Source organism: Rhipicephalus sanguineus, chromosome 4, assembly GCF_013339695.2.
Source record: "Rhipicephalus sanguineus isolate Rsan-2018 chromosome 4, BIME_Rsan_1.4, whole genome shotgun sequence".
Lineage (NCBI taxonomy): Eukaryota > Metazoa > Arthropoda > Arachnida > Ixodida > Ixodidae > Rhipicephalus > Rhipicephalus sanguineus.
Genome location: NC_051179.1, coordinates 98,724,427 through 98,796,515, shown reverse-complemented (window position 1 = coordinate 98,796,515; position 72,089 = coordinate 98,724,427). Strand labels below are relative to the sequence as shown.

Sequence of the window (72,089 nt, the reverse complement as noted above, 5' to 3'; positions counted from 1 at the left end):
GCCTACAGGGCGTGGTCATGATTCACGTAGCACAGTTGTCACAGCAGCATCGCAGGGCAAAATTTGTTGCATAATTACGTGATTGCTGCGCTCGCGTAAAATTTTGTCAAGCTTCTTAGTTTGAGTTTCCGAGCCTGCAGCCGACAATGACCACTGTCGAAAGTGGGGGGGTTCTGCCCCCTAACTTTTCCCAGTGGGGGGGGGGGGGGGGGGGGGCTAGCGCCCCCTTTGCCCCCCCCCCCCACCCCGGCAGATACGCCTATGCTCATTTTCGCGTGCCTACTGCCTTAACGTACTTTAGTAAGGTAGGTAGAAAAAGAGGAGCCCTGAATATTCAATCTCAGCTGATCTATGACTCAAAATGGGCAAACAAGACACAATGCGAGTAATTTGTCTTTATTACGATCAAAAACAGGTTCTTAGAAATAAATATGTCTATAAAATTTATTTCATCGTAAGAATGCCACACATCGCTGTTTAGACTATACATGGGTATGAAAATAGACATACCTTCAAATGCGAAGCATTTCTTAGCGAACCTTTTGGCCCTCTGAGCATTTCTGTCTATGTATTCATCTATCTATCTATCCTCCTACTTCTGGGTGCTCTCTTGATGGCCTGCTTAACTTTGTGTAGACCGAAATCGGCATAGGAGGGTAAGAAGATTTGACAAATATGACTGTCGGGTCATGACATGAATAACGTGAAAATCCTGTAGCGTACATCATCAAGCCCTTTCCTCCAGACACATGTGGCACATCAACATTTACCACGGGCCGCGGTGTACGGCATGCGCCACAGGTGATTGGCAGTTTATATCGACCCAGGAACGGCGAGGACATTGGTAACTTAAAATAAGAAAGCATTAAGAGAAACCGACATCGGCGGCGTTGACCCGACGAATGGAAAGAATAAGAATTAGGATCCCAGCAGGAATCGAACCGAAGCATTCTGCGTGGCAATCGGGTATTCTATCACAGAGCCACGCCAGGTCTATAAACTGGTTTGGAAAAACAGGCTGTGCAGGCGTAATGCGGTGCAACGTCAATTGTGCTTCTGGTGCTGGCAATCTAATTTTACAAGAAAGCAATAAACACTACATATGTACTCCTACGATACAGGCGTCATATCAGATTAACGTCTGTGGTTCCAGTGTTGGCTCCGCTTTTATAGCAGTCTAATAAACATTACATTTGTATTCCTATGATTCAGCGAGCTATAATGATGCACTGCTCGACCCCGATGGTTGAAAGGTACGGGTAATATTCACATGAATGCACCATAAAGTACACTCAGTTTCGAATATACTAACGTATGTACTCTAACGTGAGGGCTGTCGTTACGTCGCACCGTAAGTTACCCTTTAAACGCTAGTGTTGTCGACGTCCCTGGTAAGCCTACGATTTGCACATAGCTACTACACTTAAAACACGTCGATCCACCTTGTAACGCTTCGCTCAAAGCCATAAAGTACAGCATAGAAGTACTCACTGACTGCTTCGCATGTAATAAATTCCCACAACGCGTGCAACATATGTATTTGCAGCACGATATTACATGTAACCGATTGTCACATGTAACCGGTTCGTTACATGTAACCGATTGCCACAACGCGTGAAACATGTTTTTGCAGCACGATATTAAGCAGTCATGGCTCGGTACTCTACATCATTTTCGTTAAAGTTGCAGGCGTTTATTTGTTGTAAAATGCCATAAATTGTTGCAATTCTTTCTGTTTTCTCAATTATTGAATTTTGCGTATATAGAACGAAAGAAATATGCGATTATAGGATCAGATTGCGTACATTTTTTTATTATTAAACGAAAACACTTTCGTAGACTTGTAAGGAATATTTTCAGCTGCAGCACCTTCGCGAAAATTTCCAGAAAGAGGCCTGACTTTGGGGTCAGCCAGCGGAAGTTGCTCAAATATCAGTTTGACAGTTTATAAAAAATGTGTTCTGAGTGCGATAAGGCTAACATTTTCTAGATCAGTAGTACTATTGGTGTAGAGTTACGAAAAATTCCTTTCGGTGACAGGAATGCTGTCATTTTTCAGTAATAAGTCTTCAAATTTCGGAAATCTGAAAGTTGCAGAAGTATATTTTTTTACCTGTAGTGAAACATGAATTTGTTTCTAGAAATTCATGATAATTTGGGGAAAACAAAGGCTGATGCACATTTATAGAGACATTTCCCCAGTTCATATAAAAATCACAGCAAAAGAAAGAGACTTGGCACCCCCCCCCCCCCACCCTTGGTCTCTGCTCATCTGAACACACCCGGGAGGAAAAAATACAAGTTCTAGACTGCTTTAGAATGTCGATTTGGGGTGCGGAACATATTTTCTCTCTCGTGTAGTCAGCAGTGAACTTGCCACGTCGCAGCCCCGCATGAATGCAACAAATAGTTTCTTGAGGCTTCCGCACCCTGCACAAGACTATTGAATTTATATTGCAGTTCTTTTCTTGCTTTTATATATTTTTTCGGGAAGCTTGCTAAGATTTAGGTACGCGTACAATACACTCACAGTTTCCTCAGTATTATTAAATGCGAAGCAATACTTTGCGAACCTCTGGCACTTTGAGCGTTTCTATCTATCTATCTATCTATCTATCTATCTAGCGGCCTACGTCTGGGTGCTCTCATAATCGCCTCCTTAACTTGGTGTTGGCCAAAATTTGCATGGGAGGGTAAGAGGATTTGACGAATATGACTGTCGGGTCATTACATTGATAACGTGAAAATCCTGTCGCGTACGTCGTCAAACCCTTTCCACTGGACAGGTGCGGCACATACCCGTTTACCACAGGCCGCGGTTTACGGGTATGCGCCACAGGTGATTGACAGTTTATATCTACCCAGGGACGGCGAGAACAGACATTGGTAGTTTAAATGCGAGAGCGTTAAGAAAAACCAACATCGGCAGCGTTGACCGGACGAATGGAAAGAATGAAAATTAGGATCCCAGCAGGAATCGAACCCAAGCATTCTGCGTGGCAGTCAGGTATTCTACCACAGAGCTACGCCAGGTCTATAAACTGGTTTGGAGAAACAGCCTACGCAGGCGTAATATCGATGCAACGCGTCAATTGTGGTTGTGGTGCTTGCTATCTAATTTTACAGAAAAGCAATAAACAATACGTGATACTCCTACGATGTGCACTCCTACGATACAGGCATCATATCAGATTAAAGTCTGAGGCTCCAGTGCTGGCTCCGCTTTTGTAGCAGTCTAATATACTGCCATGCCCACTTCGTGGGGCGGGAGCGCTTTGTCTGAGGTTAGCGTTATCGACTCAGACCTCAGGTCGATGACGGCGCCGTGGTCACTTAGGAAGTCCATTCCAAGTATCACATCCCTAGAGCAATTTTGTAGGATTACAAAGCTCGCAGGATAAGTCCGGTTATTGATGGTGACTCTCGCCGTGCAGACACCAATCGGCGTTATCAGGTGGCCTCCAGCTGTCCGGATTTCGGGTCCACTCCAAGCGGTCTTTACTTTCTTCAGCTTGGTGGCGAATGGCCCACTGACGACGGAATAGTCGGCCCCAGTGTCGACGAGAGCGGTGACATTGTGGCCGTCGATGATAACGTCGAGGTCGCTACTTCGTCGTCTTGCGTTGCGGTTGGGTCGCGGCGTCGGGTCACGGCTGCGTCGGTATGTTCCGCTGCTTCCATGTTGCGTCGTCGGGTCTTCTTCGGTCCGCGAGGTTTCGTCGGCAGGGCTTCGTCTGCTTCGCGTCGTGTTCTGCAGGTCTCGTCGCGTGGTCGTCGGCGGCGCAGGATCTTCGGTAGTTCGTCGTACAGCAACCGCACCTCCATCGGTTGCTGCCCTTAGTTTTCCGGATACGGGCTAGGCGACCGGCCCCGGTTTGGGCCAGTGTACGGTCGGCGGTGCGGTGACATGTAGCGGCCGGGCGACGGCGAGCGGGAAGGTCGTCGTTCTTGCCGCTGTGTTCCGGTGAGGTAGTCGTCAATCTCGCGCGGCCGTTCGCCTGGCTGCGGGCGCGGCGCGTTGATGGCGAATCCGCGTAGTCCCATCTGTCGGTACTGGCAACGGCGGTACGTGTGGCCGGCCTCTCCGCAGTGGTAGCAGAGCGGGCGGTTGTCGGGGGCACGCCAGACATTGGTCTTCCTCGGGGTGTTGCGCTGGCCGACAGGTGATCGGTAGGGCGTCGGTGGCGGTGACGGCGTCTGGCGACGGTACTGCGGCGGTGTGGCGTCTTGGCGCGAGCGTGGAGGAGGAGCATGACGGCGGGCTGCAGCAGCATAGCTCATAGCTTGCGGCTGCGGCTCTGCTAGCTGAGGCGCGCCGAGTGAATGCTGGATCTCCTGGCGCACGACGTCGGCGATGGACTCTACTTGAGGTTGCGACGAAGGTAGAATTTTTCGCAACTCTTCTTGCACGATTGCTCGAATCGTCTCACGCAGGTCGGCGGGTCCTAGGGCTTGAACGTCGGCGTAGCTTGTAGCCGAGAAGCTGCGGTTGTATTGCCGCGTTCGCATCTCAAGCGTTTTCTCGATCGTGGAAGCCTCCGATGCAAATTCAGTGACCGTCTTCGGCGGGTTCCTTATCAATCCAGCGAAGAGTTCCTGTTTGACACCCCGCATGAGGAACCTCACTTTCTTCTCTTCGGGCATACTTGGGTCGGCGTGTCGAGACAGGCGATTCATCTCTTCCGTGTAGATGGCAATATTTTCGTTGGGCAGCTGCACACGGGTCTCCAGCATAGCCGCGGCCCGTTCCTTGCGGACCACGCTCGTGAACGTGCTTAGGAACGTCGTTCGAAAGAGATCCCATGTTTGTAGGGCGGATTCTCGGTTCTCGAACCACGTCCTCGCGGCGTCTTCTAGGTAGAAGTACACGTGGCGCAGCTTGTCCTCGCAGTTCCAGTTATTAAATGTTGAGACCCTTTCGAAGGTCTCGAGCCAGGTCTGGGGGTCTTCACATGGCGAACCACGGAACGTCGGCGGCTCCCTGGGTGGCTGCATCACGACCGTTGTAGGTGGCAGGGGGTCTGTCATCGTCTCGGCGGTCGAGGTGACGGTCTTCGGCTGCCTGGCGTTTTCGGGAAGGAGTCCGTACTCTGGTTGTAGTCCCTTCTGCCGGCGGCTGCTTCGAGGATCCGGGTTGTCCTTAGAGTCGTCTTCTTCGCGGCTTGGGCTTGGGTCAGCGCTCCGCGGTGGCGTCCGGATCATGAAGCAGCACCTCCACCAGATGTCACGTGGTCGTGACGTCGACGAAGACAGCAGTCGGCGTTTGCAGGATGAAACTGTTTATTTGGCCGAACTTGTGGCCGGAAAATGAGAACTGGAACTACAGCAATATACGCTGTACAATGATAGCGGCGAACAGGGCGTCGTTCGTCGATCAACTGACAAGCAGTCAAGCGCGTCGGCTTTTATACAGGCGCTATCGAACTTTCCAGCGATATCGCTGGTGGCGGCGTGATCTCTAGACAAAGCTGGAACATTCGCGTGCGGGGCGCAATCTTAACAAACCGATCTACTACAATCGCGACGCTTCTAGAACACTACTTCGCCTACAGCGTCGAGCGTTGATAACCGTCCCTGCCGGTCAAACCCGAATACATCAAAACAAGACAAGAAGTGGGCGTGGCAATACATTAAATTTGTATTCCTATGATTCCGCAAGCTATATTGAAGCATGGCTCGACCCCGGACGAATACATGAATGAAAGTTACGTATGATATTCACATCACCGCACCGTAAAGTGCACTTAGTCCGCCAGAATGACGCAGTGTCCTCTTCATTTCTTACGAGGCTGGGCGATGGCCTCATGCTAACCGAGGATGATGCCAGATTGATTGACAGCCGCCTTGTAGACTAGGCTACGTAGGCCACGTACGCCCAGGTAGAGTACGAATACGACAAGCGCCATCCACTGATGTTGGTCTACGTAGCACTATCCTGGCCTACAAGCCTCGACGGCCTATACCTAACCTACGCGAAGGGTGACTTCGGGTTCCGAGATGTCGCCGGCTCTGTCGACAGACAATTTGTCGACAAAATGACCGACGCATCCATGAATTCCAACAGCTGTACTATACCTCATACTTCACTACACGTGGACCCCTCGTCACCGCGATTACGACCGGATCCTATAACAAGTCATGACCAGCTGCTGGTGCTCACTGATCACGGAGATGATGACCTTGTTCAAGAACTGTCAAGAAATTGTTCCACATACGCATACGGGCTCGTGAAACGTGCGTGCGTTATCCATCATAAGGGACAAGTATAAGCACTACATATCAGCTTACCGCTTCTGGTGTTGGTAATACCCACTTTGCCGTTGGCAGTGTTACCGAACCGTAAACAACTGGTTATATAACACATATGCGGCTCTTGAACATATATGTGCGTATGAAATTTATACAGATCTATAGCGTCATTTTGTAACTTGTCGCTCAGTAAAAAAAATTACGCCCCAGTCACCTTCCCGCCGCATGCTTCGCATAACACCGACTCCCACGGTACGTGGGATCTGCCGAATTTTTGTATCATGTCGCCCTGGTAGTCAATTCATTTTAGATGTCCTCGCCTGGCAAACTAGGAAATATTCAGTACTTTAAGGTGAGAGCCTTAGATGACTCATCAAATGTGAGAATGGACCGGCGTTCCACGTCGACGGTGTGAACACGACCGCTGCGAAAAATCATCATCCCGTGATGAGGTCACCACATGACGTCACAATGACATCAGAGATCACCAAAATTTGTGGCGTCATTGTGACGTCTCTGTAACGACACGTGAAGTAGCGTCACATGGCGACGTCCTCACGTGGCATCATTGCTTGATCAAAGTTGGGCCGTTGCAGGATGCAGCAGAAAACAATGTGAGGCGCAGAAAGCTTACAATGCCCCCGATCCTGGAGGCATTGTCAAAGTTAGTTGCAGAAAGCTTTCGGAGTGGCGCACGGGAGGTTCAATACATCGACTTAGAGGTAAAAGAAGAAATTCGCTTTCCCCTTCGAGCCGACTGAGGTAGATGCAAAAGGGACACCGTTAGTTATGTTACATTACCAAATACTTTCCGCTAGTTTTATTTTCCGAATCTACGATTTCATGAGCAAATGACCACGGCTTTTTGTGAGAACTGTGCGAATAGCAATTGAGCGATGTTTCAGAAACCATACATTGTTGATCGCCTGTCACAGAACCTTACCCGGACGCACCCCTTGACCTACTGTTCCCGACATGGATAAAGGCCCTCTCCTTGTATTCGCACTACAAATGGAGCGACGAGACTACACCGCTGTACGACGAGGCTAATCGCAATTCATATTATTCGCACGTGTACAATGATATCGAGATACCCACAGTTGACTTGCTTCGTCCACTCGCTTATCCATTCGGGCCAGCCGCACTCAACTATGGTGGGATCGGTATGGTGCGTACACTTTCTCCCATTACGTAACACAAATGCATGCATGATGTACTTTGTGCCACCAAATCATTCCGTCAGCTCACTGCTGCGTGATTACTGGACCCGAAATTGCGTAAAATGCATCAATTACAAAATTCTAAAATATGTGCAGCAAACTCCGGCCTTGGATGTATGCTAAGAGACAAAAGATTGACCCATTGAATTAGGCCTGTAGCCAGGAATTTTTTTAGATGGGGGTGGGGGGGGGGGGCACTTGCTTAAAACCTTGTCTATTTCAGAACACCTATTCGTATTATATATTTTCGGTAAAATACACCCATCCATCAAAATTTCTGACCACCCCCCCCTCTGGCTACGGGCCTCGTTGGATTATGTTTGAATAACTCCATTACTGATGCTAAATATCAAATTTCATCTAGCATATTTATTCTGTCAAAGTGCTCGAGTGAGACACTACTGTTACAATTAACGGCAGAGACCCTTAACTGACGTTCAACAAAATGTAACGAAACCACTGTGAAACATCAATAGCCAAGCGGAACATAAGTTATCGCAGGTATAAACAGTGTTCATAGAGTACGTGAACTAATCAATCCGAATGCCTTTCAGCGAAAACTCTTCCAGCGAATTTCTAAATAATTTCTCTAGAATGATCGCTGCATGGCAGGCATGTAAGAGACGGCGTGTTATATACAGCCAGTGCGTTCATCGAAATTATCAGAACTCATTGAACACGGAAAAACGATGTGACCAACCGCTCAACGAGGAGGCTTGCCTTCGTCAGGGTAGCAAATCATTTCTCGAGCAGCATTTTAAATGCAAAGCATCTGTTCGCGAACCAATGGCACCGTGACTATCTATCTATCTATCTATCTATCTATCTATCTATCTATCTATCTATCTATCTATCTATCTATCTATCTATCTATCTATCTATCTATCTATCTATCTATCTATCTATCTATCTATCTATCTATCTATCTATCTATCTATCAGCGTGCGTCTTGGTGCTCTCGTATACGTTTTATTAAATTGGCATATACCAATAATACAGCGAGGAAGGTTTTGCGTATAGCATGACAGTGTCGTTGACGTTCGCTAGTCCACGGCGTTTGCTGAAGCAGTTCGCGTAACCACGGGCAAAGGACGGGCCTCGTGACAGAATAAAGGGAACAAGGCGACATGATAGACCTCGGAGAGTACGTGTTACTGAAGGGGGGAGAGGGATAAGGAAATAAATAAAATCAATTAATTTTTTTTCCTGAGGCTGATGCGGGGTTGCAACCCAGGCCCTCTCGGTCCGAAGGCAAGTGCCATAACCACTTGGCTATGCACTCACACTCAAGCAACATGCATTTATGGGGGAAAAATGCCCCCACTTCCCCGAAGGGAATCGTGAGGAAATGCGAAGGCATTTCTTGCGCCGAGAGAGGGTACCGTTGCCGTCAGACATTCGCCTTCACCGACCTCTGCCGTCGCCTTGAGAGGCGCCCAGCCAGCGAACGGTCGAGAGTGAGGCGCGAGCGGACGGGAGAGTGGGGCGCCAGCGTTCTCGGCTCGGCGTTGGAGTTTCACAGCGGCGTCTCGAGCACACATTTCCGGATGTTCTTGAGAGGCGCCCAGCGGGCGAACGGTCGAGAGTGAGGCGCGAGCGGACGGGAGAGTGGGGCGCAGGGAGGAGAGAGAGCGAACGGCGAGAGAAGGAGCGGCGAAGCACTGCACCTACCCTCTCCTACACTCTCTCGCACCACATGCTCCGGTTGCTAGGGGTGAGGATAAGCGCGCGCGCCCGCAGCTGTTCCTATGGGAGAGGGCGCCGCGGACAACGCCGGACGCCTGGCATAGCCCGACTAAGATATGCATTCGCGTTTAAAAGGTGAATGCGTCGCACCGACGATTGCATTACCAGCCGAAAAGGAGGCTTGTGAATGGGAATAAAGGAGAGGGTTGATAAATGAAGCATGTCACGTGATCGGCTGCCGTCAAGAGGTGGGACTGAGAGGGCTACAAAGTTGCATCCGATGTGGAACGTTGCCACTGCTGCCGTACATGTCACCCACAGCAGCACCGCTTGCAACGCTGGTTGCGTTCTAGCCGCTGCCATGTATGAAATACACAGTGGCAGCGTTCCAGCGCAGCCGTGTTGGTAATACGCGCTTAGGGAGAGTAGGCGTGTGGAATGGGCCAGGGCCGCACTGGAACGCTACCGTATCGAATATACGAACAGCGCAACTGACAAGGACAAAGGAAGGTAACAACACACAGCGCTGTGTGTTGTTACCTTCCTTTGTCCTTGTCAGTTGCGCTGTTCGTATATACAATTATGACCTACCAACTTGCCCAAGTTTCCACGCTTCATAGCTACCGTATCGGTCTAGCGCAGCTGTAAATGAGGATATCGGCGCGCGTGATCCACATAGCTTAAACTGAAGAACGAAGAAATAGCAAAGAAACAACCAGGAATTCCTTCGTGAAAACTTCGGCGAAACTTCGAAGCAAAATGCAATGCCTCGCCAAAGAGGCGACAGCTTTGTCGTGCGACGGTTTTCATTGTGCGGAACTGGCTGGAATTTTTTAGGGGCGAAGCTCCTTAAGGTGGCACCCGTTCGTCCCTCGTAGTCGTAGTCGTAGTAGTCGTAGTGCGTAACCAGTCTTACGCTTTGACCTCCAAGGTGGTGCCGGTGGGAGATTTTTCCTGTGCGTTGTTGAGCAATAAAAAAATTCTCAGCGTGCGCGTTAACTAAAAGCCGAATTCTTCTGTCTCTCATTCCCCATTAGCAGCCATTGGCATGTTCCAGTAGGAAACGTTAGTAGAAGTAGAAGTGTAAGTGTTAGCTAAAAGCCGACTTCTTCTGTCTCTCATTCCCATTAGCAGCCATTGTTTACCTCCAAGGTAGTGCCTGGTGAGATTTCTCCTGTGCGTGATTAAACAATAAAAATTTTGTTCAAAACGCCGTTGATTGATGAAATAAACCAACGAAAGACGCCAGATGTTTTGTAAAAGCAAAACGAAAGAACGCCAGATGTTTCTAAAGCAAAACGAAAAGACGCCAGCTGCTTAACCAAAGACGCCAGATGTTTTCTGAAGCAATGGTGTTCTAAACAATGAAAATTCACAGCGTACATGTAAAATTAAAGTGAGCTGCAAGTCGTCATAACTCATCGAACCTTTAGTATAAACGCGCCCGATCTCACGTTGGTGATGATGTACTGGGCAGAATTCACGGAAGATTCACGGTTTACCGATGAACCTCCGCAGCTTCGCCCACTCATCATCATTCACTCCGTGGATATGCTGTGATTTTCTTTTTATCTGTCCTCTGACAGAAGTTTCTCATTGCAGCTCGCCGCCCACGAGTTTATGCACGCGTTCGATGTGCAAGGCATACAACATTTCCAAGGTTATCAACCGCAAGACATGTTCTTGAAGGAATATACAAAACGGGCGCTTTGTTTGCGCAAGGCTCATAGATCTGTCGTAAGTATAGCTTAGCTAACACCATACACACACATATATATATATATATATATATATATATATATATATATATATATATATATATATATGTGTGTGTGTGTGTGTGTATGTGTGTGTGTGTGTGCGTGTGTGTGTGCCTGTGTGTCTACCCACGAAGCGCTCTTGGAGTGAGAACTTTCACATTGTACAACGCAGATGTGCCCGAATGCAGTTCCCTAAACCTAACATTTGTCAGCTCCGCAATGATCCGAAACAACACTATTACATACGTTATTAGAGCCTCTCACCACATCGAACATATTAAAGGGGTACTGACATAAAATTTCGCGGCCGAGATAACCTGCTGGATCGATTCCCGTGTACGTACGTGTACCACCTGCAAAATATCGACAGCGAATAAAGCTTGGAAGGTATTTTATATGAATTTTGAAGTTCGCGAGCGCGATCCAGCATTATAGGCCGCACCTGGTGCATTGACACCCTCGGAGGTGACCGGAGGTGGCCCCCCTACTTCGCCTACGTAACCGTTGCAGCCGGTACAAGTTATGATGACGTCGTAGCCGCCATTTCTGTTTTGACGCGCTTCCTGACGAATCGCTCCACGCCAGCGGGTCAAACCTGAAGTGATTCGTCACGTCGAAAATTCCTTCCATCCCCGCCGCAAGAAAATCGTCGCCATCAGACGACAATGAGCCCGACGATGACAGACCGCGCGGAAATACGTCACTGTTCTGTGTGCTCACGTGACCGAGCATTTCACTCTCTAGGTGGTGATAGTTGCAACCGGCGGCTTCTCGTTTTTGGAGCTCTGTCAAACCGAAACTCAGGCTGTGTCGGTAATGAGGAGCTTGTAATTAATTATCTGTCGCGCGCTGCGGCAAACCTTGTGCCGTGTTATGACTTACAGGCCCCCAGCAACACATTGCAGCAAAAAAAAACGCGGGGAGAAAATTTTTGTGTCAGGACTCCTTTAACCTGCAACTTGATTACTGTGGTGATATCAGTTATTGGCCACTACAGGTTTATTTGAGCCGTTGCTCTTGCCATTGCCATGAAGTTCAACGTGAAGTCCAAGGGCTATTATAACATCAGGTCTCTATGCGAGTGAACGCTTGCGCTCAACATTCCGCTTGTTCCACTTTACTCTCGGAATTGTTTTGTTAAAGGGACCGACAACTGGTCACAACGTGTGATTATATAGTGGTAAAAATGAAAAGACAGTGAAATATAGTGACAGATTCCAGCATCCTTTTCGCCTTGTGAGTAGGATTTACGTGTTTAAATCGTGTTTAAAAGTGACAAAAACCGGTATGTGGCGCGGCCTAGCGGAAGAGCCTTGAAGCTGGATTATGGAGTCGATCACTTTTTGATGTACGTAGTCACGTAGTCTGATGCTGTCATGCGTTCCATAATTAGTCCTGAAAATTAGAGTATGTATATTATTATCTATCCCCGTTCTATTCCGTGCTGCTTACGAACTAAATGGAGTTCCACGGTGAGAAGCGGCGCTGCTTTCACGGTAACCAGTGAAACATGTCGAGCCGCGGCGCATGCGCGGCAGACCGCCGCGCTCGAACAAGAACCGCTCTCGGGCTCACTGTTTGCAGCATGTGTTGTCACTTGTGTTTAAAAATTCTGATTACAAATGTTTCACGGCGTTCTCCACGTTACCGTTCCGTGATTAGACACTTTGACGGGTGAGCTTCCGTTGCGCTGAAGAAAATAGGTACCATGAAAATTGGTTGTCGGTCCCTTTAACAGAAATGTATACTTACATGATGTAATGCTTAGTGTTGCATTTATTTTCAGCTGTCCCTAACTGGCGAGGAGGAGAAGCTGAAGAACGAACTGGACAACGAGAATCTGGCTGACCTCGCGGGCACCAATATTGCATATGAAGCTTTTGCTTCCCTGGGCTCAGCAGAGAGGTCCAAAACGCTAGCCGGGTTGGACATGTCAGCGGTGCAATTGTTTTTTATCAACCACTGTGTGAAATGGTGTGCTCAAACCAGCCGACTTATCGCTCGCTATGCGCCGTTCCGCTCACGCTGCATAGTGCCTTTAATGAACATGCCCGAGTTCGCCAGTGCCTTTGGGTGCGCTACAGGGACGCCTATGAATCCACCCGGAAAGTGCGATTTCTGGTAGTACGCAATGTACATCTTGCATCTTCGTTTAACGACCGGTCCTTAATAGTTCGCCGTCATATCTTCTTGGCAAAAAAAGTTTCTTGACTTATTTAGCGATAGACGTTCGTCATTGGACATATTATATTACGAATAAATAGAAATAAATGTCTTTCATGGTGTGTACTTTCGAGTATCATGATAATCTGTTCATGTAGAGTCCTACATGCTGATGCACCACATCCTAGCAGACCCTGTGCTGTGCACCACAGTCATTCACGTAGGCAAGGGGGGCGCCAGGGGGGCCCGGCCCTCACCCCTACAATTCGTTCAGCCTTTTATATTCCCGGGAAATTTTTTGCCCTTTTTGCCATGGAAAGATTTTCTTTCGAGCAATTAGGCCCTGGGCCGACCCCCCCCCCCCCCCCCAAAAAAAAAATCCTGGCTACGTGCCTGACCACCGTCGGTGTTCGAGGGCGGTGTCTGTGTTAGAGAACCCGTCCATCCGTTCTGCATTCGGTCATCGCCGCAACGTACTGCCAGCCATGCCGCCTTGCCAGCGAACACCAGCTCTGTCCTCATGGGGAAGAGATTCGCTGCACATTCGTAAGGCCTAGGAACACGCGTTGCCGAGTCTCGAGGTAACTCACGCTGGGGTTCTTAACCTGTTGCTGAAAATCGACACGACTAAAAGTGCGGGACCTGATGCCATACCCAACATGTTTTTGAAGAGATACTCAGAATGGAATGTCCATTATCTTACAGTGATCTTCAATAAATCTCTGGACACTTCAACTGTTCCCAAAGCTTGGAAAATTGCCAGCGTCGTTCCAGTATTTAAATCTGGTGATAAGTAGCTTATAGTAAATTATAGACCATTATCTCTTATTTCGACTTGCTGTAAGCTTCTTGAACACATTATTCACAAGCATATTGTACAGTATTTAACTTTCCACAATCTTCTCTCACAAAGTCAGCACGGCTTTCGCTCTGGTTTCTCCACCGTCACGCAACTCATTGAGTTTACACACGACATAGCTTCTGCACTCAATAGTCACGATCAATTAGACGCCATTTTCATTGATTATTCGAAAGCTTTTGACATGGTCTGCCACGAAAAGCTTCTATGTAAACTGCGAGCAATATTAAAAGGGTCTAAATTATTAGACTGGATCACTGACTATCTACACTTAAGATCTCAGTTCGTTACTTTAATTCGCGCGCATTCTTCACCGGTAACAGTCACATCTGGAGTGACTCAGCATTCAGTGCTCGTACCTCTGTTATTTGTCATTTTCATTGAAGATCTAGTAAGTGTTACCAATAACACCAACGTTAGGTTGCGTCTATATGCAGATGACTGTGTCCTCTACCGTACTGTTAGTGATGCTAGTGATCAACAAGAATTAAACAAGGTATTTTCAATGTTCTGCAAATGGAGTGATAGGTGGCAAATGAAAATGAATTTTACTAAAACAGTCGCCATGACTTTCGGCAACAAAAGGAAGCCGCTGAATTACTCTTACAGTGCCAATGGTAGTTACTTGTTCCAAGTTAGTGAGTTCAAATATCTAGGTGTCATTTTTTCACATAACCTGAAATGGCACGCCCATATCAACCATATCTCTGCAAAAGCGCTTCGAAAACTTGGTTACATAAAGCGAACTTTAAAAAATGCAACGTTGGAATGTAAGCTGATAGCCTACAAATCATTAGTTCGTCCGATACTAAATTACGCTTCAACTGTATGGTCTCCTCACCTCACGTGTGAAATAATTCAGCTAGAATCAATCCAGAAAAAAGCTATCAGATTCATCTTCGGTCGTTATGATCGCAGCTTCTCACCTTCATCACATGCTCACATCTTATCGTTGCAGACTTTGGAGCATAGGCGCAAACGCGAACGCGTAGTTTTACTGCACAAAATCCTCCACACGCCATCCGGTATTCAGGCACCCTTCTCTTTTGTACCCGTTATTACACGTGTCACTAGGCAAACCCACAGACTAAACATTATTCCTTTCAGGACACACATTGACTGTTTTGAATTTTCGCTTTTTCCATTCACTGTTGAAACCTGGAACAACTTGGATGGTTTGCTTCGCGCATTGACTCATGATGAGTTCGTTGAGAAACTACGAATACCCATCTAGTTTTATTTTGTTTGCATTGTCTTAGCGGTTGTCTTTCTCTGTATTCCCATCAACGTCTGTACTCGCACCTTATGAAAGATTTTGTTGTACAGCTATGTAAGCATATCATATCTTCATCTGTTTGTATAATTGTCGCTTTTACTTCTTTTGTTGTTTGTACTAAAATATGTACCCACTCCTGCTATGTCTCGATATCGAGACAGCAGTATTTATAAACAAATAAATAAATAAAAATAAAATTTTGAAGCCGTGCACGGAACGGAGGAGATGGAAGCGTATTTCATGGCACACGTGTGTGCGGACCGTTGTCTTACGATACGCAATGGCGCAGGACATACGTTCCCAATGGCCGATACTTGTGTTGTTTTTCTAAAGCAGTGAACGTTGCGCTGAGATGAGGGCAGAAGATACTCAACGAAGTGCCGGCTCATTGTTATAGAAGAACAGAGAAGCCCAAATACCAGATCCTGCAGCCTGGGGCCTCTGGTTCCACTTCATTAAACATACTGACAGCCGATTTTTGTCGACCCAGTTTTCTACGGCCCATCGAAAGGCTCCCCCTCAGTAGTGGTGAAACCTCCTGAGTAGGCATTATAAAGTACGAGTGCCTCCTCCAGCAACGCTTACAATTCATAGCGATTCCGATATCCATCCCCGAAAATTGTTAATTACGCTCAACGTCCTACTTTCACAGGAGGGAGTGAAACTGTAGGTAACCACAGTAATTTTGCAATTTTCAACAGCTTCTTTATTATATAAAGACGGTAGGATAAGTTTTCCGAATGCTCGTCGAAACGTGACATTCCTTTATCTCATCGCGAGTCAAGCGCTCGTGGTACTCCTCCAACTTGTCTACAGGTGCCGCTGGTCCCTTAACTGACTTTCAAGCTGCCCGTGGCCTGCAACAACGCTAATCGCGGACGCCGCGTGCTGCCGTTCATGAGTATCGGATCATACGTCACGCGAAGGCGGCGCCACTCTTCTGCTCACTACAAATCAGGGCTGGGCAGAGATACTCAGAAGAGTATTCCGGAATACAGATATCGAAATACATGAACTGGAAGCCTAAAATACAGATACTGAGATACATTTGCCTTTAACGTAACGGGATATTTCGGAGACACTTTTGCAATAAGACGAAAAAAGTATTCCGGAATACAGTTACAGCGATACAGATACTGGAATACTTTTTTTATTTCAAGGATGCTCATACTACGCAAAGACACTTATTAGTGCAGCATAATGTTGTAATTAAAGTTAGAGTGCATCAAAACGTTCAGTTCATCTATTTATTTATTACAGTACCCTCAGCGCCATTAAGACATTGCAGCGGAGGGGGTGGACAAAGTACATAATTAGTAATAATGACATAGTTACAAGTATCAATTGCAATATAAATACACTATTTCACAGCAACAGTAACAAGGATTGAACACCGAAATCGACATACTTGGCGAACAAACTAAGCTATGCTAGACATAGCACACTTTAAGCAAATCACTCGAATCCCTAATGAACACCAGTGAATTGAGAAAAAGCACACATTTATTTTGAAGATCTGCTTTGCTGAGAAGGCTGCTGTGTAGGCTTCTCAAATATGCTGTCTTCTAACAGCGTCGGTTCAGCCTCAGCACAAGACTCACGAAAGAAAAAATGTCTGTCTACCGCTGAAGGCGAGCACAAATTCGTGTTATAGTCAATAAATATCGCGTTCATAGCCGTATTGCCCTGCAGCGTGGCGATATCTCTTCTCGGGTCATCTAGATACCGAAACACTTCCGCCCTCACTTGGGTTGTTCTGACTGATCAGAATCCGAAGTCTGTCCCCATTTTCGGAATCCTCAGCCGTCTGACCCTGTCGGCTTCAATGAAGCGGTCACCACCACCGACGCTACCAGCACCCATTTCAGAAAGCCGCAACAGGCGAAGTCGGCTCCGGCGGTGGGGAGCCTGCTACCACAAAAGACCGTTTCACACATGTGATCAATTAGGAACGCACCCTGACATTGGAGCGGTGGCTGAAAGCGCGTCAAAGATAGCCATCTTCTAGTCACTTCCGCCGCGACTACGGGAACTGCTTTGGAAGTGCCGCCGCTTTGAGAACTGAACGCACGCGAAGCATTGCAAAGCCTGTTCCAAGGCGGTATCCGCGCGGGGGGTCGCGAAGTAATGGCTTGCCACCCGCAAAAATTAGGCGTGCTGCACTGACCTTGAGAGACAGCGACTTTCGTCGGCAGAGGCCGACAACACTGCCCCCGCGATTGTGCCGTCTGCGGCGTCGCGCGCTTTACCACATGGACCATTCTGTGCTTGAGGGGAAACCATCGCCGCCCTATCTGTCGGCGACCGGCGGCGCGCCTTTGCTTGTCTTGGCGCAAAAAAAAAAAAAAACGCCATTCCCCCATTGGAAACACGCCTCAACTCATTTCCGACACAAAAAACAATGTAACGAAATACCCGTGTCCTGCATATTATCGCGATACAGGCGATACATCGTAAATGTATTTCACTACTGAGATACAAATACATTTTTCAAATGTATCTCTATACAGAAATACAGATACTCAAAAGTATCCCTGAAATACTATCGCGATACTCTTGTATCGCGATACTGCCCAGCCCTGCCACAAATGAAGGCGTATCAGCACATTTTAGGTTAGAAAAGGTATAATAAATAAAGTGTAGTGTATTTCAACACTTATATGAATGAGACCATGAACCGCGTGTACCAGTAAAAGGCCTCGTGCTCATCATCATCTGCATCTTCGCCTTTTTGCCGGGTGAGGCGCCAAAAGAGGTTATTTTAGTGAAGAAATGAAGATAGTAATCCACGTCTAGTGAGTAAAGCAAGGGTGCGCTTTAGCTAATACCATATACACTCTTTTTATGTGTGGATTATCTAAATTCAAGTTTTGAGCGGTTGTCTGTCCCTTCAACAGTTGTAAATGAACGCGGATGAAACAGTTGTAATTGAGATATAGCTATGCAGGATGTTATTGGCGAATAGAACACGGACGAGAGAGAGACAGCAGGAGTGCCAGACTTCAATTGAATGTTATTAGACACGAAAGCAACCTTTTTTATAATGCGTGGGGGCCCACAAAGGCGAAGCCGTAACGATATCTGATCAGCCCGGCCGTATTTCATACACAGTTCGCAGGTGCACAGCACTCGCATAAAATCTCAAACGTCTCATGACTACCTAGCAGATGACACGAAACTATAATCTTTAAAAGGGCCCTGCAACACTTTTTCGAGTAACTATCGAATTGGTTCATCACAGGAGTTTATTGCGTCAAGATTCACGAAAGCGGAAAACCAACATAAGAAAAGGGCTGTGGACCAGTAACACATCGCTTCGTACAGTTTGTACATCCTCCCCTATTAGCACTCTTTTAACACGAAAGTGTTTTATGCCGGGGTCCAGCAAGACTTCAGTGACGTATTTCCGTCACGGAAATGACGTCGAAAAAATATACACGATCAGATGGCAAAGAAAAAGCTACCGTCAACGGGCATCGAACTCACGACCGCTCGGTCCGCAACAACAGATGCCGGGCACGCTGTCCACTGCGCCACGGTCAGACTATGGAGGCTTTACAAACGCACCTTTTATATCTACCACTCTCCCGGTCGGCTGGGTGGTGTTGACCTCTGGAAGTGGCAAGGTAAAGTAATTCGTCATTGCTGCGGCCTCCGCGACTAGCATCTGCAACGCGTTACGCGTCCGTCACGTACGGCGCGTTTTCAATAGAAGTTGAATTTTTTCAATGCCTTATCACACCGCGAAGTGGCGACATATGTGACGCTCTCTTGGCTATCACACCTCGTTCTCGGATTACGCTTTCACCGTTAACTACTACAGCTACCACAAGGGTTTTTTTAGTCGTCGGGATGGAGATGTACCACCAATCATCAAAGTGGGTGCATACGCGTTTAACGGTGCCACTAGCTGCCAAACATCAATGTACATTGTGCAAACTCTGTTATATCAATGTACAGTAAACATTCAGTTACTTCTGTAAGGGCACGCTTTACTTTCGTGTTATTCCGACTCCTATGACGGAGGGATCAACCATGTTTTTCACCATAGCGTTGAATCAACGCTTCAGTGTTAAGGCAATATTGGCAATATTGCGGCTACGTTGCGTCAGCTGCCGGTGCTGCTAGAATTTTGGTTACCTACGTGCACATATAAAAAATAAGATGCGGCTAGAACAGGGTGTCCCACATCGCTGACATCCTTGCCAGCGGTTGTTTTTTATGGTGAAGGTTCTTTTACAAATTATTTATCAGATTGTCCTCCTTTAGAGCTTCTAATGAGCGAGAAAGTGGGAACTTCTTGCTCTCCGTTGCCCGGATACCAGCCCTTCCAGCTTGAGCCACCTTGTTCTACATCGTTAACAGCTGGCTAGGAACGCGGATGAAACAGTTGCAACTGAGATATAGCTATGTAACACGATACTGGCGAACACGACTCTGACAAGAAAAACAGCAACTACGCATGACCTTAACGTGGTTGGTTAGACGTGTTGGTAGGACATAGCGGAAAGAGCAAGAGCAAGAGGACCAAAAGTTCCTTCACATAGCTACCCACTTGACGCTGCCGAGAAGCCTTCTACGAGACGGTGCCAAAAGTCAAGGTTTCCTGTCATCAAGATATCCTTATCGTCAAGGTTCGCTGTTTGGCTTTCGATCTGGAGTGTTTCCTGCGCTTCCCATTCCCGTCATTTGTTTGGTGGACAAAAAGAAAAAAATTCCTATAATGGCATTCTCTACGACACCACATGAAATGAGCTTTATTTCAGTCCAGAGTATCTGCAAAGCCGGAGGCCCCCCATGATCAAGCTGGTTGCTCCGCCCATGATAGGACCGGCAGTCGAAGTCCCACGACAATTTCTGTACTACTTTTGATACAGACAGACACATAGAAAATGAACTTTATTTGATCCTGAGGATACAGCATCTTTTTTTATAGGCACGTGTCGACATGATGTGTATTCATATCGAGGGGCTTTGGCTTTATTTTATTGCGATAGCAATTATACGGACAGTCTCGGCTGGATTTTGCTGTCGCCGTCGCCGCCGTCATGCACCGTATATAAGTATGTACACATATATGAAAACCCGAAAGAAAAATAATTGAGAAAAATGCTTTCGAAGCGCGGATTCGAACCAGCGACCTTTCGTTCCGCAGCGCGTAGCGCTAACCACTACGCCATAAAGTGCAGATCCTTCAGGTAGCTAACGGCTAGCGTTATATACACACCCTTTACCGCCGGCAGGACTCAGAGACAGCAGGCGCTCATAAGCGTTTCTTCATTACCAGCGAGATGGCTCGAGGAGGGCGACGGGCGGATTTAAAAGTCGTCGGCTGGCTCGCTCGCTTCTTCTAATATTTGCGCAGGGAGAACCTCGCCCTTCCGCTGTCTGCTCGCGCGTTTCTCTCGTGGTGAGGGGAAGAGGGATGTTTCGAGCTTTTTGAATAATATTTAAAGTTTGTGCCCACACTTTGTATTTGCCTTTTTAGAGCGCAGCTCTTAGGCTCCCGCTCCTGCGTTGAAGTGCGTTGCCGTCGCCGTTGCCGTCGGTGGCCTAACCGATAGACATAAAACAGTAATTGATAGACATGAAAAAATGAAATAAATACTGTCCGCGATTGAAAGGGATTTGAACCCGGGCCCTCGGCGTCGCAGTCGAGTATTCTACCACAGAGCCCCGCTGGTGCTTGACACTCATTCGCAAGAAGACCCTATATAGGCGTCATGTCGGGCAACAAATCGCGTTCACCTGTGTAATATAGCGTGGCAGAAGAGTAAAATAGCAACCAGTCATCACACAATGCTAATTGCGCAATGTGTGTGTGGTTTAATGCTTCCCACCCACTGCAAAGTGCTCAGCTATAATTCTTCATCGTCATCAGCCACATGCAGCGTAAACAAAGTGCACATAATACATAACAGATGTATAGTGGGTACCTCGCTTCTCCGAAGAAAGAGGAATAATGGCGTTGTGGGTGCTCTCCTACTTCACAAAAGTTATCATTTATGGCGTAGTCTATACCTTGCGTAAAACCAAAATTTCAAACACAGTTGGCCTTGCCCCAACACGAAGTTGCGCTCAGGATTTGTGTTAGGCCGTATCGTAATCATCGACCAATTTTTTTCGTCCCTGTTTTTTTTTTTTTCGCTTAGCCCTCCTATATGTGTTCAGGTAGGCATCAACTAGCCCAAACAGGAGATTTACGACTATGAAGGGATTCCTTGTTGGTGTCGTAATTTTTTTACTTGTATAGCGCGAAGGGGTGTCTCTACCTTTCTGGGAACCAATGCAGAAAACGAGCCCCACGGACAATTCCCCATCTTTCAGCTTTCTGGGCAACGTCTTGTGCAGAGGAGGGTGCACTCTGCCGGTTAGCTTGCAATGCTGCGCGATTTCGTGGAAAGAGACTATACTCTGCTACAAGTCAAGAGCAGTGCGGCTTTTCGCCGTCAATGGACTCCCCCTCCAGCTAATGGCGCCTCCGTGTCATCGTGACTTCGCGGCCGACCGCATTTCGGTCGCGCTCAGGAATGAAATCAGAAAGCGCGTCCTTCCACGCTTACCGACCTCAACCAAAATGGCCGCATCCGCTATTCGCGATAATCCATCGGAACTGTCAATGGGATCATGCTCTCGCAAGCTTACTTTAGTGCCGTTCATTCGTATCCCAATTCGAATTCCATGAAAATACTTGTTTGTGTGTTCTCTGTAGTGGTCGGGAAAGACGATAGCCGTGGTGTTTCGTCTGCTGCGCATGCGCTCCGCGCAGGCTTGAGACAGCCGCCGATGCTCGTACTGGAATATTTGCGCAGTAGATTGGCGCTTCAATACCATGGGCGATACAATGTGGCCTGTCACCATCGGCGTGGCATGGATGCTAACGAACCACAGTCCTTATTCGAGGGCGATAAATCACACTTGCATGCCACCTGCTCGAGCTCCGTGGCCGAAAAGATAGCAAAACCAGAATCAAGCGGTTAAGGAAAAACCCAGAAGAACAGCAATTCCCTACTCCAGCAGACAAATAAGCTCTTTCACGTGTTTTATTCTAACGAGGAAATAAAAAATAACTCAGCTAAAGTTTTACCTTTGCTTGACATGAAGGTTTCCAGAGCAACTTCATTACGCGATCGCTCTCATAGAAGCTTGGGTGCAAGCGCTGCCTGTAGGCGCAATATGGTCGGCCGCGACGTCACGTTGACGCAGCGACACCATTGGCTCGAGAGGGGGGGTCCTTTTACGGCGAAAAGCAGCACTGCTCTTGACTTGCAACCGAATATAGAGGATGCATGCGCTAAGACTTGGCTTCCTCAGCCTCGGCTAAGTCGATCCAATCTCGAGCCCGAAGTTGGTAAGCTCATATCCGACATTAGATGGTTGCACGTGAGGCTGTGGCACATGAAGTCTCATCAAAACGTTGTCACCTACTTTGTATGGCGAAGCAATTCTATTCATATCGTATAAACATTTTATTTTCATCTTCTTATATTTTTAAATACTGCTGACGCATGAATGATCTCTCCTAACTCCGCAACCTCAAGTCCTTACCAATTGAAAGTGCATACTCGTGTTCTTATGTCGCATGTTTTTCAGAAATGGCATAAAAGAGCTGTATGTATTTTCTAATTTTTATTATACTTATTATTAACATAGAGAAAGGTTTTATTCCTTAGCAGTTTTCCAAAGTTATCGAAACGATCGAAACGATACCTTTAACTTTCTTCGCGTACATTTAACTCAACACTTGTTAGAGGTATACAGCGAGAATGTTGGTACAGTAAAAGCTCGTCAATTCGGATTTCATGGGACCGGAATAATTTGTAGAATTATCCGAATCTCAAGTTATCGAAAATATCAAGAAAAAATTTGGCAGATCCCACGTACCGTGCGAATCGATGTTATGCGAAGCATGCGTGGGATGGTGACACATTGAGCGAAACGTTACGGAAGGACGCTAGAGGAGTACGGAAGTGGTATACGCACACGCATATGTTGAAGAGTCGCATATCTATTATACAACTAGTTGTTTACAGTTGCGTAGCGATGGCAACAGACACATGGGTGTTACGAACACCAGGCGCGGTAAAGTGATATGTAGTGCTTATATTCATCAATACTGGATAGCGCGAATCCGAACAGGACAAAGAAGGAACACAGACGCACAGGACAGGCGTAAGTCACAACTAAGCTTCATTCAGGAAAGTTTCCCTAGATATATACACAGCCGAATGGCACGCGCAGTCGCACTGCACGTACGTTACATGCACAGTTACAGTTATAATGCTTATACTTGTCCGTTATGACGGAGAACGCGCGCACGTTTCGCGAACCCGTGTGTATGTGTAGAAGGGGTTTTTGACAGTTCTCGAACAAGGTCATCATCACTGTGTTCAGTGAGCATCAGCAGCTGGACAGGACTTGTTAATCGGATCCGTTCGTGATTGCAGTTACGATTTGTCTAAGTGTAGTTAAGTGCGAGGTATAGTACAGCTGGTGGAAATCCTGGACATCTTTTACTATGAAATGATCTATGATGCCTCCTGTGGTGGACGCGGCAGCGAAGTCTTTTGATGCCCTCTCCACATTCAATCTCTCTTTCACGCAATATAAGGACCAAGCATTTTTGGGTCTTGATAAATAAATGTTCAAGACAGCGGTAATGATGAGAGGCCTGGTTCTCTCAGCAGATTTACGCCAGTTTTTGCGTAATTCCCGTGGTCCACGTTGCGGACCATGTGGACGACTGGATGGTACTTGAGCGTCTTCCAGGGTGTTCTGTCTTCAGTTTCCTCACTTTCGTTGCGTTCGCCGCGATGGTGTAGCGGTTAAGGTGCTGGGCTGCTGACCCGAAGGTCGCGGGTTCGATCCCGGCCGCGGTGGTCGCATTTGGATAGAGGCAAAATGCTAGATGCCCGTGTTCTGTGCGATCTCGGTACACGTTAAAGAATACCCAATGGCCAAAATTTCCGGAGCCATTCGCTACGGCGTCTCTCATATCACATCGTGGTTTTCGGACATAAAGCCCCAACAATTTTTATTATTATCACTTTCCTTGCGTGCCTATGTGCGGGTTCGTGGTTACTTCGTTGGTTGAGACCCTGTATCACCTGTGGCACATACCCGCATAACATTTTACGGGTATGTGCCACACGTAACTGAGAGAAAGGATTTCATGACGTACGCGACAGGTATTTTGCGTTATTCATGTCATGACCAGTGAATCGTGTTCCTCATACACTGATCCCCTGCTAGGTCAATTTTGGTATATTACAAGTTATGGAGACGACCAGGAGAGCACCCAGACGTAGGCGGCTAGATAGATAGATAGATACGTAGATAGAAACGGCCAAAGTGCCTGAGGTTCGCTAAGAAATGCTTCGCATTTAAAAGAATGAGCAATTGCCAGTTACATCAACAAACTTTCACTTTCTTGATGAACATGTAAATCCGCTGCTTAGTTTACATACGAGCAGTGCAAAATCCGCCATTTCCGTCACCCTGAGACTTCGTCTAAATGCGAGCACGGAAACTTGCCTACCCTCTTCCCTTATCACGTACCACCACCACGACTACGCGCACCTGACGATAGTTCTTTCGCAGGTAAAATGGCTGGCAACTGATGGTTCGTCCATCATGGCGTAGCAAACTAGTTCATTGCCAGCATGCCGACCGCGGCAGAAAGCTCTTCATCTTCATCACCTTCCGCGATTTCTGAGTTTTGTAATATTGCGTGCACAACGCACCAAGTTAAAACGAAGCTGCGGATGAGTGCTCTATCCGGATGTGGATGAAACCGTGGCCACTAACTGATGGAGATATCGATGCGGAGAGCGCCACCTCGTTTCGGTTGTCTTCGAACACCGCTTTCCCTCTTTTGCGTCGCACGGTTGCGGGGCTTCGCGCTTGGCGCGCTCATAGGATCCTCCGAATTAAGCGGGTTGCGGCCAATTGTGACCAAAATAACAAGAGTTTGATGCCATTAAACAATGCATGTGCCGGCCGGGAGCAGGGAACACATCAGAATTACCCGATTTTCTGAATTAGCGAGGGTTGGATTACGACATTTTAGTGTATATTCATTATAAGAAACCACTCTATTCCAGTCGAGCTCGGGCTAATACGACGCGGATGATTTCGTGTACAGATGATGATGTGCAAGTGACCATTAATTGTAGAGATGATGAAGGTTAGACACTCATTTTTTGCGCTGTCATTAACTCTGTCCGTGGAGGAAGCGGCCTCCTGGCCACGCAAGAGTATATCAAATGCGTCAGGTGTATGGCTTCAAACGAGAAGAATGCGGGATATCTGTCCCACGGCATCGGTTATCGCCTCGCGTTCTAGGAATGAGCCGCGGTAATTAACTGGGGATGTCTGCTCAGTGACTGTGTAGGGTCCGATAGAAAGCCTGATGAATTTGTCGCATAAGCCGGTAACTCGCAGTGGAGCTTTAAGCCATAGCGAGACTTCCGAGCTTCCAGGGAGATCATGGTGTTTATGCGAGCCAGATAATAGCAGTGGAGGAGGTAGTCGACAGGTAGGGCAGACTCACTAAGAGGCGCCTTTGACAGTGGGTATGACTCACTTTTTCTAAGGCCACTATCATCATATAAATCGTTCGCTCTGCCTGCCGAAGCCGGTCACGGTTTTTACAACGCTGCAGGTGAATGCGCTGCTTTAGTTACCCTGAAGGGACGGCACCGCGTACCAATCACCGCCATTTTTCCTTCAAGGCCCAGACGGATTGCGTTGACGCATGGTAATGTAACTTCTTTTCTGACCGATTTCCGGCGAACAAATCCGGCGAACACTAGAGAGTTTTAGATTAGGGACCCCAAGGAGCTTGGAGACCCTAGAAATTAGCGAGCTGCAAGGTCGCATGCGCAGAAATCAAGCCACTCTTGGGCTCTTGTGTTTGCGTTGTCCCAAAACCCCAAAATCGGAAACTAGCGCGTGTCGCGACCGACACGACGCAAACGCAGGGCGGGCAACGACGAGCAACGCCCGGGTCTCGCATAACTTTAATTATGCCACGTGTGGCTTCCCGTGCGTTTCACCTACCGCTGTCTGCGTTTGATCCAAATCTCAAACACTGCTGCTCCTCCGAACACAAGAGCAACCTGCCCAACACAGCTACTAGCGGGGCGACGGCTAGTAGCTCAGGTGTAACGCGGGTGATAACGAACACGCTGAGGCACCACCGAACTCTGAATATCAGCAGCGGTGTACTGGTGTATACAAATAGCTCGCCATTATTGTGCCGGCAACTGCGAAGTGAGGGGTACCAGGTTCGAATTCCCTGCTGCGCGCTTGGGGAATTTTTTCTTCTTAATTATTTTTATTTGTGGCTTCTACATATACATATATACGGGGCATGACGGTGACGGCAAAACCTCGTCGAAAGTGTGCATATAATTTCAATCGCAATAAAAAAGTCAATTTCACCGCAAAGGCGAAACAATGCATGTGATAGCAACAAATGCAATATTATAGCAAGTAAGGCTGGCACTTAGCTTTTTTGGAACCGATCTCGCGTAACTGTACAAAACGCTGGTGCGAGAGAATACGGCCGCTCCAGAGAGAACGCAGCGCTTTTCGCCCAATCTCTTCGCGTTGAGAGCTGTGATGCCTGCCAAGGTAGCGCGCGTGCCAGCGATCGTGATGACCGCGCGAATAAAGTCAAAGTTCACAGTTCTTGCTCGAGCGACACCCCCCCCCCCCTTCCGGCGTTCTGTGATGCTCCTTAAAGACTGGCGGGGCATTTCCTTTCTTCTTGAGTAGCAATCGATGGCAGGCCTGGCACGCGGGGTGATGTTATGGCATGCGCCCTCCGTTCAAGGCAGGTGGGTCGGCTCTTTTCATCTCCTCTTCAGCCGCATTCGTCGCCCCCTTCGCTCGCTCGCTTTTACCCACGGATAACGCATACAATGCGTAGAGGATGTTATCGATATGGACTTTATACGGGACATGATGGCGACGGCAACAGCGACGTCGAAGGCAAAAACCCGTCGAGAGTGTCCTTACAAGTCCTATCGCAATAAAAGTATACGCAGTTTCACTCAGCATGAAAACGGTCGGAAGTGATTCACCTGCCCTTAGGCGACGCTGACAATCATGGACAAGTGAGCACTGGCGTTCCAAACGTACAGCCTGCTAGACCTCCATGGCAGGAGAGGAACCGTTCATTTGTGATGCTGTGGCACACTGTGCATTTCGTCTCAGTTAAAGCGAACCTCACTCGTTGCGCCCGTGCTAGCGTTCGCGCTTTCACCGCTCCTCGGTGGGCGCTCGCTGGTGCCGGCTGCAGCTCCGTACTGTCTTCTGTGAGTACGCCACGCTTCTCGCCGTGTTCTCGCCACTACCTTCATCCTATCGTTCTATGGCTTCTCTCCTTTCGTTTGGCGCTTGCTTGCGCCGACGCATTCGTCCCCGCCAGTAGTACCCTTACCGGACCTCGTAGGAGTAAGACGTGTGCGGGCTTGAGCTGGCTTGTGCTCGCTCCGTTCGAGTACAAGGAAGGTGGACGACGCTCAATGACCAGGTCCTAGCTGACTGTTTGCGTACACACACTCCACAGGTTACATAAAGGGCCCTCAAAGTTTACCAAACCTATACATTGAACACAGCGAGACTTATCATCACAGGCTCTTATAACTATACATTGAACACACCTAAACCTATTATCGCAAGCTGTTAACCTAGCTAGCGCCATTGCGTCCCTCAAGTACAGCTAAGGGCACCCAGAATTACTTTCTTGCTGTGTAAGCGACAACATTTGAGAATACTATTTTACACGAACGTTGCAAGAGCATGAATACGAACATTATACATCACCAAGATTCTTTGCGGAACTAACTTTTTTTCAACCCGGTGCAATTGATTTGCTTTTGACCTCCAGCTTGATGAATATTTTCGGCGCACTGTGCTGGCATTTCCAACTGAACTAGACCAAAACAATCGCGGCATATTACATAAACGCTCATTTTGACTCATTAAGTGAACACTGACTTTGGGTTATAGTAGTGTGGTTTGCAGTTTAATAACTGGCGTTCTTTGCAATTGACGTCGAGAATCCAGGATTCGTGGGGACAGCTGCTCTACAAGAGCCAACTTCTCGAGGATGCAAATGAAAAGGGACACGGAGGCCTATGGATCAACTTGTCAATTACGTCATTGCTCGTTGCCGGACTAGGACTGTTTTGTTGTTTATTTGTGCTCATACTCAAGGCATCCAACCAGTCACAAGACGGCACTAGCACGGTAAGCGTCCAGTATGCATGGAACTTTGGTAAAGTTTCGCCATTGACTGCGCGTAGCATTTCTAGCACCTCGATATGTACAAGTAGAAACCCTCACAAGATACGACGTAGGGAAAACAAATGCTCGTTGAAACGCTTAGTTAAGAACATTTGATCATGATCAAACTGTCATTTTTGGGAACTATAACACAAGTCCGCATTGAAGTCATTTCACCTCACTTATTATTGTTTTTTGTCTGAAAGGTGAAACATTCATAGCCAGACTCAAGTACTGTTCCTGTTTGAAACTAAACCGAGGCAATCACCTACATAACTCAAGAAATTTGTACTTTTCACGCGGTAATGCTTCAACAGCCAGAATGCCTATTCAGTGAGCAGAGAGTTGCAAACTTTGACTGGTAATGGTGCTAACGGTCGTTATCTAACATCCTCCAAGTTAGGTCTTTGCCTGCAATACAGAAATATCTGTTTGCAAGCAGGTGACATCGATGATGGTTGTGTGTTGAGCAGGGCCCAATAAGAAGGAAACGTCATGCTTGAGCAAACCATGATGTGGGCGGGGGGTGCGGGCAAAATGTTTAATGGAGCGGATCAAATGTTAGTATATTCAAAAACATATTAACATCAGATGGCAGCGGAAAATTTTGGCAGGGACGTAGGGATCTGGTCGAACTCCACTGGCACTGATAGATTCGCCACGGACAATGTGGAGACGTCTAAAGAGACAGTTGGATGAGCTGAGAAGGAGTGCGGTGCGTCGGAAGAACAAAATAAGTTCTCAACGTAATATGCCTAAATATGAGGCAGCAAAATTTTGAGGTCGTCCAAATACCATAAGCTGAGAATTCTTTCCTTCGCCACATCAACCTTCATAAGTCGCTGGTAGGTGGCGGCGACACTGCGAATCCTGAAAGGCAGAACATTAGGATTCGTGAACTGACCCTGTGTTAAGTGAGTGGTTGTTCCATAGTCCATGTCACTTACGGTGATGTGCTCGTAGATGATTTAAGCTTCTACACATACGCGCCGCCACCTTGTGGGGTTAGCGAATGTGTTTTCAATTTTCGTATCTGCCGACGTTAAATTAACAAGGACATAAAGCTTCGAGTTCCCCAATCCAACCATTCCCATGTGTGTGCATCTACTGTAGCACTGTTCGTTTAGTTGTTCAAGACAGAAAACGGCAAAGGTAGCAGCTCACCCTAACGGCACCGAAACCAATCCGTAAAATAGTCTATACCCATAGTTCGCTGGACTGTAAACAAATCGTTCGGTGCAGTCAGTCCAAAGATTTATAATATGTGCAAAACGGCAGATATCCTTACTTGTGATTGCACTGAAGATTCCGTATTACGAAAAATCCCCAGTCGACATTCTGGTTGACTACTACTCGGCAACACGCTACGGACATGACAAATATTCGATCACATATCTATGCAGCATGCTTTCCCCGTCGTTATGACGACGTTAAGTGTTGAGCGTCGTCCGGACGTAAAAGAACGGTACTGCTGTCATCAATCAAGCCAACGAATGAAGGAAGGTCACGTGCGATCACCTTGCTGGACGAGAACTGAAACCGAGGCACTTGATATCTACTAATAACCGTAAAGTTAAAACTGCCCATAACCATTCAAGAAAGCAGACGAAGACTTTATTATTTACCTTGCGCCAACAAATGATAATTAATTAAACCCACGCTCTTGCAATGTGCATGCAATGCTCACCCAGTTCAACTATTTAATAGTGTGTATGATTGCTAACGGAGTATGTCCTCTAATGAACCGAGGTCTTCCGTACTGCTGTGCAAGGACCGCGGCCGTGAATTGCCTGGATTTAGCACTGTTGTCTCCATCTGTATTTGTTTACTCATAAAAAATGGAATATTTAGATGATTCCTGGCTTAGCGATCATGTGCCTACAGTACATAAGTTAGCACCTGCATTTCACATCTTACTGTGTCGACCACCGCGCTCGAGGCTCCAACTAGCGAATGGGCCTCTATTCATAAAAAAAAAATAAACTACTCATGAAAAACATGGCTGATCCCTCCGTCATAGGAATGGGTATAATACGAAAGTGAAATGTATCTGCACAGAAGTAGTGCTCATTCTGTAATGATATATGAGAGCTTCTACAATATCAATTCGTGTTTGGCAGCTATAGCACCGACTGGCGTGGATGCATCCATGTTGACGCCTAGTTCGTAGAGGGTCTTAGCTTGAGCGGCAAGCGTGTGCGTCCCGCTGGCCTCTGTCTCGCTCCGCTAAGGCATGACATTCGCCCGTCGAAATCATGTGCTTTCTGCAACGCATATTGCAGCAGTTTTGTTAGTCGGTGCTCTCGCAGTCGAAGCAGTCGGCGGCGAAGAAATCCCGTTGGAGCATGTGGAAGCTGCACTACTCCGATCAGCCGGCGCACGCTAACACGAAGCGAAAGGCAAAGAACGTAACTGCGTCTAGGGTGCCTCCGCGAGGCCAGCGTGGCCAGTGTCCCTCGCTGGTATCGAGACGCTTTAACCATGGCCTCCGATATCGCACGCAATTTCGGAATAAGCGCTAGTAAGTGTCGAGCGTGACTCATTACTTCTTTTCACCTCTCACAGACGGCGGCACTGCCCCGCTCCGTCCCACCTATCTACACCGCCAACAGGAAACACTGTGCGAGAGAGAATGTGTGAAAGACATAAGGCTCGTTTGGTGAGACTGGCTTATTTGGTTTAGCGTCGGGCGCTTACCGTCGCGGCCGCAGCGTCGTGGGCTCAATTCCCAGCGGCGGATCTTTTTCATGGTTTTGTTTTCTCTCTCACCCGTCGGCGTCCATTTTATGAACGTCATATCCGATAACGGAAGTACTTGGTGGACCCTGGCATCAAACACTTTCGTGGTAAAAAGTCACAGTTTCACCGCAAGGGCGAAGCAATGAACGCGATAGCAACAAATTGTAGTGTTACGCGAAGTGAGGCTGGCAGCTAACTGTTTTGTAGCCGATCTCGCGTAACTACAAAACGCTGATGTAAGAGAATACGGCCACTCCAGGGAGAGAGGCTCGCGTAACTACAAAACGCTGGTGTAAGAGAATACGGCCACTCCAGAGAGAGATGCTCTCCGCATAGTCACTTGGAGTTCAGAGCGCAGCACGTAGAAGGGTATACGAGCCGCCCGCTGTGATGGCTTTCGAGATAGCCCGTGCGCCAGTGATCGCGACCGCGTCCTTAGATTCAAAATTCAAAGTGGTTGCTCGCGCGACAACTCCTCCCCCACCCTCCATCTCGCGTATTTTTCCATGGTCGTTAAAGACGGGCGAGGTGTCTGCTTTGACGGCAAACCTCCCGAGCGGGGTGAAGTAATCGCATGCACCCTCCGAGCGACGGAAATGGGCCGGCTCGTTTGATCTGTGCTTCGGCCGCGTTCGTCGCCCCCGCTCGCACGCTTTTACGCACGGTAGAACATACAATGCGCGGGGGGATCTTATCAATTTAAACTTCATACCGGAATCACATGACGGCGACGGCAACGGCAAGAACCCGTCGAAACTGTTCATATAATTGCTATCGCAATAAAATGCAATCTTTGATGATGAGCATTGATCTAACCAATGAGACGAAAACGGCCTGCGTACTCGCAGCATCATAACAGGAAATGCCGCAGCCCTGTAGCTTTCCATACAGAAATCTAGAACTTTGGTGGGTGGGCGGATGCACGCAGGTTAAAAAATGGCTGCCTCTCCCGTAATGTAGAGTAGATGGAAACACGCAATGTCTACTGGCAAGGCAGAATGGTTGAATATTATCGTAGCCACAATATTGTGCATCTTCGCAAGGCCACATCCCACTAAACTACGCCACACTTCACGGTTCACTCGTCCATATGGACGCAATTATTTACTGTAAATGTATAGGAAAAGCTCGGGATTTACCTAGCGAGGTCGATGGGACCACGGCTAGTGCGCCCCACGCAGCGTGGCGCCACCTCTGGAAGAATGCGGCACACCGCGCCGCGCAAGCGCTGCCTCCAAGATTACCTCTGGCAGCGCGTCATTGAATCGCCCACCACTGGCATTCAAAAAGCACAGGCTTGGCGCTAGCGCTTAAAAGATCAATTGTATGGCGCCCTATCTGCCTTTGGAAAGCCGCTATTGTAAATCGTAAATAAGACTTCAGCGTACAAGTTACATCTGACTGATAAAAAAAATCCGTAAACAGGGGGTGGGTGCTCGAGCCGAGGTTTCGACAAGTGAACTTGTCTTCTTCAAGGCTGGAACTGATTTCCTTAGAAATCGTATCTATGCGCTTCGTGCCCTCTCCACCACAAAGGAGAAGGGGAGTGCAACTGCCAGATGGGGGGTAGGGGAGAGGCCGCCGTGACGAAATTGGTGAGTCATAAGGAAGGCGAAGAAAAAAAATGGAACAAAAAGCGGGAGTAGGGGTGGAGAGGGGAGGGTTTACGTTTCGCTGAATGATTGTCAGTGGAAGCACGTGGCATTTTGACACTAGTAGGTTCAAAATTCCTAGAGGGGCTTAACTCTCATTGGTTTTCGTTTATTATGTACCATACCAAATAGATTAAAGAGCCCCTTAGAAATTTGAATTCCTGCTGGCCGGAGTGTGTTGAACTTGTGAATAAGGTACGACTGTGTATATTTCCTGTGTTTTCGGAACCGGAAGTTTGACTGAAGTATGTAAAGTTTCAGATCTTCGAAGTTGTGACCTGCTGCATTAAAATGCTGTGCCACTGCCTTGGGTAACTTCTTCGCCGTGTTCGTGCGATGCCCGTTTAATCTAACACTAACATGTTCACCCGTTTCGCCAATGTACCGTTTTTGACAATATGAATATTCGTTCATGTAGATAACGTTTCAGCTAGTGCAGGCAAAACTAGATTTTATATGATGGACGTAATCTCTTCCGGTGCTTTTAACTATAACGTCATCTTCAAAGTGTTTACAAGTCGTACATCTTGGAGGAGAAGAAGGTATTATGTGGGCAGTAGAATGATGGTTTACTTTTGCATTCACTAACATGTCCTTAAAATTCTTATTACGGCGATACACGACCTTGAGTGTATCAGCATGAGTGATAGTGTCACAAACACTAAGAACTGTGAAGCAACATATTCTTTTAGCTTATTTGGACCACTTCTAGGGTATGTAATTCAGTCCTGTACGAAAGATGGACTGCAAGATACCATACTTGTTTACTTTTGGGCTCATTGCCCGGATGTCTCGTTTCGGTCTCGCAACGATGGCCGGATGATCGCGTTGAGTTCCGGTGCTACAGTTTGAAGTGCCCCGATAAAGGCACTGCCATTAGCCTCCAGGTTACCTGAAAGCCCCTGACAACGCGAGGTGAAAGCCTTTGATGCTTAAAAGGTTCTAGAGAAACCCTGGGATATATTTCGTAGATACCGGACATAAGGTGACCTTGTCACGCTTAAAACTTAGGCAAGACAACGCTTTCAGATTTTACAGTGTGAAGAGATAATATTTTCACATTTATTGATGGCAATCGTCAATACCTATTCGCAGAAGCTCTTTCTTCTCTTATTCTCATATAATTGCTACCACAGGAATGTCGTGAAGCGCAGTTATTTATGTTACCAAGAGAGAACCCAATCATAGAAGCGTTTATACTGTTGTTCGCTTGTATTTTCAGTTAGCGCGCATGCTGTCCTCGAGGAGAATAAGTAATTCGCGCAATAAAAAGAACAATCTGCAACCCTTATTTACGATACTTTGCTTTCTGTGCTTACACAAAGGTGGCCACTATGCCTTTGCTTCATGTTCCGAAAACATCAGAGCGCCCTGTCTCGCCGCCGGTCCAACAGCCTCGATTGCACATCACGAATGCATCAGCGACTTCGCCACCAGATGGTCGGCCTAATGTCCCGTCTCATGACCGTATCCAAAATGAATGCTCAACGTGCCGTTGCCGTGCACTGGGACAGTGGATACGGGCCAAACTCGACTACAGCATTGACCCTTGTAAAGACTTCTACAAGTTCGTCTGCAACACATTCAGAGGACAGACCGAGTTTACCCACGTACGTTACAATTGTCACTTCCACTTCCGCTTGCTTATATATATATATATATATATATATATATATATATATATATATATATATATATATATATATATGTATATATATATATATAGTTAAAAATACCTCGCAAACCTCAGATGAGGTATTGTGTAAGGGAAGGCAGTACCAGAAGTGAACATCCATAATAATTTGTTTACACAATGTGCATGAACGGCAGTATGCACCAGACCACGCAATAAGGTTAAGGTGAAGTGTAGAACTAAAGTGACCAATTCGTAAAAGCAGCATAAAAGACTAAGCACACGAGGTATTCAATGCGAAGCATTTCTTAGCGCACATTGGCACTTTGAGCGTTTCTGTCTACTTATCTATCTATTCGCCTACGTCTGGGTGCTCTCGTGATCGCCTCTTTAATTGGTTGTAGACCAAAATTAGCCTGGGAGGGTAAGAGCACTTGACGAATACGACTGTCTTGTCATGACATGAGTAACGTGAAAATCCTGTCGCGTACGTCGTCAAATCCTTTCCTCCAGACAGGCATGGCAAATGCCCATTTAATACGACCGTGGTATACGGGTATGCGCCACAGGTGATTGATAGTTTACATCTACCAAAGAACGGCGACTACAGACACTGGTCAAAACCGACAGCTGCAGCGTTGACAGAACGAATGGAAGAATAAAAATCAGGATCTCAGCAGGATTCGAACCCAACCGTTCTGCGTGGCAGTCACGTATTCTACCACAGAGCCACCACCGGCAGGTCTGCAAACTGCTTGGGGAAAACACCCTATGCAAGCCTAATGTCGGTGCAACGTTTATTTTGGCAGTGGTGCTGGTTATCTAATTTCATAGCAAAGCAATAAGCGCTACATATTTACTCCTACGATGCAGGCGTCATGTCAGGTTAGCGTCTGTGGTTTCAGTGTTTACTCCACTTTTATAGCAGGCTAATAAACATTACGTTTCTATTCCTATGATTCAGCAAGCTATATTGAAGCATCGCTCGACCACACACGAACACGCTAACGAAAGTTACGCTTGTTATTCGCATCATCGCGCCATAAAGTGCACTTCGTTTCGATTATACCGACGTATTGCTCTAACGTGAGTGCTGACGTTACGTCAGGCCTTAATTTACCCTTTAAACGCCAGTGTTGTCGACGTGCCTGGTAAGCCCACAATGTGCAACCAACTACTACACTTACAAAAACACGTCTATCCACCTCGTAACGCTTTACTCAATGAAAAAAAAAATGCAGCATAGAACTATTCACTGAGTGCTTCGCAAGAAACCGATTCGCACAAGGTGTGGGATCTGCCGAATTTTCGCCTTTGGCATTATCTTGGAAAAATCGCAAATTTCGCAATATAGATCCCTTATCTTTGTAGTTACGTCACCGGTGCCGATACGGCGACAGGGCGCAGCACTGAATGGCGGCTCCGGAAAAAGCAATCCAATCAATATTTCTTATAGGTTTATTCTAACTTTGGAATGTCTTTCGCATCCAAAAAGGTCCAGATAGACTCGCCTTGCGCTTCGTTACAATCCGCTCGCGCGAAATACGTATGTTGTAACGTAGTTGAGGTGGTCAATAACGCAGACTTGGAACAAGCAAAGTTTGCACGTAATATTGGGCCGGAGTTTGCCCACAAAATTCAAACGCTTACGGTGTACATTTCGCGGCGAGAGCGGTAGACGGTCGACAATAATTTTCTTTGCGGAAGAAAAGCGTCGGCTATTCATGCGCAGGTCACGCTGAATTTCACAACGATCGCTTCTGGTCAAGTACGTCTCAGAATGTACTGCGGTCTGCGCATCGTACCTGCAACTTGATTACAACAACCGACCGACATAATCGCAGCATATTTTGATACATTCAGGCGCGGCTTGTACCATGCGATACGTGGTCACTGTAATGATTTTAGTCTGTCAACACCACTCGTATACAAATTCACACACACGTAAATTTGTCAATATGATCCTGTGAAAAGTCACCGTCATGATGCTGAAAACATAGCATGGAAAGGGAAAATGTATGGAGTAAATGAACCTAACAAAAAGAAATAAAGTTAGTCTCGTTACAAGAGCGGAGGAATTAATGCGATTGAAAGAAGCTGAAACGTTGTATGATGCAAGAGTAGCAGCTAAGTCACTCAGCATCCGACCAGGCTAAGCTCAGCAAGCCGCGGTAACTCAATAAAGCGTAACTGAACAACACAGGAATGCTGCAGCGAGCGAAGCGACCTTCGTGGTGTCTGCGCTTTAGCGCAAGCTAAACGGTGAGCAAAACAGGGCGCGGCGCTTAGCTATGTGTGTGTGTGTGTGTGTGTGTGTGTGTGTGTGTGCGCGCGCGCACACACACACACACACAATTCCGAGACGCCCATGGGCCTTTAACACGATGCATGGCGGCCGGCACCTGTCGTCTCCGCTTGAGCGGCTATCGTCGGCTGCCCGCTATCGATTTCTGTCGCACATATAACGTACGACGCACGGCGTGATGTTATCGCGTTTGTACTTTACACGGATAATTATGGGGATACGGACGCTCATGGACACGGTCGAAATGTGCCTCGAGTGTCCGTGCAAGCGTTATCGCAAGTCCTGCAGTGTGATGCGCGTGCAGAAAAGGCTGTAGGCACACTACACGAACAACTTGTGGCTGTGCGCGGCACCGATACGATAGCGTAACGTTGTCGAGTGCAATGTCATAGTAAAGACAGCCAAGGCTGGAAAACCACGAGGACACCTTTACAACCAAAGATCAATTTCTCGAGAAAATTAAAATGTGTTGTAGTCCCTGTAGCGAAAAAGAAACGTGCAGAGTCGGTATTGCCACAGTTGAGACTTGCAGAATGCTCAGTGAAAAGATGTGCGAATCGGTGGATGCCTACAAGACGGATGAAGACTAAGTGGAACAGGTTCTCCAGTGCATAGCCGAAGAGTTTCAATATTTCCTGATTGGCGAGGAAGGCCGGGAATGTAGGGCTGTCGAGGGCAAACACGGCCGAGCCTTGAAGGCTCTTTTTGGAAAGCCAGTCGTTAAGCATATTATTCTAGGCTCTTAATACTCGTCGTATCACTTCGGAGTTTGTGGGTCTGGCCAACGTTACAACGGTTGGTGCCATCAATTTTTCCTGACATTCCGACCTGCCGGCCTTTCCATCACAATTTGTCTAATAGTACGGGAGGAACTACGAGAGCAGGCTTGGCTTCTCATGCAAGAGGCGTTTTGTAGTGTGCCGTCCACGACTATTAATGCTGCAAGTTTCGACGAGCGCAACTACTGCGACGGCTTGCAACAGCTGGATGGTCCAGTATCAGCGGTGTCCGGCGCCAAGCCGCCTTATGCGACGTGCGACACTTGCAAGAACAACTGCAACCACCTTCCTTTGCTGCAGTGTGGGAAGACTGTCGAGTACCCCCGGATCCTCGCAAATTTCAATTTGCATTTAGGGCGCCGCGCTTGGTACGAACTCGCTGTTGGTGGGCACACCGCCAAGATTTGCACTACATGAAGTTGCTCACGTGCCATGTTTTCCGAGCAATCTGCGAAATTTCTATGGCGGAGCTACTCACCCGGTTATACCTGTCGGCCTTCCAATCCAACTGCAGAGCAGAACGTGTATCGGCTAAACATTTGTAGTGGCTTCCATCCTCTCTGCGGAGCTTGACACCACCTACAACGCGTCAGGCGCGTTCGCTATCTCCGCGGTGACGGCAATTATCTAAGTAGCCGATACTGTTGATGGTTCTAAGGTCGCTGCATCCAGCGCTTTCTACACATATGCCTCCGCCGGCTTTGATGTTTCAATATAAAAAGTACATGTTCTTTTGGAAGATGTTCCTGCAATCTCTTTAATCGATACCGAATCAACTGTACCTTTAATGAGCTCCGTCTCGAAAAGACACTTCGCCGTACAATTCTGGTTTTTTGGACAAACCTGCTACTCTAGAGGCAGTCAGCGGCGCTTCTTTGTGTCGAGGTATATATACACCACAGCGGTTAGGATCGCCATCAAGGCGTTCAAGGCAGAATTAGCAGTTCTTGTATATTCCATGCGCGAAGTTATCCTTGACATCGACATTTTCATAAATCGGCGTGCGGCTGTGGACTGCAGAGCTGTCGAGGTTTCGTTTATCTGCTCTCGCCCAGCGGCCTCACGGTGGTAGACACATGCTTGTTGTAGTTCGACAATCTTCTACCAGCTTGCTCCACAACAGGCGCGCAAGTTAACCTTTCGAACGCCGAAGTAACTTTGAGTTCACTTGACACTGCGAATGAAAAGTCGTCTTTGCATTCTGCAAAGAAAAACGTGTTTTTTTCTCGAGTCTTTCGTTTTAAGATATGTGCATTGCTGTTAGAAAACAAGTGGAGCATTTGAACTTGCGTCCAACAAGAAAATCGAATTTTTTTACGACGATTACCTTTAAGAAGATGCCTGTCTTCTACCTCAGGTAGCGACACCTTCGGCTTTTTTAAGGCGCTGAGTACTTCTCATCCGTGGATATTCGGTACAATGATAGACAAGTGATGGTCCTTGACGCTCAGTGTGAGGAGACAGCTCTCGTCACGCTGGACTGGTTGTAAGAATTTGACGTATTGCTTTTCGGACTCTCTAACGCGCACGCTTATTTATAGCGCATTATGAATACTATCATTCGTAGCTGCAAGTGCAAAGCAGGTCTCTTATACCGTGTTGACAATTTTTTCTGTAATTGTTGTCCAATTTTTCTGTAATTGTTGTCCAATCCACCTGTTCGCTTGCTTGTTATACAATGCTGGTCTGGTCACCTATCTCCGTCTTCCACTCAATAATAAAAAGTTCTGTAGCATTTCCCGGAAGTTAACGGTATCGCTCTCGTACGTGGTATCAAATGATGGTGTGGCCCCCATCACAACCCAGCTTCGCCTACTCGCTGTTTGTCATGCCCGGTGCTGTTACGGGATTGTGCAGCTTTTCATGGCTGCGCTCTTCTTTTCCGAGTTGTATGGGTCAATAGGAATTATAATCGCACCACCTTCCAAATCGCCTACGGCGAGCAATAGCCTCTACTCGCGGTCGACCTCGTGCGACGAAACTTTAAACAAACCACGCCGCCTACCTAATTCAACGTCAATCGTTCGACATTATACTGTTTATGCGCCTACAGTAGCACACACGGATGCCAGCGGCGTAGGGCTTAACGCAGTCTTCGCAGGACGGAAAGACTGGTACGTCAAGTACGAGGTCGCGTATGCGACTTATACATTCAAGGTAGGAAGCAATTACTCCTAACTTAACTGAACGAAACTAACAGAAAGTGAGTGCTTGGTCATCATTAGGGCTCCTAAAACTTCATCCCTACCTATATGGTCACCCTTGCCACATTGCTGCCAATCACCGTGCCCTTTGCTAGCTGTCCTCACTGAAAGATTCGCCAGGTTCCCTTGGTCGATGGGCGCTCAGCTCACAATAATGAGACATCCACGGTCTCTTACGGTGAGGCAGGAAGCAATGTGACGCCGATGTCCTTTCCAATCGCCTATACCATCCGATGCGGTTTCGACGTGGGCCACCTTGCGCGAAATGATGAGTCCTACGGCATTATAGACCGTAGCACCACTGACAACTACGCTGATGAACCTATGGGGCCATCCGACAAGCTGGGACATAGTGGTCGTGACTGTTCATGTCAGTCAAGTTAAGCCGAATTATGAATGATTGATCCTCCGTAAGCTGTAAATCGCCAACATGGCCCATTTAGTTCTAGCGCAACACTAGTGAAGAAGCGCTTTTGCATCTCTTCCAGTGCGCGAGAATAGTGTTGGTTCTTCGACCGGTGTTACATTGATTGTGGAAAACCTTAACGTCCGACAATAAATTGTCGTGCGACAAAGCTAACTGCACCATGCTTCAGCCAGCACATCTAAGAAGCTGTCGGAATCACTGTATAGAAAACGCGAATAGTTAACGAAGGTCTCCATAAAGACCCTGTAACATGCCCTTTGGGTCTTCTTCACAGGGTGAAGAGTCTCTTCGCATCTTCACCCTATTACGTCTCATCGTTCCGTATATACCAGATTCCAATCAACTTTCGTGGCAGAAAGCAGCTGGGATGTACCAAGCCTGCTTGAGTTTCACGTCGTCGTACGAAACCGAGGTGAGCGTGAACGCTATGCTCTTATTCAGCGAAACCTTTCTGTGTAAGAGTGAACATACATGAGTGATGTAGTTACACAGAAGTTCTTACGGCGCTATACAATAAAAAATGTTATGTAATCGAAGCGGAGATATGAAGCGCCACTTATCCAGATGTCTTATAGCGGAAGTTTTGCAGCTGTCAAGTGGCGTATATAACTGTAATTTCCGGACCAGAACAAGTCATTAACTCAGTTAACGCGTAAAAAGTTATGAATGCTGATCACGTCACTTGGTTTTGTAAAATGCGATGGCGTCCAAGGTTCATTGTTATTCTTGACTAAGCACCCCCAATAGTGAATAGAAGTATGGCGTAGGGACAACGTAACTGATGAAACAGCGTGCGAGAGATGTGTACTATGCATCTTGACCGCCATAGTAACTGTTGTCTCTCCTTTCGGATAGCGTCTGCAAACGACGCAGCTGCATTGCTGTCCCAAGAGTTGGAGTAAAGGGAGCACGTAACATTGACCTGAGCAGCCCGCCTCATTCTTTTCGTGCATTATAAAGGCGGTAGGATAATATTGCTATAAATCCTTGTGGCCGAACTGAGAGGTGCCGCAGCGCAAAACGCATTGCATGTAGCAACGAAGAAACGTGCCATGGTCGGCGAACTCACGGGCGGCGAGAGCGCGACCCCTACGCGGCCCTTGTAAACCGGGCTCATAGCTGCAGCTTGTACAGGCCGCAAGCTACACAGTGTTAATTTAGAAGATGTGATGCGACGACCAACGTTACATTGTCATGCGTCATGACCTTGAGAACTTTTTCGTCTCTTCTTTCTGTCGGTGGAGGCAGAGGCTCATGTGCTTAGATTTCAGTGCACGTTAAAGAACCCTAGGTGGTCTTAAACGTCTGGAGACCTCTACTACGGCGTCTGTCATCATCAGATCGTGGTTTTGGGGCGTAAACCCCCCAAAACTATTATATTATCTCTTGGTTCTGGCCATATACGCCGCTACTGCTTCTTAAGGCGAACGTGGCGCCTTCACGCGGTTGCAGCCCGCATGCAACCGCGGCAGATCTTAAAGGCCGCACGTAGACTGCGCTAGCGTGGTCAATTTAAGGAGGCAATAGCTATTGCACCCTATTTGCTCCTGCTTGCTTGTCGCATTAGAGAGAGTTGAAGCCGTGAACGAAGGGAATTTTTGGGCTGGTTTCTTTTTTTTTACAAAACCTTAGTGAAAACCAGCACATTGAAAACAAGAATGGTGTAGGGGAGGTTAATTTTGCTGATTTAAGTGTATTGTACTAATTGTGATATACATATGAAGAAAGCAAAGTTGACAAAAAGACAACTTGCCGCCTGGAGGGACTGAATCAGCCGAAGGTTGCAGGTTCGGACCCTGCCGGCGGCAAGTTGTCGTTTCGTCCACTTTACTTTCTTCAAATCTATATCACTATTACTACGATACACTTAAGCAAGTAAAATTAACGTCCCTTATACTTGCCTTGGCTTCATTGTCTGCTTGTTTTTATTAAGAGAGCGAAGCAAGTAATATTTCACTGTATTTTACGCTCAACCGTAAAACTGTCTGATAAGTACAGTACGGTAATATTTCCATCGCAAGTTCACTGAAGCGTTGTACGCAAACTGTGTTCACAATCAAGGTAAACGTTGGACAGAAGTCTGGTTGGGATGGTAAACTGAGAAGCTGAGAAAAACTTTTACTTTTAACTCCAACCAAATTGTTTTAAATTACATTGGTTGGAGTTTAAAGTAAATTTAATGTTCACAATGTCTGACAGGGCTCGTTTCTCTACAATCAACGTTCCTCAATCCCAAACATAATTTGAGCTAATGCACTAGTATAATACCGCCAAAGCATATCATGTTTCATCCTCACTTCCACGTACTTGTAGACATCTCCTCATTGTCTATTAAAATCACATACCAGTCGCTGAAAATTTCGCATGGACTCGAATGTCTCACGTTTAGGTTGTGAGCACCCTCATTGTGTAGTGTAATGATCAATGCTTGACTACATCCTTACAAGTGCGAAACGACCATGCTGATTCCTCTCCACGGTCTCTCTCTGCGGAAGATAAGTGTCGAGAGCGACGTCACATGACGTGGCTTTAATTACTAGCAGCTTTATTGTTGCCCTACAAGGATGATGAGGCGCCTTTGACGAAGATAGGTACACCTATCAAAAGGTCGTCCAGCCTGTCAGAGGCATGTATTTTATATTCTGAAATCCATAGCAAAATTAAGATAATTATTCTTGTTATTCATCATGTGTGACAATTAACGAGTGCTGCGCAGACACCTCTCAGCGGGCCCTGGTGTACCAAAGAAGGCACTACGAATTCTATCCACAACTTTGGTGCAGTAGTGAGGTGTTTTCCGGATGCAAATGTCTACCATTAAGTGGCTGAGTGGAGGCAGGACTGCTTTTGGGAACTTCTACAGTAGGCAGTGAAAATTCTCTCCCTCTTTAGCCTATACCGTTCGTTATCAAAAATGTCTACCCTAATAAATGTTGAAACATGTCTCAAAACTTCGTACTGCTCACATTTTCACTCCTACTTGTCCTTAATCGCAAACGTGAAATTATATACGTCGTGTTTGCGAAATTTCGTTATGCATTATACCAAGGTTATTCTACCAAAGTTTTCAAATTTGTTGCTGATTGGTTGCTCAGATTCATTGAGAAAGCCGTCTTTTTTTCTTCTTCTTCTGAGTTGATTGCATTGATTCCCCCCCCCCCCCCACACACACACAGTAGCTTTGTGAACCCATTTTGGTTGGGCACTGCCTCCGTAATCGGAGACATTGCAAGGTTTCTGCACCTCACATGGTTTTTCCGTGCCTCCGGTGTCATCTAAACCTTCTACCTCAAAGAGCTGCATACGAAAGCTATATAATGAAAGCGGTCATTAGCTTCGACTTTACACATACTTGATCTAAGCGGTTGTAATGGGCCTTCGTTAGGCAGATTAACTACACCTTATACGCACACATATCTATAAGGCTTATAAAGCCGTGCGCTCGCAAGAGCGCTGATGTGTCTTGCGGCTTGAAGATAAATTAATACAGCTCGTTTACCTCATGGATGTTTCGATTCCGGTTGCTCAGTGCTTATGGATGATTATCCTCAATCATCCCACTTCACAGGTCTTTCTGATTTTGCTTGTCAATTATGCACATGCATAAGCCCTTGTGAAAGACCGTGAAGTGCGCTCTATCAAAACGTTTCATGTGATATTTTTCACTGTTTTTTTCCACAGACTCAATATCTCGTCGAGTGGATGAGATCATTGAACCTGGATTTCCTCAACAAGACAAGATTGAAGAAGGTCAACCCAGTTGAGATGATGGTGCGCGGCTCTGTTGACCTCGGAGTGGAAGCCGTAATTGCGATTGTTTTCTCCAAGAAGTACTTTAAGAATAACAAGAGAGGGATGAAGGTGCGTAATCATTCCTCGTTCAGTAACATACAGTTGCAATAACGCGGTCACATAGGTGATGTGACCGTTTAGAGGCAGGGCCCTAGTTTTTTGTGTTTTATTTGTATTTGCTTGATCGACATATATTACGGTTTGTAGAACCTAAATTCACCTAGCAGCCTCAACGTCACCGTAATAAAGATCTTCGTAGGACAGTGTATGTGCATTTCCGAACACAAGAGATAGCGACAGCTGCAAATAAAGCAAAGAGAGATTTAAAGCTGTCCTAAAGGTTATGAGCGGGTACGGTGACTTGTAACAGACGCAGTTTTGAAAACAAAGATTATCTGCACACTTCGTAGTTTTGATGCCGTATTATTGGTGACGTATCACGAGGGCTACTGTGGCAAAGAGCGAGCATGCGGAGTTAATCACGAATAAATTCCACAAATTCTCGCACACTCTGACCATAGCTGACCATTGCTTCATTATATTTGTATATCAATAATTCTGCCGTATAACGTACCAATCTCCAACAATAAAACAAACCGACTCGCTCTTACTGTTCGCTACATATCTTGTATTTTGAAATAACTCAGCGCTGGGCGAGTTGGTAATCCATTACGACCGAAACTGCGCGAAAAAAAAAAGGACAAGCAACGGGGATCACGCTTATGCGTGTTCCTTCCTTCTCCCCGTTATTTTCGCCCAATTTTCACGGTAACATTTTGCATCTCCTCTCTATGCGCACTCCTCTTTGACTATATTCTCCAAAAAAGTGCTTCCTACTTGCCGATAATTTTCCTTTCATGTTTGAGGTAAAAAATCAAAATGGGGCGTGTATGTTTGTGAAACTCTGTGCTACAGTGTGGTACCACAAATTTGTGCTGTATATTACGGGGTACGCGGTAAATATTTATTGTTCGTGTTTAACGCCCCAAAACCACGATGTGAATATGAGAGACGCCACAGTGGAGGGCTCCGTAAATTTCGACCACTTGGGGTTCTTTAACGTGCCCCTAAATCTAAGCAGACGGGGCTCAAGCATTTCCGCCTCTATCGAAACTTTGCCTGCCGCGGCCGGGATTGGATCCCGTGACATACGTGCCTGCACTCCAGCACTATAACCACTAGACCACCGTGGCGGGTACGGGGCACACTGTAAAAGCCAAATATTGCATTCTCTGATACGTTGCAGGGCAGTCTTGCTTGTTGCCACAGTGTAACAAAAAGTTTTGTTCTTTCGGAAGCGTTTACGTTCGGGCTATGATTGCTTTCAAATAGAATTGAACAATTGTTATGGTTCTTCGGGGCGCGAACTAGCACGCAAAGCGCGCAAGTGTTTGATGTCTCAATTTCGGCATAGATCTTGTGCAGGAGTGTGGGGAAAAGTATTTGATGACATCGCTACCTGCACACGACAAAGTGTTAAAACTGAAGTTTGCATAACTGCAACTCCCTGTCTTATTGTGCCAGTGGAAGGTGGGATTAAAGATTCCGATCATTTTGCTGCTTACGTCAGCCTTTGCTTTTAGCCTGCAGTTGTTTTGGCTGTTGTTAGGCGGTGCAAAAATCTAATTTTTTTCCCGCCCAAAATGACTACGGAGGTTTATGTCTTCTTGTCGATTCACAGATTAAATACAGTAAAGAACCGGATATGTGGCGAAGCCAGAAGCGCGGCATGCCAGACTATATTAAATTTTTGATGATGTATGGTGTGAAGCCAACTGATGACGAAGAACTTGCTTCGAAGATAATGGCATACGAAAAGAAACGTGAGATGCATTCGTTCTCTTTCCGCTAATGCAGTATAGTGTGAAGGGTATGCGTGCTTCTTCAAAGAAGCTGTTAAGCGCACTTTTGCTATTTTATTAATCAAATGAAGACAACTGGCATCGCTGTTACCTGGTGACTCCGTGCTGGTAATTCTTTCATCGCAACGCTTTGTTCTGTACTCAATTACAAACATAATGCGTATCCAATTAACCGGTGAGACTACACAGCTGGTGAACTGTTCACTGTTTCACAATGAGGAATGTGACGCAATATTTTCCAGTATTCCTTAGTGTGTCGTACAATAAAACCTGCTTTCACAGTACATATGCTCCCCCTTTATAGTGCTATGACAAAAGATATAAGGTGCTGTCATCAATTTTTTCATTGGCGGGTGTCGTTTCAGCGGATGGACTTACACGTCCGACATTAAACCAACAAGTGTTTATCAAAGTAAAAGGACAGCACCAAAAATTCAAATGTACAAAGACTACAAGTTGCTCCAAACCAAGTTACATTACCATCAATGTGTGATTCATTAAATCGTAGCAAGTTCTGTTTACCTCTTTGTAATGTGGTAGCTCTGTCTTTAGAGCCACTGATGTGTAGGGCCACTCCTGCTCTTACCTGAGATTCGCCTCGTCGCAAAAATGGACACTCAGCATCGTTATATCCGATGCTCATGTTGGCGACACACGAGAAGATATCGATCCCTTCGGAGCTGTAGAAAAATGGTAGAACTTTCACGTTCCATGTAGGAGGTACTGGGTTAAATTTTTGGAGCCAACCTGGAGCCCACCGGTTTTTCTAATCGGTAGAGGAGTACACCGACTTGAGCTCTGTGGTTTTTGTGTGCTCATAAGATGATTTTCTGAGCTCAACTGGGCGCACGCTGGCCTATAGCATTATTGTATAGACCGTAATGTAATGTAATATTTGGAGTTTTACATTTCAAAACCACGATATGATTATGATGGGCACCGTAGTTAAGGGCTCTGAAATTTTAACGCTATGGTATTCTTTAACGGTCACTAAACCTAAGCACACGGGTATCTATCATTTCGCCTTCATGTAAATGTGGCCGCCGCGGCCGGGATTCGATCCCGCGACCTTCGCGTCAGCAGTTGAGCGCCATAACCATCACTCAACTGCGGCGTGTATGTATGGACTGTAATGAAGCGCAGAAAAGCTTGAGCGACGTTGTGTAAACAAAGTGGTGTTTGTATTTAACGGAAGGAAGCGAATAGGTACTTCTGAAAATCAATAAGATAGCATAGTGGTTTGCTTGTTATGCATTCCCGTGTTACGGGACAGTTATTGAACCAATTGAATATAAAAACACGCAGACGGCATTGCGGAACGGATGGGTCTTAAATACATAATCTTCTAGAGTACCATGCCGTGACAATTGTTTTGCGTGGTCTAAAACGTGGCAGGTATTTTGTTACTGGCACGGTGTGCTGGGTGACGTTTCCTTGTACTTAAGAAACGTGACATATTATTTTGAATTTGAGAACGATAGCACTGCGCCTCCAGAAGACAGCTCGTTGCGTGAGTCTTATCTTTACGATCAGCTATGGTCACGCCAGCGCGTGCGCTTTGTCCGCCCCGTCTTTGCGGCGTCGCGTCAGGGAAAAAAATAGGAAGATTTAAGAGCACGAGTTGTGCGTCTACTTCGTCCCCGTCGTCATAGCGCCGTTCGCGTAAGCGGCGCACCATGGGGCACTGAAGGCGCGATTTACGGCCCTAAGCCTGAAGCTTCACGGCCGCAAGACGCCGTGGCAACACCCGCTGGCCGAATAGCTTCAGCGAATAGCTAGTCGCACTGAAGGAAAAGTGTGCTCGCATGCGTGTCCCCAAGCAGGAAAAGCGTGCAGGTGCCCGTGAGACGCGGTGCAGATCAACGCTGGAAACTTGTCCACAGGGTCCCGTAGTTCGGGAGCACAAAGCGGACGCACATCGCCTTTAAATCTGCCGGTCTTACGTTGTATAGTGTTCCAGTACTTTGCTATCGCGATAATTCCTCGCCATTCCAAAGAAACAAGGGATTTTTATTTCAGTAACCCGTTGTACCGTCCGCATAAAGTTTAAGAGTGCAAGTGGGTATTTCTGGAATATTAGCTAATGTTTTATTTTATTGTTCCTGCAGTTCAAGAAATCCAAAACAACACGCTGAACTACGGAACAAAATGGATGTCATCTACTATTGCCGCCCTCGGCGAATACACAACACCATACGTTACATCAGGTATGAAGGAGTTTTGCACTCATTTTGGTAGCCGTTTGCCACTTGGAAAGACGTCCCTCTTTCTTGGCTAAGCTTTCATAGTAGCAAAACAGCCATTTGGGATAGTTGGTATAGGATCCCCAAGCATCGCTTAGTGGCGCAGCTCTTGACAAGCACCGCCATCTCTGGCATAAAAATACAAACTGGGTGCAAGCAACGCGCGTTTTCCCTCATCTCCAACGCGCTGCCGCTCGCTTCCGTGCACGTGCAGAGCTCTCGCGGTGCACTTGCGGCGCCTCACAATGTACCGCTTGCAGTGCGGCTTCAAAAGGATCTTCAAGCTTGACTGGCACTTCCGTAAAGCGAACTTGGTAAAAGGAGAAAGGCTCATCAATCACGTTTACGGTGAAGAGCAGACCATCCACGACAACGACGCCCGACTCAAAGCGAAATAGATTTTCCAAGTCGCGATTACACCGTATAGGACGTATCCCTCGAGGTAAGTCTCATTCTGTCATGTTAAAGATGAATAACGGTCCAAATGCACTCCAAAATGAAGCCGTACACGCTATCGATGTTCTGCGGTGTGGACTATGCATCATATGATTCCAGTTTTCATATGGCATGCTAACAGTAGCAGCCGTGTACTTTCGTGGACAAACGTTTGCGGCGTGCGAAAAAAAGAAATTATACGGCCATGACACTGTTTCCTGAGGAGGATAGAGTCAATTCCTCCGTGCTGCTGGGGAATCACCCGCCGATTAAGACGCGAGGCAGCTAGTTGAGCTTTAACCACTGTGAAGCAAGATGAACTGCTCGCCTCGTTTTTAGATGGGAAGCATCTTATAGCGGAGTTCAATCCGGTGGTGGTGGTGGTGTGCGGCGTGACCACCCTTACTGCGCATGCGCAAACCTTCTCCACTTCCCCTCTCCACTCCCTCTCTCCCCTTTCTCTCTCCACATCGCCTCTCCCCTTCTATTTCCCCCTCCCCACTTCTCCTCTCCCCTCCCACCTCCCCTCCCATCTCCCTCTCCACTTCCCCTCTCTCCTTTCCCCCTCACCACTCCACCTCTGAAACGCGGGCTCTACATGCAGAAACACTGCTTCGCATCGCCTCATGGTCCCCTTTAGCGGGAGATGGTGTGATTTTTTCCGGCTCTCGCGTCATGCTTGCACTATCTTTTAGATGCGAAGTATCTTATGGCGGAGCTCAATCCGGTGGTGGTGGTGGTGTGCGGCGTGACCACACTTACTGCACATGCGCGTACCCTCTCCACTATCCCCCCTCCCCTTTTCCTCTCCCATTTCCCCCTCTCCACTTCCCTCAGCCTCTCCACATCCCTCTCCACTTCCCTTCTCCCCTTCCCTTTCCACTCTTCCTCTGAAAGAAACGCGGGCTAGACATGCCGAAATTCTCTCCTGCGCAACGCCGCGATGAGCACCAGCACATGCGCGTCCCCTCCCCCTCTCTCTCCTCTCCTACGCTGCCCCTCTGTCGCACGCCTGCCGACCGCGTTCCCCGCTCGCCCTGTGAGAATTAACAGCCAGGCTAGAGGGAAGACAAGACGCGCTTCGCGTTCCTCTTCGCGTTCCACGACGCAAGGTCAGTAGCATGCCCAAAGAACGCCAACAGAACGCGATCGTGCAAGTGCTCCGGCTTCGCATCGCCTCATGGTCCCCTTTAGCGGGAAATGGTGTAATTATTTTTGAGGATATCTATCGACTTGACAGGCATATAAAACATGCTGCGCGAATGCAGCTAGAAAATCGCACAAAGTGTGAAGGTGGTTACTTCAAGGTTGCCAATGCAAAGCATGTATTAAGTGCCAGTTATAGTTAGCGGCTTAAATATCACCCTAATGAGGTGACAGAAACAAAGCAAGCCTGCAGAACGATGTCAAAGCTTGCTGAAAAGGCACAGACGCCTGTTCCGGCGTGATAAAGAGGCCTTCCCGACGCTTCAGTTGCAGGCGCCGAACATCTGACAACGTGCCAAGCATAGGCGTGCGCAGGGTTCCCCATCAGGGGGGGCGAAGGTTCATCGCAGCGCCCCCCCCCCACCCTACTAAGTCAATGTATAGGGCAGATTTCGCGCCCCCCCCCCCTCTTAGGTGACTAGAACGGTCAATGTACGGGGCAGATTTTGCGCCCCACTCTAAGGTGATTAGGGGGGCGGCCGCCCCCCCCCCCCCTGCCCCCCCTCCGTGCGCACGCCTATGGTGCCCAGTTCAGTTTAAGTCAACCAATTGCGCAACGCTAACGGTATAACGCGAGTGTTAACATTCAACAACGACGGGTAGGTCTCACGAACAAGGGGAATCAAAAGACGAAGTTATTTCATCTACAACCGTAACTGGACTTTCACAATGCGAGAAGACAGCGAGTAATCATTACTGTAGTCGCTGCGTGCATGCGCCGAGTTACGTACTGATTCATGCAGTCGAAACAGACAGCCAAAATAGAAGGCGATACAGCGCTGTCAGCTATCCACGCTTGCCGCCTTTATTTCTCGTGCGACACGCCCGGGAATCGAGACAGTTTCACACGTGAATCGCGTGCCTTGGTGTTGTCTGCACTGTTGTGGCAGGCCACGACACCGCAATACTTCGGACCTCGCTTGGGCTTCCGCGTGGTCGCTTCTGTCAACGTGGAAATGCAGCTTCGCACAGCAAGCCTCTCGGTTCAGCGTGCCAAGCTGTCGGCACGGCGCACCAGTTCCCCGCTCCGAGTGAGCAGCGCACGCGTTCCCGTTGCCGAAAAACAGGTTCAGTCGGCTGCGCTTGCACCCAGTTGCGCCACAGCGCGGCGCTGTCGTCGCGTCGCAAAGTTGACCTTGGGTTCCCTATTGGGTCATCCTAAATGCAAAAATGAAGTGCAGTACACCACATAGATAAAAGAAGAGAGCTACGACACATCTATAACTCACAGATTTCGGTGCCGTGCGCGCGCAATACTGGGCCGCCTAGCGTACACAAATGCGGCCCTCGAAGATGCAGCGGTCGCATGCGGATTCGTATGCGTTGTTTTTCGACAACTCACGCTATCGCGATCGCGCGTTCGTCGGCGATCAGCCGTTTCTGATACGACAATCCTGGCTTTTATCGAGGTGACTTCTGATTTCACGCTGCTACATGTCATTGTTGCCTGGATATGAACGCATTATGGCAGACCAACGATTGAGCTCGTCATTATGAGTTGCGTTTTGAGTTCTACTTTTTCTTGGCCCAAGTCCGTAGAAATAAGAGTTTCATCTTTACCAGCTGGAGTTCTGCGTTTCTTACCGTCACAACGAAGTGAAAGCAGACAATGCATAATAATAATAATAATAATAATAATAATAATAATAATAATAATAATAATAATAATAATAATAATAATAATATAATAATAATAATAATAATTATTATTATTATTATTATTATTATTATATTATTATTATTATTATCGTTGTTGTTGTTGTTGTTGTTGTTGTTATCATTATTATCACTGTTCTTGCTTCATAACTTTATTTGGCAATAATTTTTATTCATATATTTCCGGCACAATTCTACCGTTTTTCGTCATTTTGCTTTGTTTCGTTTCCTAAATACCGTGTCATTGTATCACTGCTCCTGTAGCGAGAATTAATCATTCTGATCAGCCTTGAATCACAACAAATAGGGATAGCAGATATTACCGCAGTTATTAGGCGCATCATCAAATGGAGATAAACTTGCGGCATTTAGCTAAAACGTGACTGCGGAAATTATTCCAAAATGGTGTGGAATAAATATTAGCTAAGCTATCTATGTAGCATATAGAGCGCATCGCAGGTGGACTTTAACATGACGATGTCAAGCTACAGCAAAAAAAGTTATCTTTTGCACTATCTCTCTTTCTGCTGCTACCAGATGAATGGGGTACCTATATTTCGAAGTACACCAATGGAACCTATACGCCTTTTGACTATATTGACTACCGACTACATGTAACTGAAATCATAGTGAAACTCATCAAGAGCAAGTCTGTGGGCAAAAAAGGATTGCGTTACCTTGTCGCCTGGAGCTTCTACATGCAGCTGGTCGAGTTCACGGAGCCTTACATGTTTCTTCGCGACAGGAGCGCGAGTGACGCTTGTTACAGTCACGTCAGGAAAGTCATGAATCTTGCGGTCCTCAGCCCCTACTTCCACTCAGGTGAGTCAACTACAACTTGCACTTTCAGTGGCGTTCACACAAGCGTCGTTATCGTATCTCTGCCAAAAGGCGCAAATATAACCCCTACGTAAGACCCTAACGCATCCCAAGATTAGTTGTGTCACGGAGGTAAACAGCCAGAGTCCTAGCGATGTCAACACGCACTGCCAAATATCCACGGTTACCCACGACCCTCTCTCGCAAGCGCGGCGAAGCAACCTTCCTGGGCTTTCATATTTGTTGGGGCGACTCATAGTCAGAGTGAAACTTTGGAACCCGAGTCCTACGGAGAGGACTGTTTTGCAGTTTTTGTTACTTGCCTACTTCGCTGCATTCGACGCAATCAAACGACAAGTCTTCGCTTATATGCGCCCGAAATGTGTGCATTGCGTGCTGTACTCATTGCTAAATCAACCACACGAGATACATACAGTGTTTATTCGTGGGCTAGTGTGTGCGCTGTGAGCTCGCACGAGTCGTAATATCTCGGTAAAACTTGTCATATAACCTTACAAGAACAATAGCGCGGTGCTGGCGTCCGTATAGCAGGTTGCACAGCAAAGAACTGGTCCAATTATTTCTCCGATATGCACATTGCGTAATGATTTGGGTCCAGGCGCACGCTTTGTGTAATGTTTCGCGGAAAGAAGGTTGTCTTCAAAGCGCTCGTACAGCAGGGCTTACTTATAATAAAAGCGGGAACTCAGAGAGTATCGTCTGCAGTATCAATAAGAAATCGCTTTCGGATGTTATTCCGTCCAAACACGGTGTACTTGTTTCTGGACGCGCTTCCTTTAGCCTTTACTGAGAACATTGACGATAACAGGACTACGATCAGTATGCGTAGAGTAAATTAAACGCCATTCTTACCTAAAGATCTTTCATGTAACTTCTTGCGCATGGTGTAACATTTTGATACACATGGACCACGTTGTTGAGTGTAGTCCTGTGTTTTACGAGACGTTGGACGCGGGGATTTTGAGCAGGAATTTGGAACTACCGTTTTCAAACGAAGCCTGTATTGACTGACCTGTGAAGCCTGTGATGGCGGTGTTCCAAAAGACGGGCCGCCGCGGAAAAACACGTGACGCGCTCACCAAAAAACCTTCCTCACCCACAGCTGGCGCGACCCAAATAAATAAATTAATTTTATCTCCCGGGCTCGGGTTTGAACCCGCGTCTCCCCTATCCCAAAGCGAGTGCCTGGACCAGAAAGTCCCGCACCCATGATTGACCAATGCGAACTGAACTGAAGCATACGAATACGTCCAACCGGCAATGCTCTAAACTATTTGGAAGCAGTCACTTCATTGAAATATTTCGTGTTGGCGTACTAAATATAATCTGCTGGACAACGCTTACAGTCAATATCTGGAATGGCGCATTTCAGGAAAATTCCGACTTCGAGAAAATTGAATTCCTAACCTGCGTTTGTATGATCGCATGATGGTCATTTCTCTGGGCTGCTTCAGAGGCTGACTAATGCTGGGAAAAAACATGAAGGCTGGCATGCGGATTCAGGCCGTAAACAGCGTACTCGGCATGGCCACTACCTATAATTAAAGTGAATGCTTACGCTAGGAGGGAGCATTATGCAATGCGAAAGAAAGAAAGAAAGAAAGAAAGAAAGAAAGAAAGAAAGAAAGAAAGAAAGAAAGAAAGAAAGAAAGAAAGAAAGAAAGAAAGAAAGAAAGAAAGAAAGAAAGAAAGAAGTAGACGCTGGCACCCCTTTCCCCGACAGGTGAAGGGCTCCTGACTTTTGGCAGCGAAGGTGTTTAGCTCGCCGTAGTTTGTGTGGTGTCACCAGAAAGCTCCTCAAGCGTGTATGTGGCCCAGAAACTAGGCATGCCCCACTGCCATGGTGCGAATGTCAAACGAAAACGAACTCGTGAGAAAGAGAGAGAATGAAAGGGATAGAAAACAGAGAGAAAGAAAGAGGAATAGAAAAAGAGTGAAATAAAGGGACTAAAGACATAAATAGAGAGAGACAGAAAAACTTAGAAAGAGAGAGAAAGAAATAGAAAGAAACAGCAAGGAAGGCCACTTAGCTGAGCTCTTCCTTCAGCCTTGGCACCGATAGCGCGAAGTTGCCATAATTTTTTTTTTGTCTGTGTAATGCCCCTTACAGCCAAAAGAAAACTATTGTATATTTTTAACTTGATTAGGTGATCGAATTCAATTTAAGAAGAAATGTGGCATGGATTGCCGTACAATAATTCGATGGCTATATACGTTGTAATTTAAATTATTTACTATAAAACACATATTCAGTTATTCTAACACCTCTACACGCTTTAACTTTGGTCTCCAGAACGCTGGCATCAAGTGAATCGCAATGCGTACCTCAAGGGGTTATCTGCACGATCTTAATCTTATAAAGGGTCTGCTTTAAAGATGAAAACTATGCTATCGTCGCGCAATTTGATATTGTGAATTGACAGAAACGCGTAGTTTCTTTTGCAGGCCTGCCACGTAGGCATTTGCTAAAAATTTGTCACGCGATCAGACGCTCGCTTGTTCATGGGTACTCATCCCTAAAAATGTCGCCATCAGATTTTCGAAGACATGTTAACCCAGAACAGCCTTCGTGAAATAGCCGAGCTCTGGCGTGCTGTGGGAGGCAGATAATTCTTACCGCTGGTACCTGCGGTAAAATAGTTACAAGCGCAGTTCCGGCCAGCTGCACCAAAGCACGAAGTATATGATAGGAGGGTAGCCGCACTGTGGAGATATTGGCGGCATGGAACTGCCAAGACTAAATATAAGATAATCCTCTATTTCTGTTTAATTATGTGTGCTCTCTCTTCATCGTGCTGTTTTATGTTGCGCTGTTTCACGCCCAGCCTTGTCCTGTTTGGCTGTTCTTTGCTGTCTTCCTGTTATTTTTCTGTTTTCCTCTTCCAATTACTATGAACCAACTCGCCCAGAACGCTACGTTATTGTCTTAGGCTAGCTTGTGCCGTCCGAGTAGTAGTAGTAGTGGTGGTAGTAGTGGTAGTTGTAGTACTAGACGGCACCCGCGTAAAACTCCTAGCGGGTTCATTGGCTGAGCTGGCAGGTCACGTGATATACACGTGACCTGCCGGCTCAGCTGGAAATGCACGCAATTACATCCAATCAACTGTATGCGCGCGCATTTTAAATCTGGCAGCGGATGCATTACATCACGAGGCGTCCGCTAAAGCTCCATTGGCGGAGTGGCAGGTCACGTGATTTCGTTTTGACCAATCAGGCATTAGCGCGCGCATTTCAAATCGACGGCAGATTCACGACATCAAGAGACCTCGCTACCCAATGGTAGAGGCAGACGCGTGTCGACGTCGCCGTACCGAATACGCAGCACTGCGAGCTTGCGAGCGGAGGCCAAGCGCAAGCGCGTAGCCGAAGACTCCGAACTGCGAGCTCGCCAAGCCGAAGCAACAAGGCAACGTAGGTTGGACGCCACTAATGAGCGCAGCAAGCCAGATCATCGGGCGTAGCCAGCTCTGCCGCATGACCATTTTCATGGAGTTGATGGGCCTTAGAGTTTTGATACGTTATTTCGCTGGAAGCAGTAACTACGTTATGCTGTTTTTATATTGTGTGTATTAACAGAAGTACCAGTAGCACAGCTAAACGATGTCGCAAGTCCGCAAACGTGTGAAGTCTTCACTGAAGACTTGCAAAGCAATGAGTACTTTACTGATGCAGATAAGCGGCGCCGTCCAATTCGCTTCGCAAGAATTTAAATCAGGCAAGAGTATTAATTATCCAATTTAGGAGTACTAGTACCAGCCTACTTAACATCTTCTAGGTATTAGCATACAGACGCGGTCAATATGACTTGGAACACGCGAGGCCGTGGGGTCACATGCTCAAAGATTCCGCATCGCTTCAACTTGCCTCTATTTCTACGGCTAAATAATAATTTCTTATTCGGAGTCAGCCACATGAGAGTGAACGGCGTCTAGTCTTGGAAATAAGAGCTAGGGGAAGCCGTCGGTGTTTTCTACCTCGTGCGTGCACGCGCTCCCGTTTTGCTAGTCATACTAAACGCGGCTGTACGTTTCCACCAACCAGAAACACTGAACGACGCAGGTTCAAGAAACCTAGACAGTATAAATTAATCTGCACTTTGCTAGTACAGCGTACCTCATAATCATATTGTGGTTTGTGTCTGCAAGGCTCCAGCACTTACTGTACTAATATGAAACGGCAAACCAGGTACAATAATTCTGAACAAACGACGAAAGAAACAACGTCCTTCATAATGATCGGGCGTGAATAGGTAACGATGAAGATTAACGCGCATCTACACAGATAAATGTCGACAAGATTCAACAATTTGGACTGTTGACTGCTTACACGTGCCAGTCGGAAGCCGTCATCCTCGAAACCATCTTCATAATATTTTCAGTTCTGTGCAGAACAAAGTCCTGTTGCATTGATATCCATTTTATCTTGTCCTACGCGAGCGGATTCCAATCACTGCTTGCAAATTTCTTGGCTTCATCACAGCACCTAGCTTCTGCCCTCCTTGACTGCGTTTCTCATCCCCTGATGTCCACCCTGCCACTCCTATAAACCGCCAGTCATCTGGCCTAGGCATTGCGTGACCTGTCCATCATCTTTTTCCCCTCAAGGCCACCTCGAGTAATAGCTACCCCTCTTCGTTCTCTGATCAACTGAGCTGTTATCCTATCTCTTATTGTTATGCCTATGAGTTCCCCTTCTGTCGCAGAATGCGTGACTTTAACATAACAAGGTTTGATTAGCTTGTAAAGAAGTGTGCATGCCTATCTAGGCTGGTTGGTTTCTAAGTAATCAGCAGAAAAACTTCCGTGTGTCCCTGCTAAGCCGTTTTGAAAAAAAAATTCAGCTCGTTCGGTACTTGACTGAAGGACTGATGGTGACGTGTGTCAGCCGACTCCTGCTAGCGCCGCCATAGAATTGCAATGTCCAGAACACAACGATCGTATACAGCTCCTAACGTGTTGCAAATGTAGCATTGACCTGATAACGAAATATAATCCTTGCTTTGTCTCGCCTTTCTTTATTCGCTCATTTTCATTTCCAAATTGTGTAACGCGATCTTGGAAGTTGTTTTAGCGCACGAAAGAGACAACATGACAAGATGCTCAAATAATTCTTTATAATACAGTGTCAAAACTATATTGAATGAGGATTCCTGTAAAAACGGGGGCTTCCTCAATTCTTTACTGAACAGAGATTCCACCGTACATCGTACCACAGGCGCAGCGTATGGTGTCCGAAGTCCGCAATGCCTTCTTGAAGGCTTTGGAATCTTCAAGCTGGCTCGGCCTCAAAATTCGAGAAGCTGCAATACGCAAGTTGAAGAACATGACGTCCTACGTGGGAAGCCCCGGGCGGAGATCAGACCCGGAGTTCGTGGAATCGGTTTACAGTCAGTATTTATGCATACGCACACACCTAATGAAGTACAGCTAGACACTGTGTCACGATTTTTCATAGTGCTTGTGCCGAGAACTCGACTGCAGTTCCATCGAATTGGTTTACTTTTCCCTGCTGGAAGAGAGTCTTGAGAATGCTTCGCGGCATGGCAAAGCCTGCGAAATATGAACTAAATCCACGTGACGGAGCTCATGCGTTACCGTATTGCAGTGCTATCAACCAGTCTTCCAGCAATAGAACCGTGCGCGCAGGACTGTGGCAAAATGAGCAACCGCCGCTCTAGGCATCGGTTTCATAGCGCGTCACCATTTTTTGACGGTGGTGATGAAATTGACGATGGAAACGCCGTTGTCTCTGACAAGCTATAGTTAGATGCTTCGCGGATGGTTGTTTCGATCAAACCACGGTCGAGAGCGCTGCAGTACGGTATCACATGACCTTAGTCGCGTTGTTTTAGTTGATATTTCCCGTGCTTTCTTTAGCGTTGCAAAAAATCATCTCGCCGCATGCACGTTAGCACAAACGAATTGAATCCGTCGTTTCGGAATGCGGTCTTTAAAGCGAAGAAACGCCTTTGGTCCCTAAGTGAATATCAAGGAATTTGCATTTTTGGTATTAGTTAATTACATATTAGGCAATATGAAGCATACCCTAATGAGTGCCACATGAGGGCGAACCATATGTCGTGGTTTCATTTAGTTGCGGTTTATCTTTTGTTTTTCGAAATACTGGGTCTTTGTTACATGAAACACGCTGCTCATACGCCTACGTGTGGGGTGTTTTCCTGCAGAAGGTATAGCGAGCCAAATTGTAAGCAAATATCCATACCATATATTCGTTGTGAACTGCTGTGCATGTAATATTCACCAATGAAATATTTCTGGAATCTGACGCATTTTTAGTGATTCTCAGCGTGGCTTTCGAACAAGTACTCATGCGAAACGCAAATTCTATGCTTCCACTTTAGAGCAATTTCATGTTTATGCAATGATTTAAAGACTGAATTCATATTCCTATATGTTATACCGCCAAAACGTCTGACAAAGTTTCGAAAAAGTTACTGCTTATTGAATTCATCGTACCAAATATAGCCGTAGCATCTGAAAACGCTTGTGTGATTTCTAAGAAATCGCACGAATTTGTGACGGCTAATGATGGTTCTCGTATCCCTGCTTCGATAAATCGGGTTGTCCTGAGTGTTCCGTGCTCGGTTCATTACTGTTTCCAGTTTATATTAAGCACCTTTTAAACAGCCTTAACCTTCCTATAAAGTTGTTCGCTCATGACTGCGTCATTGCTGGTCCTATGACCAGAAAAAACAAATTTTTCTGATTTTGAATCTTTTCTTCCCAGTGATGAAACAAATAGCTAACGACACTCAACGCAACCAAACGCAGAAGCACGGCTATCTTTCTGGTTTTTTCAACTCGGAGTTCTTCAGATTGCTTTATTATAGCGTGTGTTGACCTGCAAGTACCTCGTCGTCCAAATAGCCAATGACCTTTTGTCTTGTAATCAGATTACTGACCTCGCTACTCGATCGCGAGGGTACTTTCGCAGAAACACGAACTAGGAGCCTGCAGACCTTACACTGCTATAAAAAAATAATTGTCGACCAATGCTAGAATAAGCGGCAGCAATTTTGGATCCTCACTAAAATACTCTCGCTGACTTCTTAGAATCCATCTATAATTGAGCGGCAAGATTTACCATATCGCATCCGACCGGCCTTCGACCGTCACCCAATTCAAACGTTGCTGTGCCCTTCCAGGCATGATCTTACGATAATACCTTTCTCATGTTTATCTCTTCCAGGACATTCATTTTGGTAATGGAGATCATCGGGCAAAATTCATTTTGGAACTCCCATACTTGCCATCATGCGTTTAACATCCAAACAGAACAGCCATTAGTGTTTGCATGACTAATTTTTTCTTGTATGCATCATTACCAAAAAACATCAAATACCGGAACCACATTCCCGCCTACTTTGCTGCTACAGAGATAGCAAGTCCGCACTAAGCGTGTGCAGCGCCAAGAAACGAACACAAAAAGAAGACACATAAACGATATAGACTGGTGCTGACTGTGTCATTTATGTGTCTTCTCTATGTCTTCGTTCTTTTTTTTTTTTGCTCTGCACGTACTTGCTAGGCTATGCAACAAGAGATGTACCGACTAGCCCACCAGCGATTCTTCTAGACGATACAGGTCTTGCAAGTATGAGATCGCTCTTTCTTTATTATATGTACTCATTTGACATCGTGAACTTTTTGTCTGTCTGTTGCACTATATTTCATTGAAACGTACCCCACTGCCTCTGAAAAACTATAATTGTGTACTTAAGATGTAATTAGTAGATGTATCTGACACTATTTTCGTTGTTTTTCTTGAGCTGTTCCACTTTTTTTTTTCAAGCGTAATCCACCCTTTCTGCATCTCTCCGTGGGCTTTGGAGGTACTGAAATAAATAAATAAACGAACATTACATGTTACGAAACAAATGCTAGGAGTGTATGTAGATTTTTAGCGACCTTTGTGTAAAATATACTAAGGAGAATGCCCAAAATGTCTCACGAATCGCAGAAGCAGAATTCAGCGCAGTGCCCTTGAATTGTGCGTTAGTCGCGTCAAAATGCTACAAATAGCAAAAAAGAAAAAAAAAGAACGCAATGTCAGGAGACGTCATCAGTGACATGTTGCTGTGTCACCATGGGGCAACAAATACAGGAATCTTCGACGCGATGACACTGTCATGAGTCACTTCATCTAGTGGCGTCCCCTGATCAGGTCGTCACATCACAGTGTCGCCTAGCCAAGGGTGGGTGAATCACGGAGGGGGCAACACCGTCAGTTGCAGAACTCTTATATCGTGGTAGCAGGGGGAGCGGGGCGGGAAGCGCGGGCGAATGCTATCGAATGGGAACATCAAGGCAATGTCATGAGTTTCTAGCTGTGCCCTCTTCAGTGTTATCTAGAGGAACTGCGACTCTTTATGAATTGTCTGACGCAGAACCTTACCCGGACGCACCACTGGACATACTTTTCCCGACGTGGATAAAGGCTCTGAGCCTATCTTCTCACTATATTTGGACCGACCAGGAGACCCGGCTCTACGACGAGGCTCGTCGTAGCCCGTATTATACAGACAACTACAATGATTTTACTATACCGGCAACGTCCTTGATTCGTCCATTCATGTATTATGGGATTACTTCACTGAACTATGGCGGTCTCGGAAAGGTACGCATTGTTTTTTCACAACTTATCCCGAATGCTATATTTAGTTCTACTCAATCAATCCGTCAACACATTTCCGTGGGATCACACATGTGGACCAAACTGATAATGCTTAGATTTCGAAGTACTAAAATATACACGCTGTGGAACGGATATTACGAGACAACGGTACACACACTGTTTCACGTAAGTATATTTGCGGGAGGCATCTCACATTGCTGGATACACTCATTTAAACAATCAAGTTACCTGCTTGAGTGTGACAGCGCCATTGAAATATAACTTTCAAGGGGATGCCACTGATACCCAAAGAACACAAAGTAAATAAATGACGGTCAGATTGGTAGCGACACGAGAAAATGATAATCGCACCGGTATACATAGTGTTCCTACACTGTATGCCTTCATCAGTGCGAATGAGTTCAGTGAACGATAATTCCGAAACGGAAAGCGGCATTATGTTCATTCATGCTCTGCAAATCACAGAAGCACCGCACAGGAAAATTTTCATCGCGATGGTTCTCGCTCTTTACAGCCTATACATTTAAGTACAGACCGGATCGCTTGCCCTTTACATGACAATGTTTGTCATGCCCACCGCTTCCCTGAAAATAGCTACGCGACCGATGGAAATTAGATGTTACTAAAACAATAATCTCAGAAGCCTGCGGCTGTCCCCTGGATAACGGAAACAATTCAAGAGTTAATATATTGCTTGTCTTTAATTTCCTGAGAGGATACGATAGCTACTGAGTAAGAATCAGAATCAGAAGTTCTTTTATTTTTCAACGAAATTGTTGGGGGTCCTTCAGGCGAAAAGCTGCACAATACAGCTTGAATGTGTCTGAAGGCCCTCAGCATAGCATAACACTAAAACCAGCATAGCAGCGAAATGGTGCTGCTATCACAATGTCCCTCATACCGCGCGTCACCGATCATAGTCTTTCAGCGCCCAGGTACAAACAAAGCCTTGGGCCGACCACAAACCACTCGTTGTACTGCTTATGGTCACTCTGCAATCTATCATGCACATGACACACCGCAGTGGCCATAATATACTTAGAAAACTTAGGCACTACTAACTTGTCGCACTTTTGCAGCTAGACTACCTCTAGAAGATGCTTATCACAGTAAACTCATTATCGTGATGTTAGGGCTGAAGGCCAGAATGGCTTTTACGCCTCCAAAAGGGCATTATTCCTCCCGAGCTTCAAGTAGAAATAAAAAAAGAAACAGCGCTATTGCCTACATGCAAACATTAATAAAATATGTTATTTTTCAAGTATTTCCAACCACTATTTATCGTCCTTAGTTGGCGCAAAACTATTTTTGTCTTTTCACCAAGACAGTTTTTTTTTCATTGCAGTTAATTGGCCACGAGATAATGCACGGATTCGATGTAAACGCTATAGAGTCGCTGAAGGACAATGATCCTGAAGGCATGAAAAATGTCAGAAAAGAATACACAAAAAGGGCACTCTGCTTGCGGGAATCTCACAAGTCTGTGGTGAGTATACAAATATTTCCCAATATTTGCTGTCTCTCTCTCTCGCTTCTGCATGCATACGTAGCAGTTATATGCGTGCTGGAGGCGGGCCTTTATTATCGATGGGTTTTCGATTGCGAATTCTTGTATGTCTGTCCGACAAGCGTTGTCTGGTAATCCTGTTACATATATACAAGAACGGTAGACTTCATATTACGCGGCAAGAAAACTTAGTTATGCCGTGCGGAAGCTATGGCAAAAAGGCGACATATGAGCCTACAAACAAAATATTATCTGGAAGAGCGCTCTACGTTCCTGTCGCCAAAAAGAACCCGAGATATTGATTTTATCTTATTTTGCGGTTCAACGCCTTGTAAGTGGCACTGCCGAGCACAGTGTAAGGTAAAGCAGGCAGATTATTCGCAAATGATATATAAGGCTCTTGGAGTTCAAATCCTTCGTAGCCTAGCAAGAAAAAAAATCTAAACGTGAGCGAGCACAACGACACAAGGCAATGTTATGGCGCGTTGCAGGTATTATAGGTATTATAATGCATTACTGTGAACTAGAATGGACTAGCAAAATATATAGATAAACTGGACAGATAAGCATTGTTGTAAATAATGCAATATTCAGCGTCACTCTCACTTTCAGCTGTTCATAAATGGCCAGGAAGAGATCTTGAACGAAACGTTGGACAGTGAGAACTTGGCTGACTTCGTGGGCACCAAGATTGGATATGACGCCTTCGTTTCCTTGGTCCCAGAAAACAGGGACGAAACACTAGCCGGGCTAGACATGTCAGCGGAGCAACTGTTCTTCTTCAACAGCTGCGCGATAATGTGCGCTCAGCACGGCATTCCAGGGCAACGCTACGCACCATATCGCTCCCGGTGCATGGTGCCCCTGATAAACATGCCGGAGTTTTCCCGTGCCTTTGGCTGCGCAGCCGGGACACCTATGAATCCACGCAAGAAGTGCACTTTTTGGTAGTAAACAAAGTACAGCTCTATCTGCTATTACCTTCTGGTCACTCATGCTTGTTAATATTTTGGGGACGGGGAAGAAATGTTGAGGGAAGCTACAGCGAAAGAGGTTCGTAATCTTGACTGGAGGTAATTCATTGCTAGTAACGTGTTTCTATGGGTCATTTTGATCACGAGTTTTAGGAGCTTGCTCGCCAAGCTTCTTATGCTCGCGCCTTGTCCGTGCCCGGCGTGTAAGGCGTGTACACTACTTCTCACCGGTGAGAGCGCAGCTCTCTCCGGTGATTTCAAGAATGCTCACTAGATGGCACGCCGCCGCTCAAGGCGGCACACACCACGCTCGGCGCAGCTGCGCTCTCTCCGGTGATTTCAAGAATGCTCACTAGATGGCACGCCGCCGCTCAAGGCGGCACACACCACGCTCGGCGCAGCTGCGCTCTCTCCGGTGATTTCAAGAATGCTCACTAGATGGCGCGCCGCCGCTCAAGGCGGCACACACCACGCTCGGCGCAGCTGCGCTCTCTCCGGTGATTTCAAGAATGCTCACTAGATGGCACGCCGCCGCTCAAGGCGGCACACACCACGCTCGGCGCAGCTGCGCTCTCTCCGGTGATTTCAAGAATGCTCACTAGATGGCACGCCGCCGCTCAAGGCGGCACACACCACGCTCGGCGCAGCTGCGCTCTCTCCGGTGATTTCAAGAATGCTCACTAGATGGCGCGCCGCCGCTCAAGGCGGCACACACCACGCTCGGCTCAGCTGCGCTCTCTCTGGTGATTTCAAGAATGCTCACTAGATGGCGCGCCGCCGCTCAAGGCGGCACACACCACGCTCGGCGCAGCTGCGCTCTCTCCGGTGATTTCAAGAATGCTCACTAGATGGCACGCCGCCGCTCAAGGCGGCACACACCACGCTCGGCGCAGCTGCGCTCTCTCCGGTGATTTCAAGAATGCTCACTAGATGGCGCGCCGCCGCTCAAGGCGGCACACACCACGCTCGGCTCAGCTGCGCTCTCTCTGGTGATTTCAAGAATGCTCACTAGATGGCGCGCCGCCGCTCAAGGCGGCACACACCACGCTCGGCGCAGCTGCGCTCTCTCCGGTGATTTCAAGAATGCTCACTAGATGGCACGCCGCCGCTCAAGGCGGCACACACCACGCTCGGCTCAGCTGCGCTCTCTCTGGTGATTTCAAGAATGCTCACTAGATGGCGCGCCGCCGCTCAAGGCGGCACACACCACGCTCGGCGCAGCTGCGCTCTCTCCGGTGATTTCAAGAATGCTCACTAGATGGCACGCCGCCGCTCAAGGCGGCACACACCACGCTCGGCTCAGCTGCGCTCTCTCTGGTGATTTCAAGAATGCTCACTAGATGGCGCGCCACCACGCTCGGCGCAGCTGCGCTCTCTCCGGTGATTTCAAGAATGCTCACTAGATGGCACGCCGCCGCTCAAGGCGGCACACACCACGCTCGGCTCAGCTGCGCTCTCTCTGGTGATTTCAAGAATGCTCACTAGATGGCACGCCGCCGCTCAAGGCGGCACACACCACGCTCGGCGCAGCTGCGCTCTCTCCGGTGATTTCAAGAATGCTCACTAGATGGCACGCCGCCGCTCAAGGCGGCACACACCACGCTCGGCTCAGCTGCGCTCTCTCTGGTGATTTCAAGAATGCTCACTAGATGGCGCGCCGCCGCTCAAGGCGGCACACACCACGCTCGGCGCAGCTGCGCTCTCTCCGGTGATTTCAAGAATGCTCACTAGATGGCACGCCGCCGCTCAAGGCGGCACACACCACGCTCGGCGCAGCTGCGCTCTCTCCGGTGATTTCAAGAATGCTCACTAGATGGCGCGCCGCCGCTCAAGGCGGCACACACCACGCTCGGCTCAGCTGCGCTCTCTCTGGTGATTTCAAGAATGCTCACTAGATGGCGCGCCGCCGCTCAAGGCGGCACACACCACGCTCGGCGCAGCTGCGCTCTCTCCGGTGATTTCAAGAATGCTCACTAGATGGCGCGCCGCCGCTCAAGGCGGCACACACCACGCTCGGCTCAGCTGCGCTCTCTCCGGTGATTTCAAGAATGCTCACTAGATGGCGCGCCGCCGCTCAAGGCGGCACACTCCACGCTCGGCTCAGCTGCGCTCTCTCCGGTGATTTCAAGAATGCTCACTAGATGGCACGCCGCCGCTCAAGGCGGCACACACCACGCTCGGCTCAGCTGCGCTCTCTCTGGTGATTTCAAGAATGCTCACTAGATGGCGCGCCGCCGCTCAAGGCGGCACACACCACGCTCGGCTCAGCTGCGCTCTCTCCGGTGATTTCAAGAATGCTCACTAGATGGCACGCCGCCGCTCAAGGCGGCACACACCACGCTCGGCGCAGCTGCGCTCTCTCCGGTGATTTCAAGAATGCTCACTAGATGGCGCGCCGCCGCTCAAGGCGGCACACACCACGCTCGGCTCAGCTGCGCTCTCTCTGGTGATTTCAAGAATGCTCACTAGATGGCGCGCCGCCGCTCAAGGCGGCACACACCACGCTCGGCGCAAGCGCTAGTTAGGTGACTGCTCGAGGGCCGCGTTTCTCGTTTGGCTCACTTCCTTTCTTTTCGCCGGGAGCTCACTAAGTGAACACTCTTCGTTGCCGCTCCGCAGCATGAACACCCTAGCCAAGGCAGCAGCGCAACGGGATCGCAACGCAGTAGCAGCCCGGGAAGATCTCGCGTTGCCAATAACCAGCCACAGCCATACCGGGGAGCACGCCGCTGTGAAGCTCTCATCCGGGATAGTAGTCATGGCCATGTACTTGGCACCAAACTTGTCACAAAGAGACGTCGCCAAGTTCATCGAGAAGGCAATGGATCGATACAGCACCGAGTTCAAACGCGGTCCCTTCGTACTCCTCGGAGATCTGAACGTTGACATCATGCAAAGCGATTGGCTATTCCAACACATGGTGTTACGTTACGCTCTCCGATGCGTATCGGACGACTGCAAACGTGCCACCACCATCAGGGGTACCTGTATAGATGTTGCCTTCTCGGACTTTCTATTGCGTCCCATCACCGATGATCCCTTGGCAACACACTTTACTGATCATAAAGCAATAATATTTACAGGGAAACGAGTCCCGAAGCTCATCAAGGGACGCCCTTCTTGTATTTTGTAAAAGAACATCTCTTGTGTATATGTAATGCATATAGTTCATTCATCACAAAGCAATCATCTTTAAAGGGAAACCAGTCCCCGAACTCATCGAGGGACGCCCTTCTTGAACTTGGTAAAACATCTCGGTGTATATAATATTTATAGTACATGCGAATGTATATATACTTCATCAAAATGTATATAGTGCATCCAACCGTAAATAAACAAACATTGTGTATGTAATGCATATATAACAACGTTGTCACGTCTATATATGATGGTAGAGGAATGTGTTTGAACTTGGTAAAACAACATCTTTTGTGTATATTTAATGCTTAGAGTTCATCCAAGTGTATATATACTTCATCAAATGTGTATAGTGGATCCAACCGTAAATAAATATTGTGTATGTCATGCATATATAACATACGTCGTCACGTCTATATATGATGGTAGAGGAATGTGTACGAAGCATTCGGGCGTTACCCGATCATCTCCGAGAGAGCTCCTCTAACATCATTCACTTCGTGGATATGGCGGTGAATTTTTTTTTTGGAAACTATCCCCCTTGGTCTACTCACGTAGAGGTCGAGCGAATTATGGTATACACGGGTTGGTGCAGCTTATGCACCAACCCGTGTACCCAGAGCACGCACGCAAACCCAGAGCAACCCGTGTACCCAGAGCACGCAAACCCAGAGCTGCACTCCACCGAGGGGGGGGGGGAGGGGCGGTTGGGGTTTGTAGCAATAGCGGGGGAGAGGCGGTTGGGGTTTGTAGCGATAGCGGAGACGGAAATTCCGTTTTATTGCAACAGCAATTATATCAACTCTCGGCGGAATTTTGCCGTAGCCGTCGCCGTCATGTTCCGGTTATGTATATGCATGTATGTATATATAAATAAACATTTCACAGCATATCCACGGGTGAATGATGAAGAGCTTGGGCGAAGCTCCTGAAGCAATCATGGTTACACCGTGAAATCGTCAGTAGTTTCGCCCAGCAGTAATCAAAGCGATAGCCCAGTACGTCATCAAAGACGTGACAAACACCGTATATATTTATACAAGAAATTTTACTAATCGTAAGTGGTAGCTAGACGTGGCTTCCGTTACCCTTTCATTATAACGGTTTTACGGTCGGTGAAGTGATGGATCGGTGATGGGTCGTAGTGGGATGTTTGCAGAGACGAAGTAGTGGGTAGTTTGCAAAGGTGGCTTCCGTTCCCCCTTCATGATAACGGCTTTATCGTCGGTGAAGTAATGGATCGGCGATGGATCGTAGTGGGATCTTTGCAAAGACGAAGGAGTGGGCAGTTTGCAAAGGTGGTTACGCCGGACAACGGAGATGTGACAAGGTTAGACTAAGAGGAGCTTCGCCCCTTAAACCAGAGAAACATAATTTCGAAGAAAAAAATTCCGAAGCGCTCGACCGGGGTTTCGAACCTCCGACACCTCGCTCCGCAGCTCGCTGCCTTAGACAATTACGCCATGCCGCATTCGTTCTCTAGGATACTAAAGGCAGACAACAAACGCACACAGCCTTGAGTAAAACGGACGGGACGCCACACGTGGCGAAATAAAATTATGTCATCGTTGCCCGAGTGGTGTTTGCTCGTATGACTGGCGACCCACGATAGTTTTCCATTTTGATGCTGTAGCGCTACGCCACTCGTGGTCAGTCGGCCAGGGAAAAAGAAGAGCGTCCCGTGGTTTGTGGTGCCGCGAGCTAGTGGGAACGCTTGGCTCTTGTAGGCTTATGCCACAGGATGGAACGAACAAGACTCCTGAACCAAAATCGCGATATATATATTACACCGCGACCAGAATCATGAGGCTAAAATTACAGCGCAAACGCACAAGACACACGCGAAGAAAAGAAATGTACGATACAAGCGCTCACAACTGCTTTATTCTTTCATAGTCCAATACATATCTGTATTGTAAGGAGCAGTGTAAGGAGTAGAGCAGTGTAAGCAGTGTAAGGAGTAGAGGCCACAGCGTTTTACCCAGCCCTTTACACAGGCCCGAACGCGCTAGCGCGAGCCAGCACACATGGTTTTGTCTGCGTTACGCCAAGCTTGGACAGCGTACGGCAACCCGGGCCCCTAAAGTGTTCTGCACGTATCATGATCAAGGCGGTCGAAGAACAAGACGAAAAAGAGTTCACCTTGGCGCGAGCGCACGCTCAGTATGTTGCAGATGGCTATGGTAGGTTTTAGAAAGCGGACGGTCGCCAATGGAAGTACGGACAAAGCCCAGCGCAAAAGCTGCTTCGCATGTAAAAGGACAAAGAAGTGCGTTCGCGCTGTAATTTTAGCCTCAGAAATATGTACCAGCTAGAGCCAATGAAGTTTTATCCGAGTGACCAGAATCAACGCCCGCAGGGAACGCGAGCCGTGGCTTCACGTGCCACTGCGAAGCGCCGTCTTTATTTTCTTCTCGTGATGTCGCGCACTCTGCGGTTTTGTCTGCAGCCCAAAAGGAAGGCTCTGCAGGGTCTTGTGACAACGCGAGCGCAAGAGCCGGAGAGTGGCTTGCGTTCTGCGCATGCGTCTTGGCGACTCGCAATTTTTTTTTTGTCCCCCAACTATAAAACTGTCTAGAGTTTCGCCAGAGTCGGGATGTGCGCCTTCGACTTGTACTTTGATTTACACGGCGTGGTCGACCGTGCTCGCGAAATTTTCTGTTGAGGGTGAGTCCTGTACGTCTAGTGCTTTCACTGCAAAATTTGCGTTCAAGCTGTATACCACACGAAGGTCACTTTGCTCGCTGCCACGGCGGCGTTTGCGAAAGGAGTGATCTGCTAGCTAGTAGAACCAAAGTAGGGGTTAGTTTAACAAAAATCTGTGACAGTTCGCGCTCGTCCTATGTATATATGTACTTTTTTTTTCGTGCATCCTTCTTTGTGTTTGGACAGCGCGCTCCAAGCGTCGAACTGTGACAGTTGTTAGTTCGCACTCACCTTGTGTGTTTTCGTTTCCCGCGTCCTGTGTGCTTGAGCAGCGCGCAGCAAGTTTCTAGCTCCTTGCCGTTATTCCTGATTCCAATTGCTTGCTATTGCATTCATTGCTTCTCCCTTGAGGCGAAACTGGCTTTTTTTGCGCCGCATGCTTTCGATCGACGAAAGCATACAGCCAATCATGCCTTCTCGCCCACAGCGTACTGCGTCCCCGCGGAGAACAAAATTTGTTGCATGCATGTAATGCTAAGGAAGAGCGAGGGGACCATCACCTAGGACGGGGAACACATTTCGGGAACGCATTTGTATGGACAAGCGCACGGAGTCCATTACCGTAGGTAGAACTATGCCACATCATCTACGGTGACTGCGTTCCTTTGGGAGAGGCCCGTCATTTTAAATGCAGCGTATTTTGCGCTAAACCGAGTACAGATAATTAAAGCGATACTACATGGAAAAACGTTTTCTCTCGCATGAATGAACTACCCCTTCAAAATGCGAAATGCAAAACTCTTGCTTCGAAAGGACGCTTGGTAAGCGAGAAAACGAGGAAAATGAGAATGCAGGTGGACACGCCACCTCAAAAATCCCGCGCAACTCCCTGTGACGTCATAGCTCTAGGCGAGGTTTGCAATTGTTCCACGTAGCCCCTATACGGTAAAGAGTAAAATCTGACCTCTGAAAGGGCTAGGACCAAAGCTTACCAAGTTTTCAGAACATTTGTTGAGCCAGGGTGGCCATACACGAAAAAAAAAATCTAATTTGCGACGTAATGCTGACATTAATGGCAAGTGTTTTGGCGCGAAATCTAAAAAAAGAACTTCGATCTTCATTGTATCTTTAATAAACGAACCTGTGATAGTGAAGCTAGCCACAGTAGTTTTAAAACAATAAATTAACGGTAGAAATTGAACAATAATTGTACTTTAACGCCCCTTTCACGCAATTGCGCCCACCGTTAGGAAAGAACGACCACGGGGTGGGCAATACAGCAGTGTGCAAAACATGCCTACCGCGCCATCATGTTGAGACAACAAATCTTTGGAAGGAAAAATTGAACACTACGATACCGCTAAAAGGAAAACCACGGGTTCCGATAACTTCACTGAATGCAATAGCAGGACTTATAAACGAAGTTATTAGCAATATCTGAAGCGCACACATAGTGGTAACTTTCCCGACTATGTCAATGTAACATCGTCGTAAGCCATACATACCTGTTATTTCCCGAAGCAATGACATGTTAGGCAACAGATAGCTAAGTTCATGGCGCCGTTACGCAGCCCTGGCAAGGGTTTCACGTGGTCTTATGAAACGCAATAACAATGGCTCAAGCCGGCCACGCATAAATAAAATATTATATGTGTTATCCTTATGCGTAAATAAATTCATTTAGGATGTTTATTCTTACACTCTGACTGACTGACTGACTGACTGACTGACTGACTGACTGACTGACTGACTGACTGACTGACCGACCGACCGACCGACCGACCGACCGACCGACCGACCGACCGACCGACCGACCGACCGACCGACCGACCGACCGACCGACCGACCGACCGACCGACCGACCGACCGACCGACCGACCGACCGACCGACCGACCGACCGACCGACCGACCGACCGACCGACCGACTGACTGACTGACTGACTGACTGACTGACTGACTGACTGACTGACTGACTGACTGACTGACTGACTGGATACATGCGGTAGTGAAGTTGAAGAAATTGGTTAACGTCGGGTTAGACTAAGTTAGACAGCGGCTAGTAGCAGCACACATAGGAAATATCCTAACACCAGGCCCGTGTGGTATATGGAGCGCAGTTGCAGCGTAAACGGGAGGAGCTGCCTTCATAGAACATGTTGCTAACTCTCTTAAGGTACCCACTGTCAGTACAGTTCCGTAGAGTACGCCATCATCATACCTTTGTGAGGTAGGTAAGTGCCAACTACGCCATAATTCGTCAACTTGCAAAGTAGCGAGGTACCCACTACGCATATTTAAGGCATGAATATCTGCACCTACGTAGCTACATATTTCGTTGATTTTTGCGGCGGATGGAGAATTATAGTCGAGCACATTGTAATGGGTGGGAGGCTTTAAACCACCCACTCGTTACTCAATTTACGTGGTGTGAAGCCTGGTGTGAACCTGGAATTCTGCCGCACGCAATATAACATAGGTTAACGGATTCGTCGCCGACATGGCGCCTGTTTCCTAAGTGTCACGCGCTGACGTGGCTCTGGTAGAATACACAACTGTCATGCAGGATGACTGTGTTCGATTGCGCCCGAAACCCTTTTTTTCCATTGTGAGGGATAGCTGCGACAGACACTGCGGAATCAAAATCGGCTGTAGTTGTGAGCTCGTAGCAGATTACGCTGTAGTAATAACAGCATAGTATCAATGTAATGTTCCGACATCACAAAGGCGACTCACTAATATACACCTTTTCCAGTGGGTATAATTCATTTTGTAAGGCCATTATCATCATCCGAAGCGTTCACTCTGCTTTCCGAACCCGGTCACTGTTGTTCCAACCAGTGTAGCTGAGTTCTCTGCTTCAGTTATCGTCAAGGAAGGGCGTCGCGT

The 72,089-nt window shown here is 47.2% G+C and overlaps 1 protein-coding gene across 1 annotated transcript; it reads left to right on the top strand.

Annotated features, from left to right (window-relative positions):
• The first annotated feature begins 37,734 nt into the window (after window positions 1–37,734).
• LOC125758261 (neprilysin-1-like) lies at window positions 37,735–63,395 on the top strand. Its single transcript, XM_049415283.1, has 8 exons — window positions 37,735–37,950; window positions 40,523–40,660; window positions 43,930–44,109; window positions 52,147–52,264; window positions 57,471–57,668; window positions 60,690–60,919; window positions 62,283–62,423; window positions 63,057–63,395. Exons 1-8 carry the CDS (start codon window positions 37,735–37,737, stop codon window positions 63,393–63,395), a joined length of 1,560 nt encoding a protein of 519 aa, XP_049271240.1.
• Window positions 63,396–72,089: the final 8,694 nt, after the last annotated feature.

Coding starts and splice junctions, on each gene's coding strand:
- LOC125758261 (XM_049415283.1), top strand. CDS start 37,735: ATGCAAGAGGCGTTTTGTAGTGTGCCGTCCACGACTATTAATGCTGCA. Junction 40,661..43,929: donor CGTCGTCGTACGAAACCGAG/GTGAGCGTGAAC, acceptor TTTTTTCCACAG/ACTCAATATCTCGTCGAGTG. Junction 60,920..62,282: donor ACTATGGCGGTCTCGGAAAG/GTACGCATTGTT, acceptor TTTTCATTGCAG/TTAATTGGCCACGAGATAAT.